Genomic DNA, 72089 nt, shown 5'->3' on the forward strand with positions numbered 1-72089 from the left:
TTCTCAGGTGTGTCTACAACAGGTTCACTAGAAGCATGCAAAGTCCTATCATTTTTCTTTTTCTTCTTTTTAGAAGGACTAGGTGCATCTAAATTATTTCTCTGAGAATCTTGCTTAATTCTCTTAGGGTGGCCTTCGGTATACAAAGGTTCCTGAGTCATTTTACCAGTTCTAGTAGCCACTCTAACAGCAAAGTCATATTTATTATTTAATTCATCGAGCAAATCACTTTGAGCCTTAAGTACTTGTTCTGCTTGAGTGGTAACCATAGAAGCATATTTACTAATGATTTTAAGTTCACCTTTAACTCTAGCCATATAATCACTCAAGCATCCAATCATGTAAGAATTACTCTTTAATTCTCTACCAACATAAGCATTGAAATTTTCTTGTCTAGCCATAAAGTCATCAAGTTCATCCAAACATTGGCTAGGAAACTTAGTAGGCGGGATTTCAACTTTATCATATCTATAGAGAGAATTTACCTTTACTACCTGTGTCAGGTTATCAAGACCATGTGTTTCTTCAGTAGGTGGTATATTAAGACCATGTATTTCTTCAACAGGAGGTAAATTCTTAACATATTCAGCTTTAATACCTTTTTCTTTCATAGATTTCAATGCCTCTTGCATATCTTCAGGACTGAGAAATAGAACACCTCTTTTCTTCGGAGTAGGTTTAGGAGTTGGCTCAGGAATTGGCTTAGGAATTGGCTCAGGAAGAGTCCAATTATTTTCATTAGTCAACATATTATTCAATAGCAATTCAGCTTGATCGGCTGTTCTTTCCCTGAAAACACAACCAGCACAACTATCCAAGTGGTCCTTGGAAGCATCAGTTAGTCCATTATAAAAGATATCAAGTATTTCATTTTTCTTAAGAGGATGATCAGGCAAAGCATTAAGTAATCGGAGAAGCCTCCCCCAAGCTTGTGGGAGACTCTCTTCTTCAATCTGCACAAAATTATATATTTCCCTCAAGGCAGCTTGTTTCTTATGAGCAGGGAAATATTTAGCAGAGAAGTAATATATCATATCCTGGGGACTACGCACACAACCAGGATCAAGAGAATTAAACCAAGTTTTAGCATCACCCTTTAATGAGAACAGAAATATCCTAAGGATATAATAGTAGCGGGATTTCTCATCATTAGTGAACAGGGTGGCTATATCATTCAATTTAGTAAGATGTGCCACAACAGTTTCAGATTCATAGCCATAAAAAGGATCAAATTCAACCAAAGTAATTATCTCAGGATCGATAGAGAATTCATAATCATTATCAGTAACAAAGATAAGTGAAGTAGCAAAAGGAGGTCATATTTCATTCTACCATTTAGAGATTTCTGTTTCAGCTTAGCTAGTAACTTCTTAAGATCAGATCTATCATTGCAAGCAAGAAAATCTCTAGCAGTTTCTTCATCCATAACATAACCCTCAGGAACAATAGGCAATTCATACTTAGGGGGAGAACCTTCATCATCACTATCTTCAATAATTTCATTCTCTCTAACCCTAGCAAGTTGTTCATCAAGAAATTCACCTAATGGCACAGTAGTATCAAGCATAGATGTAGTTTCATCATAAGTATCATGCATAGTAGAAGTGGCATCATCAATAACATGCAACATATCATAATTAATAGCAGAAGCAGATTTAGGTGTCGCAAGCTTACTCATAACAGAAGGAGAATCTAGTGCAGAGCTAGATGGCAGTTCCTTACCTCCCCTCGTAGTTGAGGGATAAATCTTAGTTCTTTCATCTTTCAAGTTCCTCATAGTGACCAGCAGATATAAATCTCAAGTGACTCAAAGAATAGATCTATGCTCCACGGCAACGGCGCCAGAAAATAGTCTTCATAACCCACAAGTATAGGGGATCACAACAGTTTTCGAGGGTAGAGTATTCAACCCAAATTTATTGATTGGACACAAGGGGAGCCAAAAAATATTCTCAAGTATTAGCACTTGAGTTGTCAATTCAACCACACCTAGATAACTTAGTATCTGTAGCAAAGTGTTTAGTAGCAAAGCAGTATGGAAGTAACGGTAATAGTGGCAAAAGTAACAGTAGCAGTTTTGTAGTAATTGTAACAGCGGCAACGGTAAAGTAAATAAGCAAAGCACAATATGTGAAAAGCTCATAGGCATTGGATCAATGATGGATAATTATGTCGGATGCGATTCCTCATGTAATAGTTATAACATAGGGTGACACAGAACTAGCTCCAATTCATCAATGTAATGTAGGCATGTATTCCGAATATAGTCATACGTGCTTATGGAAAAGAACTTGCATGACATCTTTTGTCCTACCCTCCCGTGGCAGCAGGGTCCTAGTGGAAACTAAGGGATATTAAGGCCTCCTTTTAATAGAGTACCGGACCAAAGCATTAACACATAGTGAATACATGAACTCCTCAAACTACGGTCATCACTGAGAACTATCCCGATTATTGTCACTTCGGGGTTGTCGGATCATAACTCATAATAGGTGACTATATACTTGCAAGATAGGATCAAGAACTCACATATATTCATGAAAACATAATAGGTTCAGATCTGAAATCATGGCACTCAGGCCCTAGTGACAAGCATTAAGCATAGCAAAGTCATAGCAACATCAATCTGAGAACATAGTGGATACTAGGGATCAAACCCTAACAAAACTAACTTGATTACATGGTAAATCTCATCCAACCCATCACTGTACAGCAAGCCTACGATGGAATTACTCACGCACGGCGGTGAGCATCATGAAATTGGTGACGGAGGATGGTTGATGATGACGACGGTGATGAATCTCCCTCTCCGTAGCCCCGAACGGATTCCAGATGAGCCCTCCCGAGAGAGATTAGGGCTTGGCGGCGGATCCGTATCGTAAAACGTGATGAAACTTTCTATCTGATTTTTTTCTCCGCGGAAGCAAATATATGGAGTTGGAGTTGAGGTCGGTGGACATCCAGGGGGCCCACGAGGCAGGGGGCACGCCCTAGGGGAGGGGGCGCGCCCCCCACCTGTTGGAAATATGCCCTAGACGCAATAATAAAATGATTATTATTATATTTCCTTGTTCATGATAATTTTCTATTATTCATGCTATAATTGTGTTATCCGGAAATCGTAATACATGTGTGAATACATAGACCACAACATGTCCCTAGTGAGCCTCTAGTTGACTAGCTCGTTGATCAACAGATAGTCATGGTTTCCTGACTATGGACATTGGATGTCATTGATAACGGGATCACATCATTAGGAGAATGATGTGATGGACAAGAGCCAATCCTAAGCATAGCACAAGATCATGTAGTTCGTTTGCTAGAGCTTTTCCAATGTCAAGTATCATTTCCTTAGACCATGAGATCATGTAACTCCCGGATACCATAGGAGTGCTTTGGGTGTACCAAACGTCACAACGTAAGTGGGTGGCTATAAAGGTATACTACAGGTATCTCCGAAAGTGTCTGTCGGGTTGACACGGATCGAGACTGGGATTTGTCACTTCATATGACGGAGAGGTATCTCTGGGCCCACTCGGTAATGCATCATCATAATGAGCTCAATGTGATCAAGTGGTTGGTCACGGGATCATGCATTACGGTACGAGTAAAGTGACTTGCTGGTAACGAGATTGAATGAGGTATTGGGATACCGACGATCGAATCTCGAGTAAGTAACGTACCGATTGACAAAGGGAATTGTATACGGGATTACCTAAATCCTCGACATCGTAGTTCATTTGATGAGATCATTGTGGAACATGTGGGAGCCAACATGGGTATCCAGATCCCGCTGTTGGTTATTGGCCGGAGAGCTGTCTTGGTCATGTCTACGTGATTCCCGGACCCGTAGGGTCTACACACTTAAGGTTCGGTGACGCTAGGGTTGTAGAGATATTAGTATGCGGTAACCCAAAAGTTGTTCGGAGTCCTGGATGAGATCCTGGACGTCACGAGGAGTTCCGTAATGGTCCGGAGGTGAAGAATTGTATATAGGAAGTCCAGTTTCGGCCACCGGGAAAGTTTCGAGGGTCACCAATATTGTACCGGAACCACCGGAAGGGTCCCGGGAGTCCACCAGGTGGGGCCACCTATCCCGGAGGGCCCCATGGGCTGAAGAGGGAAGGGAACCAGTCCCTGGTGGGCTGGTGCGCCCACCTTGGGCATCCCCCTGCGCCTAGCGTTGGAAACCCTAGGGGTGGGGGGCGCCCCACTTAACTTGGGGGGCAAGTCCCCCCCTAGCCCCCCCCCTTGAGATTAGATCTATAGGGGGCCGGTGCCCCCCTAGGGCCCCTATATAAAGAGGGGGGAGGGAGGGCAGCCGCACCCTAGTCCCTGGCGCCTCCCTCTCCCCACGTACCACCTCTCCCTCTCGCTGAGCTTGGCGAAGCCCAGCCCAGATCGCCGCTACTTCCACCACCACGCCGTCGTGCTGCTAGATATCCATCAACCTCTCCTTCCCCCTTGCTGGATCAAGAAGGAGGAGACGTCTTCCCCAACCGTACGTGTGTTGAACGCGGAGGTGATGTCCGTTAAGCACTAGGATCTTTGGTGATTTGGATCACGACGAGTACGACTCCCTCAACCCCGTTCTCTTGAACGCTTCCGCTCGCGATCTACAAGGGTATGTAGATGCACTCCTCTCTAGTTGCTAGATGACTCCATAGATTGATCTTGGTGAAGCGTAGAAAATTTTTATTTTCTGCAACGTTCCCCAACAGTGGCATCATGAGCTAGGTCTATGCGTAGTTTCTATGCACGAGTAGAACACAAATTTGTTGTGGGCGTAGATGTTGTCAATTTTCTTGCCACTACTAGTCTTATCTTGTTTCGGCGGCATCGTGGGATGAGGCGGCCCGGACCGACCTTACATGTATGCTTACGTGAGACAGGTTCCACCAACTGACATGCACTAGTTGCATAAGGTGGCTAGCGGGTGTCTGTCTCTCCCACTTTAGTCGGATCGGATTCGATGAAAAGGGTCCTTATGAAGGGTAAATAGAAATTGGCATATCACGTTGTGGTTTTATGTAGGTAAGAAACGTTCTTGCTAGAACCCTATTGCAGCCACGTAAAAGCATGCAACAACAATTAGAGGACGTCTAACTTGTTTTTGCAGCATATGCCTTGTGATGTGATATGGCCAAAAGGTTGTGATGAATGATATATATGTGATGTATGAGATCATGTTCTTGTAATAGGAATCACGACTTGCATGTCGATGAGTATGACAACCGGCAGGAGCCATAGGAGTTGTCTTAATTATTGTATGACCTACTTGTCAATGATTAAATGCCATGTAATTACTTTACTTTATTGCTAAACCGTTAGCCATAGTAGTAGAAGTAATAGTTGGTGAACAACTTCATGGAGACACGATGATGGAGATCATGGTGTCATGCCGGTGACGAAGATGATCATGGCGCCCCGAAGATGGAGATCAAAGGAGCAATATGATATTGGTCATATCATGTCACTATTTGATTACATGTGATGTTTATCATGTTTTTGCATCTTATTTGCTTAGAACGACAGTAGTAAATAAGATGATCCCTCATAATAATTTCAAGAAAGTGTTCCCCCCAACTATCGCCGTTGCGAAAGTTCGTTGTTTCGAAGCACCACGTGATGATCGGGTGTGGTAGATTCCAACGTCCACATACAACGGGTGTAAGACAGATTTACACATGCAAAACACTTAGGTTGACTTGACAAGCCTAGCATGTACAGACATGGCCTTGGAACACAAGAGACCGAAAGGTCGAACATGAGTCGTATGGAAGATACGATCAACATGGAGATGTTCACCGATGATGACTAGTCCGTCTCACGTGATGAACGGACACGGCCTAGTTGACTTGGATCATGTATCACTTAGATGACTAGAGGTATGTATAATCTGAGTGGGAGTTCATTAAATAATTTGATTAGATGAACTTAATTATCATGAACTTGGTCTAAAAACACTTGCAAAATGTCTTGTGGATCAAATGGCCAACGCTCATGTCAACCTCAACTTCAACGCGTTCCTAGAGAAAACCAAGCTGAAAGATGATGGCAGCAACTATACGCACTGGGTCCGGAACCTGAGGATCATCCTCATAGCTGCCAAGAAAGCATATGTCCTAGAAGCACCGCTAGGTGAAGCACCCATCCCAGAGAACCAAGACGTTATGAATGCTTGGCAGTCTCATGTTGATGATTACTCCCTCGTTCAGTGCGGCATGATTTACAGCTTAGAACCGGGGCTCCAAAATCGTTTTGAGAAACACGGAGCATATGAGATGTTCGAAGAGATGAAAATGGTTTTCCAAGCTCATGCCCGGGTCGAGTGATATGAAGTCTCCGACAAGTTCTATAGTTGTAAGATGGAGGAAAATAGTTCTGTCACTGAGCACATACTCAAAATGTCTGGGTTGCACAACCGCTTGTCCCAGCTGGACATTAACCTCCCGGAGGAGGCGGTCATTGACATAATCCTTCAGTCGCTCCCACCTAGCTACAAGAGCTTTGTGATGAACTACAATATGCAGGGGATGTTGAAAACTATTCCTGAAGTATTTTCAATGTTGAAATCAGCGGAGGTGGAAATCAAAAAGGAACATCAAGTGTTGATGGTCAATAAAACCACTAGTTTCAAGAAAGGCAAGGGTAAGAAGAACTTCAAGAAGGACGGAAAGGGAGTTGCCGCGCCCGGTAAGCAAGTTGCCAGGAAGAAGCCAAAGAATGGACCCAAGCCTGAGACTGAGTGCTTTTATTGCAAAGGGAAGGGACACTGGAAGCGGAACTGCCCCAAATACTTAGCGGACAAGAAGGCCGGCAACACTAAAGGTATATGTGATATACATGTAATTGATGTGTACCTTACCAGTACTCGTAGTAGCTCCTGGGTATTTGATACCGGTGCGGTTGCTCATATTTGTAACTCAAAACAGGAGCTGCGGAATAAGCGGAGACTGGCGAAGGACGAGGTGACGATGCGCGTCGGGAATGGTTCCAAGGTCGATGTGATCGCTGTCGGCATGCTATCTCTACATTTACCTACGGGATTAGTTTTAAACCTCAATAATTGTTATTTAGTGCCAGCTTTGAGCATGAACATAGTATCTGGATCTCGTTTAATACGAGATGGCTACTCATTTAAATCCGAGAATAATGGTTGTTCTATTTATATGAGAGATATGTTTTATGGTCATGCCCCGCTGGTCAATGGTTTATTCTTAATGAATCTCGAACGTGATGTTACACATATTCATAGTGTGAATACCAAAAGATGTAAGATTGATAATGATAGTCCCACATATCTGTGGCACTGCCGCCTTGGTCGGTGTCAAACGCATGAAGAAGCTCCATACAGATGGACTTTTGGAGTCTCTTGATTTCGAATCATTTGACATGTGCAAACCATGCCTCATGGGTAATGACCAAGACTCTGTTCTCCGGAACAATGGAGCGAGCAACCAACTTATTGGAAATTATACATACTAATGTGTGCGATCCAATGAGCGTTGAGGCTCGCGGTGGCTATCGTTATGTTCTCACTCTCACTGATGACTTAAGTAGATATGGGTATGTCTACTTGATGAAACACAAGTCTGAGACCTTTGAAAAGTTCAAGGAATTTCAGAATGAGGTAGAGAATCAACGTGACCGAAAAATTAAGTTCTTACGATCAAATCATGGAGGAGAATATTTAAGTCACGAATTTAGTACGCACTTAAGGAAATGTGGAATTGTTTCACAACTCACGCCGCCTGGAACACCTCAGCGTAATGGTGTGTTCGAACGTCGTAATCGCACCTTAATGGATATGGTGCGGTCTATGATGTCTCTTACCGATTTACCGCTATCATTTTGGGGATACGCTTTAGAGACAGCTACATTCACTTTAAATAGGGCACCGTCTAAATCCGTTGAGACGACACCATATGAATTATGGTTTGGGAAGAAACCTAAGCTGTCGTTTCTAAAAGTTTGGGGATGCGATGCTTATGTCAAGAAACTTCAACCTGAAAAGCTCGAACCCAAGTCGGAAAAATGCGTCTTCATAGGATACCCTAAGGAAACCATTGGGTATACCTTCTACCTCAGATCTGAAGGCAAGATCTTTGTTGCCAAGAATGGGTCCTTTCTGGAGAAAGAGTTCCTCTCGAAAGAAGTAAGTGGGAGGAAAGTGGAACTTGATGAAGTACTACCTCTTGAACCAGTAAGTAGCGCAACTCAGGAAGATGTTCCTGTGGTGCCTGAACCGACTGGAGAGGAAGTTAATGATGATGATCAAGGTACTTCGGATCAAGTTACTACTGAACTTCATAGGTCCACAAGGACACATTCCACACCAGAGTGGTATGGCAACCCTGTCCTGGAAATCATGTCGTTAGACAATGGTGAACCTTCGAACTACGAAGAAGCGATGGCGGTCCCAGATTCCAACAAATGGCTTGAAGCCATGCAATCCGAGATAGGATCCATGTATGAAAACAAAGTGTGGACTTTGACAGACTTGCTCGATGATCGGCGAGCGATAGAAAACAAATGGATCTTTAAGAAGAAGACGGACGCGGATGGTAATGTTACCATCAATAAGGCTCGACTTGTCGCTAAGGGTTATCGGCAAGTTTAAGGGGTTGACTACGATGAGACTTTCTCTCGTGTAGCGAAGCTGAAGTCCGTCCGAATCATGTTAGTAATTGCCGCATACTATGATTATGAGATATGGCAAATGGACGTCAAAACGGCATTCCTTAACGGCTATCTTAAGGAAGAACTGTATATGATGCAGCCGTAAGGTTTTGTCGATCCTGAGAATGTTAACAAGGTATACAAGCTCCAGCGATCCATTTATGGGCTGGTGCAAGCATCACGGAGTTGGAACATTCGCTTTGATGAGATGATCAAAGCATTTGGGTTTATGCAGACTTATGGAGATGCCTGTGTTTACAAGAAAGTGAGTGGGAGCTCTATAACATTTCTCATATTATATGTAGATGACATACTTTTGATGGGAAATGATATAGAACTTTGGACAGCATTAAGGCCTACTGGAATAAGTGTTTTTCAATGAAGGACCTTGGAGAAGCTGCTTACATATTAGGCATCAAGATCTATAGGGATAGATCGAGACGCCTCATAGGTCTTTCACAAAGCACATACCTTGATAAGATATTGAAGAAGTTCAATATGGACCAATCCAAGAAGGGGTTCTTTCCTGTGTTGCAAGGTGTGAAATTGAGCTCGGCTCAATGCCCGACCACGACAGAAGATAGAGAAAAGATGAGTGTCATCCCCTATGCCTCGGCTATAGGGTCTATTATGTATGCCATGTTGTGTACCAGACCTGATGTAAACCTTGCCGTAAGTTTGGTAGGAAGGTACCAAAGTAATCCCGACATGGAACACTGGACAGCGGTCAAGAATATCATGAAGTACCTAAAAAGGACTAAGGATATGTTTCTTGTTTATGGAGGTGACGAAGAGCTCATCGTAAAGGGTTACGTCGACGCTAGCTTCGACACAGATCTGGATGACTCTAAGTCACAAACCGGATACGTGTATATTTTGAATGGAGGGGCAGTAAGCTAGTGCAGTTGCAAGCAAAGCGTCGTGGCGGGATCTACATGTGAAGCGGAGTACATGGCAGCCTCGGAGGCAGCGCATGAAGCAATCTGGATGAAGGAGTTCATCACCGACCTAGGAGTCATACCCAATGTGTCAGGGCCGATCACTCTCTTCTGTGACAACACTGGAGCTATTGCCCTTGCCAAGGAGCCCATGTTTCACAAGAAGACCAGGCACATCAAGCATCGCTTCAAATCCATTCGTGAAAATGTTCAAGATGGAGACATAGATATTTGCAAAGTACATACGGATCTGAATGTCGCAGATCCGTTGACTAAACCTCTTCCACGAGCAAAACATGATCAACACCAGAACTCTATGGGTGTTCGATTCATCACAATGTAACTAGATTATTGACTCTAGTGCAAGTGGGAGACTGTTGGAAATATGCCCTAGAGGCAATAATAAAATGATTATTATTATATTTCCTTGTTCATGATAATTGTCTATTATTCATGCTATAATTGTGTTATCCGGAAATCGTAATACATGTGTGAATACATAGACCACAACATGTCCCTAGTGAGCCTCTAGTTGACTAGCTCGTTGATCAACATATAGTCATGGTTTCCTGACTATGGACATTGGATGTCATTGATAACGGGATCACATCATTAGGAGAATGATGTGATGGACAAGACCCAATTCTAAGCATAGCACAAGATCGTGTAGTTCGTTTGCTAGAGCTTTTCCAATGTCAAGTATCATTTCCTTAGACCATGAGATCGTGTAACTCCCGGATACCGTAGGAGTGCTTTGGGTGTACCAAATGTCACAATGTAACTGGGTGGCTATAAAGGTATACTACAGGTACCTCCGAAAGTGTCTGTTGGGTTGACACAGATCGAGACTGGGATTTGTCACTTCGTATGACGGAGAGGTATCTCTGGGCCCACTCGGTAATGCATCATCATAATGAGCTCAATGTGATCAAGTGGTTGGTCACGGGATCATGCATTACGGTACGAGTAAAGTGACTTTCCGGTAACGAGATTGAACGAGGTATTGGGATACCGACGATCGAATCTCGGGCAAGAAACATACCGATTGACAAAGGGAATTGTATACGGGATTACCTGAATCCTCGACATCGTGGTTCATTCGATGAGATCATCGTGGAACATGTGGGAGCCAACATGGGTATCCAGATCCCGCTGTTGGTTATTGGCCGGAGAGCTGTCTTGGTCATGTCTACGTGATTCCCGAACCCGTAGGGTCTACACACTTAAGGTTCGGTGACGCTAGGGTTGTAGAGATATTAGTATGCGGTAACCCGAAAGTTGTTCGGAGTCCCGGATGAGATCCCGGACGTCACGATGAGTTCCGGAATGGTCCGGAGGTGAAGAATTGTATATAGGAAGTCCAGTTTCGGCCACCGGGAAAGTTTTGGGGGTCACCGGTATTGTACCGGGACCATCGGAAGGGTCCCGGGGGTCCACCGGGTGGGACCACCTATCCCGGAGGGCCCCGTGGGCTGAAGAGGGAAGGGAACCAGTCCCTGGTGGGCTGGTGCGCCCCCTTGGGCCTCCCCTTGCGCCTAGGGTTGGAAACCCTAGGGGTGGGGGGCGCCCCACTTGACTTGGGGGGCAAGTCCCCCCCCCTAGCCCCCCTCCCCCTTGAGATTAGATCTCTAGGGGGTGGCGCCCCCCTAGGGCCCCTATATAAAGAGGGGGGAGGGAGGGCAGCCGCACCCTAGTCCCTGGCGCCTCCCTCTCCCCATGTACCACCTCTCCCTCTCGTTGAGCTTGGCGAAGCCCTGCCGAGATCGCCGCTACTTCCACCACCACGTCGTCGTGCTGCTGGATCTCCATCAACCTCTCCTTCCCCCTTGCTGGATCAAGAAGGAGGAGATGTCTTCCCCAACCATACATGTGTTGAACGCGGAGGTGCTGTCCGTTCAGCACTAGGATCTTCGGTGATTTGGATCACGACGAGTACGACTCCCTCAACCCCGTTCTCTTGAACGCTTCCGCTCGTGATCTACAAGAGTATGTAGATGCACTCCTCTCTCTCGTTGCTAGATGACTCCATAGATTGATCTTGGTGAAGCGTAGAAAAATTTTATTTTCTGCAACGTTCCCCAACACCACCCTCGTGGATAGGGTGTGGGCCCCCTGACGCTGATTATTTCGCCGGTATTTTTTATTTATTCTGAAAAGTTGCTCCGTGGATTTTCAGGTCATTCCGAGAACTTTTATTTCTGCACAAAAATAACACCATGGCAGTTCTACTGAAAACAGCGTCAGTCCGGGTTAGTTTCATTCAAATCATGCAAGTTAGAGTCCAAAACAAGGGCAAAAGTCTTTGGAAAAGTAGATATGACGGATACGTATCAAATATTTGCTCCTTTTCCAGCCCAGAATCCCAGCTGCCGGCATTCTCCCTCTTTATGTAAACCTTGTAAAATAAGAGAGAATAGCCATAAGTATTGTGACATAACGTGTAATAACAGTCCATAATGCAGTAAATATCAATATAAAAGCATGATGCAAAATGGACGTATCACAGTGCTACACGAAGAGGAAACACATGTGCAAGGCACGCTTATCATCTTCAGAGACTTCGTCATCTACCTCGACAGCTTCAGCCATCGCTTTGACTGATCAGGATATTCTGAGACTTAAGCGTCTACTCGCGGCTTCAGGTTCTTCCTCAACGGGTACTGCTGGTTCTGGGACTGATGCTTCCCGCACTGAGCAACCACCCTCCACACAGTCAGGTACATCCCAATGGGTTCTGGACTCTGGAGCTTCTTTTCATATGTCTTCTCATTCTTCCACTTTGTCCTCTCTTCGCTCGCTTAATTCTCCTGTTCATGTCCTCACTGCTGATGGTACTCCTCTTTCTGTCGCTAGTAGAGGCAATCTTACCACTCCTTATTCTGTTCCTGATGTTGCTCATGTTCCTCGACTTACCATGAATCTGTTTTCTGTGGGTCAACTTACTGATTCTAGTTGTCGCGTCATCCTTGACGTTGACTCTTGTTCTGTCCAGGACCGTCGCACGCACACTCTGGTTGGGGCTGGTCCTCGCTGCCGTGATTCTCAGGGTCTTTGGGAGTTGGACTGGCTTCATGTTCCTTTCGCTGCCACCACTATCGCCAGTTCCTCCGCTTCAGTCGCCTCCGCTACTGGTTCTTTCCAGCAGTGGCATCATCGACTTGGTCATCTGTGTGGTTCTCGTTTGTCGTCTTTAGTTCGTCGAGGTCTTCTGGGGTCTATCTTAGGAGATGTCTCTTTAGAGTATCAGGGTTGTCGTCTTGGCAAGCAAATTCAGTACCATATTCACATAGTGAGTTAGTGTCTAAGCGTCCTTTCGATTTAGTCCATTCTGATGTATGGGGTCTGGCTCCCTTCGCTTCGAAAGGTGGTCATAAATACTTTATTATTTTCATAGATGATTTCTCTCGTTACACATGGCTTTATTTCATGACTTCTCGTAGTGAGGTGTTGTCTATTTATAAGCGTTTTGCTGCCATGGTTCATACTCAGTTCTCTTCACTCATTCGTGTGTTTCATGCTGAATCCACTGGCGAGTATATCTCTAAGATGTTGCGTGGTGTTCTTGCTGAGCAAGGAACTCTCTCTCAATTCTCTTGTCCTGGTGCTCTTGCTCAGAATGGTGTTGCTGAGCGAAAGCATCGTCATCTTCTTGAGACGGCTCGTGCATTGATGATTGCTGCCTCTCTCACACCTCATTTTTGGGCTGAGGCCGTCTCCACCTCCACCTATCTCATCAATCTACAGCCTTCCGCTGCTCTACAGGGTGGTGTTCCTTTCGAGCGTCTTTTTGATCGTTCTCCCGATTATTCGATGCTTCGCTTGTTTGGTTGTGTTTGCTATGTTCTTCTTGCCCCTCGTGAACGCACCAAACTGACCGCTTAGTCTGTTGAGTGTGTCTTCTTAGGCTACATTGATGAGCATAAGGGCTATCGTTGTTTGGATCCTATCGGTCGTCGGATGCGTATCTCTCGAGACGTGACTTTTGATGAGTCTCGTCCCTTCTACCCACGCCCATCTTCCTAAACCTTTTCAGTGGAAGATATCTCTTTGCTCACCTTTCCTGACTCACCTATCACCCCCATCGAGCCTTTGCCTATTCGTTCTGCTCCCTCTGCTTCTCCACCTCTAGTCGATTTACCATCTTCCATGGTCTCCTCGCCTAGCATGTCATCGGATTCTACACCTTCATCTCTGGTGACTTCTTCGTCGCCACCCCCCGATTCTACCTTGGTGATTCCTCCTTCCATTGTTCCATCTTTTCCTCAGTGTTACGCTCGTCGTTCACGTCCTGTGGATGCCTCTTTGGATGTGTCGTCATCCTCATCTCAGCCTACTTATGGCTTGCGTTCTCGTCCTTGTCCGCCTGTTGATCGCTTTGGATTTCCCACCGCTGGTGCTGCTGTTCTTGAGCCGACTTCTTATCGTCAGGCTGTTGTTCATCCTGAATGGCAGTTTGCGATGGCAGAGGAGATTGTTGCTCTTGAACGCACTGGTACGTGGGATCTTGTTTCCCTTCCTTCCGGAGTCCGTCCCATCACTTGTAAGTGGGTCTACAAGGTTAAGACTCGCTCCGATGGTTCTCTTGAGCGTCACAAAGCTTGTCGTGTGGCTCGTGGTTTTCAGCAGGAGCATGGTCGTGATTATGACGAGACTTTTACTCCTGTGGCCCATATGACCACTGTTTGTACACTTCTCGTTGTGGCCTCTGCACGCCACTGGTGTATATCTCAGCTTGATGTTAAGAATGTGTTTTTTAATGGTGAGCTGCGTGAGGAGGTGTACATGCAGCCACCACCTGGGTATTCTATTCCTGATGGCATGTTATGTCGTCTTCGTCGCTCTCCCTATGGCCTTAAGCAAGCCCCCGTGCTTGGTTTGAGCGTTTTGCCTCTGTGGTGACTGCCGCTGGTTTTTCAGCCAGTCTCATGATCCAGCATTGTTTATTCACCTTTCTCCTCGTGGTCGAACTCTTCTTCTTCTCTATGTTGATGACATGATCATCATTGGGGATGAAAAGGCCCCTCTTAGTGAGCAGTTTCTTATGTCTGATCTTGGACATCTTTGCTACTTTCTTGGGATTGAAATCTCTTTTACCTCTGATGGCTTTTTCATATCCCAGGAAAAGTATATCCAGGATCTTCTTGATCGTGCTGCTCTTACTGACGATCGCATTCTTGAGACTCCCATGGAGCTCAATGTTCACCTTCGTGATACTGATGGTGATCCCCTGCCTGACCCAACACGTTATCGTCATCTTGTTAGCAGTCTTGTCTATCTAGCTGTCACTCGTCCGAATATCTCTTATCCGGTTCATATTCTGAGTCAGTTCGTCTCTGCTCCCACATGGCCTCATGGGAATACAAGTTGCTTATTCCTAACCGTTTTCATATTGTATAAATTTAACATTATAAATGTTAATATATTTTTATATAAATATGATCAAACTTTACAAAGTTTGATTTCAAATAATTTATATATAAAAAGTAAAAAGGACCGGTGGGAGTACAAAACATCGACAGTAATTCTGGAGGTTTTCCACGGCTCGTTCCGGCAAACCTAAATTATTATTATATGGCCTTTATGGGTGACAAAATTCGCCTCCCTGCGAACCTAACATTAGACTCGAGAAAAGTTTGGAGCAGGCCCTTCACGTCTTCAACCACCGGACCGAGGATCGATCGGTCCTTACTCTTCTGAGTTGAGCTTGCTCACCACCGTCTTGCAGTCCGACTCCAGAATGGTTCCTTGGAACTCAACTTCCTTTGCCAGCAATACAGCTGTACGGCTTGATGAACGCCGTGGGACTTTGATGCCACCTCAGCCTGACAGGTGACAGTAGACCCCACCGGCTAGAAATGATGTCAAAGTGTGCTTATGCCATATCGGTGCTATTTAAAAAATTATTACACAATCTTGGTGCTTTCTTGTGAAAAAAGGCAGTGGTTATTTCAAAATTGAACACTAAATGCAGTGGCCTTCCAAATTTTCCCTGGCAGAAATGAACCCAAAAATTCAAACTAATTGTTTTTGCTCGTACCCCCAGTGCAGTTTTTTCTTTTTTGCTGGACCAGTACAAGTTATTTTCAGTATGTGGTATTCGTAATCCTATATCGACACATCATCTGTACTTTTATCGTGCACAGAGCGGCTCAGGACTGTACAGTATAGTACACCACATAACAGGTACACATTTACGCTGCATGTATCGGCTAATCTGGCAGTAACCACTATACACTAAGCTTGGGACGGTAATACACACTCGCAAATTTCTTCGTAATGGAGTCAACACACGCCATCCTTATCCTTTCAGGCGTTGCCGGGTTGTCGAGGGGGAACCAGTCGAGATGGCCCTCCTCCGCCCTAGCCGCCGCGATCGCGTCTTTTATCGCAAACAAGACGGCGGAAGCGAGGAAGAACGGTGGCTCTCCTACAGCCTTGGATGAGTGTATGGCCCTTGGATTTGGAACACCCTGCAGTGAAGAGAATAACATGCAGGTTAATCAAGAGACAGCAGGCAAGTGAATATAAATACATGCCTTCCCGAACAACACAGTTCAGGAGTGCCTTGTGAGATGACAGCTAGGAAGTTAATATGTGCTCTGGAATGCCTATGGCCTCTGGAATGGTAGGAGACCCATCCTGTCAGGTATCAATTGCCTTTCCTTTAGATAAAAAGCATTAATTCTTTCCAGATCCTAGTTACCATGATTCGATGATGAATTAGCTATGTAGCATGCACAGGGTTACATTTAAACACCAAAGGCAACATAAGGCAGAATAGCAACAATTAACTGCTACGGTTAGTATAGGACTGGTTAACCGATGTCTGGTTTCATTTTAAAATGATTTCTCAGTAGTTTCAGCGAGCATTTCTTGCGAGATCTGGTGAGCATGTTACAGTATGTGTATAACAATGCCAGATATGTTCAACGAACTGATGTTGTAGCAGCTCACTTCTAATATTGCAGTACAAAATATCACTTTTCCGTTGTAATATTTTGAATCCAACTTCTTCAACCAGGTCTAATATCCCCCTACACACCTTGAAGACATAATGCGTTTATATATTGGGAACTTACCTTCAATAGTGAAACCTTGAAATTGAGAGGTATATCATTTACAGAGGGTATTTTGTAAGAGCCAGGACCACAAGTAAAAAGGTGTCCAGGTCGAATCCACTTGTGGTTGTCGTCCCCCCATTTTAACTCTTCCATGGCAGCCCAACCCAAACCTTGGATGAAAGCTCCTTCGATCTGAAATAACGCATCGAAGCTGAAGAACAATACAAAAAAAAAGGGAGAGGATATCACTGCTCCAGAATCCTAATCCATCATATCCTGTAAACATACCTGGCCAATATCAATTGCTGGATTAATCGAATAGCCGAGATCCATGACAATATCAGCTGTCCTTGTGTGGAAATCCCCAGTTAGGGTGTCAATCTCAACTTCTGCAAATGCGGCTCCATAGGTGAAATAATTAAATGGACTCCCCTTGCCAGCAATCCAGTCAAACCCGATATCAGGGGTGATATAAAACCCATGAGCAGAAAGATCTACCCGTTCCATGTAGCATGCTTGAGCTAACTGAAAAACAGAAGATAAAAGGCCATACCAAAATTAATTGGACTGCTAATTTTTTTACAGTTATAATACAATGTTTTTGAATTAAGTTAACTATCCATAAACATACTCCTAGGTTATGTGTGAATAGCAGGAAGCATCACCAAGCCAGCTGCATCAATCAATCTAGAAGAATACTCACATGCTCACAGCTGGCGACAGAGGCACCAAAAAGCTTGAGCTCAGAGAAGCTATGGGGATCATCTTGGCTCAAGCTACAACCCAGAGCATGGACTCAAAATTGTGATTCTACAAAGTTTGAATAGCCTAACAGGGTTCGCTTAGATGTATATCCCTAATTTTGACAACTTGTCAAGTTCAGCTTAACCTTTACCAAACGATTTATATTTCACATAAGTGAACACTATTCTTTCGATGGCACACTCACTTTTGTCGATTTTTTATCAAACACAATCTCAAAGGGGGAGAGCTAGAGCTCGACTTATTGTCAGCCCTAGTTGTGAGCTGTCAAATGTCAGTACAGGGCAAATATGACATCACTGCCACTTCCTCAGATGAAGGAGAAATTCAGTACCTACAGCAAAGAAATGGGTTGTATACTGCAATCCTGGAGGTGGCAACTTCGTGGCAGTAAGCACTCTCACAAAATGCAGGCATAGTATGCTAGGGAAGCACACAAAATTCTACAATATGGTGAGAGAACATATATTTGGGTTAGAAATCAACAGTCTTTGGTGCTTGGCGATCAAGGTGAGGGACTGAGGGTTTCAAGGGATTTCACAGAGGGGAAAGGATGATTTTAAGTGGCTAGATGGAGTTACAACGTCAAGCGCACTTTGTAACACCTCTTTACCAATTTTATTTTCAGAGTTAAAAGTCAATAGATGTCAAGAAGATGCGACACCGCCAACGTGCTCCTCAAGCAGGGATGCCCCACAGCCCTATCTGCTCTCTCTGTCGCATGCATCTGGAGACGGCTTTGCACCTAGTAGTGAACTGCTCATTCGCACGGTGTGTAGGGACAGACTGCTTGCTGCACTTCGGACTGCATTTCGCCTCTCCTGCGCCTAAGGAGCACAACTCTGATGATTGGTGCTTCCGTTCCATCGGCAACACCTCCAAGCCTGCTGCCAGGAAGATTAACTGCAGTGACGATCTCTGGAGCAATGTCAACAGCAGAGGCTCCATTTTATCCATCGGTCCTTCCAGAATATAGCCACCAATCCGTCACCACCAGTGCATATCGTGGAAGAATGGAATAATGGAGCATCATCGGAGGAGATGGGAACCTACAAACCTACCCACGGATGGTCACTGTCGATGCGCGCAAGCCAGGACCAGCAAATGCGAAGAGCAGCGTTCAGCAGATGCATATCACGGATCTTTTTCATACTTGATGATACAGACGTTACAAACTATTTTCCGTGCTTACACTCCATTACACTGACTCCCGATGGTTTTACTAGTCCAAAGATTGGTACATTACCTGTAGTCCTGTACTGGTTACCCAGTTGTTGGTCCCAAGTCCCAACACTAGGCCTATACACCGGCAGTATCATTAGATATAATGCATTGTACAAATGGAAAGAGCCATGACCGAAGGATTGCTACGATAGCATAACCAGGTAGTAAGCATTACAAGGTGTCAACATAGCATAATGACAGTATTGATCATATTTAGTTGTCTCAGAAATAAAATAATGAATTCATACAGGTTCACCAAGATTCTTCAAGCAAGAACCAATAATGTTGCCCAACTACTCAAAGACACAGAATAGGATATTGGTAGAATTACCTCAGCGAAGGACTTATGATTCCCCCTACTAGCAATGGGTTCCATCCGAGCCTTTATTTGCTGACAAGCATCCAAAACTGCAGCACCATACAAATCCGAACTGGCAGAGGCTGCTGTTGGTGAAGCATTTGGAACCTAAACACATGAAATACATGATCATCCCATCGTTGCTAACACAAATAGTATAATTAAAAAAAGTAAATATATCTTGTGTAGAGGGAGACTTGTTGGCCCCCCTTACCAGGCATGGGTTCCAAATCTCACCTTATCGGTACTTGTCTCTGAGATAAATACACAGTTTAGAGGGATATCTAGTGATGAGGCGGCAACTTGGGCTATCTTTGTGTGTAAACCCTGTCCCATCTCAACCCCGCCATGCGTTACCAGGACAGTACCATCAGTGTAAACTTGCACAAGAGCACCAGCCTGCAATTGTTCATCCATCAAAACTTATGTTATATTCAATTACGATGCAAACAAACATATAATAATGTAACCAATAGGTAAGTTTTTTACTTGTTTAATATTTTTCAGTGGAACATCTATAATTTAAACAAGGATTCAAAATATCATCATGGTACTGAAGTATACACTGGCGAGAAATGTGAAAGCACAAATACTCCCTGGGTGATTTTGGTAATTAATGTCAACATATCTTTTGTTGGACTAATACTTCTATCTAGTGTATTTCAGATAAGTCCAACGGTGGAGTGGCATGGACAAGAGGATGTGGAACCCCTTCAAGATGCTAAGGACAAAGGATTGGCTCAAGCTCTAAAGTTCAAGACTCTACATTTTCCATTTCAGTGATCCAAGATTACATTGAGTCCATAGGAAAGCCAATACTATTAAAAGGGGATGATGTGTTGCTTAATGGCTTGCTTGCTCAAAGTGCTTACTGATATGCTCCAAAGCCCTCAACCACTTTCTCATATCCACATATGTCCCAAACCAAAAGTCAAACTCGGCCCCACCGATTTGATCCATCCGACGCCACCGAGTTTAGTTGACATAGCCACTGTCAGAAACCCTAGTCACTTCGGTCTAACCGATGGGATCTCGGTCTCACCGAGATGGGCTTGCAAACTCCCTGTTATCTATTACAATATTTTCGGTCTCACCGAGAATATGTAATCGGTCACACCGAGTTTGCCTGACCAACTCTCTGTTTTGCTTATTACCAAATCGGTCCCACCGAGTTGTGTAATCGGTCAAACTGAGATGAGGTTTTACCCTAACCCTTGCACATCGGTTCCACCGAGTTGATCATACCGGTCCCACCGAAATGTCTAACGGTCACATTATGAACTAAATCAGTCCGACAGAGTTTTCTGATTTGGTCCCACCGAGTTTGGTGAATCGTGTGTAACGGTTAGATTTTGTGTGGAGGCTATATATACCCCTCCACCCTCTCCTCATTCGTGAGGAAAGCCATCAGAACATGCCTACGCTTCCAACATTCATTTTTTGAGAGAGAACCACCTACTCATGTGTTGAGACCAAGATATTCCAATCCAACCATATGAATCTTGATCTCTAGCCTTCCCCAAGTTGCTTTCCACTCAAATCATCTTTCCACCAAATCCAATCCTATGAGAGAGAGTTGAGTGTTGGGGAGACTATCATTTGAAGCACAAGAGCAAGGAGTTCATCAACAACACACCATCTATTACCTTTTGGAGAGTGGTGTCTCCTAGATTGGTTAGGTGTCACTTGAGAGCCTCTGTCAAGATTATGGAGTTGAACCAAGGAGTTTGTACGGGCAAGGAGATCGCCTACTTCGTGAAGATCTACCCTAGTGAGGCAAGTCCTTCGTGGGCGATGGCCATGGTGGGATAGACAAGGTTTGCTTCTTCATGGACCCTTCGTGGGTGGAGCCCTCCGTGGACTCGCGCAACCGTTACCCTTCGTGGGTTGAAGCCTCCATCAACGTGGATGTAAGATAGCACCACCTACCAGAACCACGCCAAAAATCTCATTGTCTCCAATTGCGTTTGCACACTCCAGTCCCATCCCTTTACTTTCTTGCAAGTTGCATGCTTTACTTTCCGCTGCCCATATACTCTTTGCATGCTTGCTTGATATGTATTGTGAATGGTTAAACTTGTGCTTAAACTTCACCTCAACTTGAAAAACTTAAAAACTGCCAACTTTGTGTGTTGAGGGTCTATTCACCCCCCTCTAGACACCTCTTCTCGATCCTTTCAACTGGTATCAGAGCTTTGGTCTCCATTGCTTTGGTTTAAACACCATTGGAGGAAGATGGATGAGTCTACTTTGGGGAGTCTTAGACATAGAGTGCCTATACTTGATGGAGAGTACTTTCATGAGTGAAAAAATGAGATGCTTGTGATTTTCAATGAATATCATTTGAACAAGTACATTACTAGCCCTTGTGCACCTCATGTTGATCCTATGCACCCTACTCTTGATGAGTCCATTGACATGATTCGCAATCTTAGAACTGTTAATCTTATCACTAGAGGTTTGCCTAAAAACTTGATGGGTTGCTTGCCTACTCTTAATTGTGCCTACACTACATGGATATTTCTTGAGGAAAGATTTCCAAACTATTCCTTGCAAAATCTAGATGAGATTCTTCATAAGTCTATTACCTTGAGTAAGATGAATTCCAATGATCCTAAGTTTGGTGATTGTCTATTTGAGCTTACAAATCTTATGCGTGCCAAAGGAGATGTTGGAATTATTAGCAATATTATTTCCGAAGCTATTAGAATTCATAAAGATGATCATTGTCAAAATCATTTATCTAATGAATCACCCTCTCTAGGAATTAATCCACCACATGATGATGTTGAACATGGATACTATGATGAGGATGAGGATAGTGACTGTGATCTTGATGATGCAATGAGACACTTTGGTCTTACGGCAAATCTTCGCGGATACATGGCAGGAGGAAAGGAATGGGTCCTTGATAGTGGATGTACCGATCACATGACCGGAGATAAAGATATGTTTCGTGAGCTTGCTGAAAACGACGGCCCTCAAAAGTATGTCACTTTTGGTGATAACTCAAGGGGTAAGATGGTTCGCCTCGGTAAGTTGGTCATCTCACACGATAGCTCCATACAAAATGTCATGCTCGTTGAATCTCTTGGCTATAATCTGCTTTCTGTTTCTAGACTAGCTGACTTTGGTTTCAATGTCCTATTTACCAAAGTAGATTGCCAAGTGTTTTATAGAGATAATCATAAAATGGTCTTTACCGGCATACGTAGAGATGATCTATACATTGTTGATTTCACTAAAAAGGCTCAACCTAGAACTTACTTAATTGCTAATGGCATGTTTGGATCGTTTCCTGGAGATGTTTTGCCTGGCCTGAAGCATGCCTGAAACCTGCCTGGAAGTTGTTTAGTTGGTGGCCTGAAGAATTGCAGTGTGCCTGGTCTGGTTGTCCCTGGGAGAGTGATTAGCCTGGTCTAGTGAAAAAAAGAAAAAGAAAAAGATATTTTTTGACCCAGGCAGGGTCGTTAGCCTGTGCCAGGCGTCCCAGTTCTCGCGCCTGGCCGGCAGCCTGGATCCTAATCCAAGTTATAGAAAACGAGATGGGACCAGACGCTGCCCAATACTTTTAATTAGTGCTACCAGGCGAGGTCACAATCCAAACACGTACACCAAAAAATAGCCTGGCCAGGCAAGAAAAGACCAACATCTCAGGCCCAAGCCAGGCACTGGTTTTTCTCAGGCACTATGTTGAGGATACGAACCAAACTAGCCCTAATCTTCCAAAGGCTGGTTGTGGCATAGACGGTTAGGTCATGTGGGCATGCGAAACCTTGACAAGCTTATTAAAGGTGATCATATCCTTGGTGTTAAAGATGTCATATTTGATAAGGATAGACTTTGCAGCGCTTGCCAAGCAGGAAAATAGGTTGGAGGAAGCCACCCCGTGAAGAACATCATGACCATGAGAAGACCGGTCGAGCTACTTCATATGGATCTCTTTGGTCCCAACGCCTACAAAAGTCTTGGTGGAAACTCATTTGGTCTAGTTATAGTTGATGATTTTTCAAGATTTACGTGGGTGCTCTTTCTCGATGATAAATCGCAGGTCCAAAAGGTCTCCAAGAACTTTGCTAGGAAGATCCAAAATCAATTTGAAGTGAAGATCAAGAAGGTTCGCAGCGACAATGAAACGGAGTTCAAGAACGTCAATGTGGACACCTTTCTTGACGAAGAAGGGATCTCACATGAGTTCTCGGCTACGTACACACCTCAATAAAATGGAGTTGTTGAGAGGAAGAACCGGACACTCATCGAAATGGCAAGAACGATGCTTGATGAATACAAGACGCCAAAACACTTTTGGGCGGAAGCGGTTGAGACAGCTTGTCATGCAACAAATCGCTTGTATCTTCACAAGCTACTCGGCAAGACGGCATACGAGCTCCTCACCAGTAACAAACCCCAAGTTGGATACTTTCGAGTATTCGGCTCAAAGTGCTACATTCTTGATAAGCATCGTCGTTCTAAATTCGCTCCCAAATCTCATGAAGGTTTCCTACTTGGTTATGGCTCAAACTCTCACACTTACCGTGTCTACAACAATTTCACCCGAAAGGTTGAAGAGACGGTAGATGTGAAGTTTGATGCTCGCAAGTAGAGCAATTGCCAATTGATGTAGGAGACAAAGACCCTTCGGAAGCAATCCAAGACTTGTCTTTTGGCAAGGTCCGTCTAACGGAGGTGAAGGAGAGTACATCGTCTGTCCAAGTGGAAGCTTCTACCTCACAACAAGGTGAATAAAGAGTTGATATGGAAGCATCCACAAGTGGGACACACCAAGATGAAGAGAACAAGGAATTACACCAAGATGAACCGGATCAACCTCCTTCTCCACCACGACGAGAGAACGACAACGTCAACAATAAAGAAGGCCAAGAAGAAGAATGAGATGATGAAGAAGATGTTCCACCCCGATCAAAGCAAACGCTCTCACGAGTTCGAGCAAGAGTCGCTAGAGACCATCCCGTCAAGCAAATCTACAATGATATCCAAACCGGAAGAATCACTCGCTCTAAATCTCGTTTGGCTAATTTTTGTGAACACTATTCATTCATCTCTAGCATTGAACCCATGAAGGTTGAAGAAGCATTGGAAGATCTGGATTGGATAAATGCCATGCATGAAGAACTACACAACTTTGAGAGAAACCAAGTGTGGACATTGGTCGAGAAGCCCGACAACAACCACAACATCATCGGTACCAAATGGGTGTTTCGCAACAAGCAAGATGAAGATGGACAAGTAGTTCGCAACAAAGCACGTCTCGTCGCCCAGGCTACACTCAAGTCGAAGGTATGGACTATGGTGAGACATATGCCCCCGTTGCTAGACTTAAGTCCATTCGCATCTTACTTGCCTATGCTAATCACCATGATATCACATTATACCAAATGGACATTAAAAGTGCTTTTCCAAATGGTGAAATTGAGGAGAAAGTTTATGTTAAACAACCTCCCGGCTTTGTTAATCCTAAGAAATCCAATCATGTTTACAAACTTCACAAAGCTCTTTATGGTCTTAAACAAGCTCCTAAAGCATGGTATAAATGCTTGACCAAGTTCCTTATTGAAAAAGGCTTTGAGATTGGAAAAATTGATTCTACTCTTTTCACTAAAAGGGTTAATGGAGAATTATTTGTGTGCCAAATTTACGTTGATGATATTATATTTGGATCAACTAACCCTCATTTTAGTGAGAAGTTTGGAAAGCTTATGTCGGAGAAGTTTGAGATGTCTATGATGAGTGAGCTCAAGTTCTTTCTTGGTTTGCAAATCAAGCAAACTAAGAAAGGTACCTTTGTCTCTCAGACGAAGTATACCAAGGACTTGTTCAAGAAGTTCAATATACAAGAATGCAAAGGTATGAGTACACCCATGCCTACTAGTGGACATCTTGACTTGACTAAAGATGGTGAACCCGTTGATCAAAAGGTTTACCGCTCTATGATTGGTTCATTATTATATCTATGTGCCTCTCGTCCCGATATTATGCCAAGTGTGTGCATGTGTGCACGATATCAAGCGGTCCCTAAAGAATGTCATCTTAAGGCTGTGAAAAGGATAGTGAGATACTTAATACATACACCAAATTTTGGCATTTGGTATCCTAAAAGGTCTTCTTTTGATCTTGTTGGCTACTCCGATTCGGACTATGCCGGAGACAAGGTTGATAGAAAGTCCACTTCGGGTACTTGTCAATTTCTTGGTAGATCTCTTGTGTCTTGGTCCTCCAAGAAACAAAACTCGATATCCTTATCCACCGCCGAAGCGGAATACATTGCCGCCGGTTCATGTTGTGCTCAATTACTTTGAATGACCCAAACTCTTAAAGATTATGGGATATATGTGAAACATGTTCCTTTGCTTTGTGACAATGAAAGTGCTATTAAGATTGCTCACAATCCCATGCAACATTCTCAAACTAAGCACATTGAAGTTCGTCATCATTTCATTCGAGATCACGTTGCTAAGAGTGATATTAACCTTAAGCATGTTCGTACCGAAAAGCAATTGGCGGATATATTCACTAAACCACTTGATGAGAAAGTGTTTTGCGGGTTGAGAGGTGAATTGAACATCATTGATGCTTCAAACTTGGAGTAGGAACTCCATTTGGATACATGCAAGACATAAGCCTATGACTAATCCTTGATATTTCTCTTATGATGATAGTCACATATCTTGAATATATTTGCACCCTTGCATGTTATCTAACCCTTGTAGGTACTTGAAGGAAACTAAATCTACGAGATTGCAACTCACTCAATCTTGAGCAATCTCTACATCACCAAGTCTCTACATTACGGTGGTTGAAGACAAGGAAGCTTGAAACCCTTCAAATATATCCTTTGACAAAATTCCTATATCAAAGTTCATGATTGTCATTTTGGATACACAAGTGCTATTCCTTGCAAGGCTAACTCATGTAGGTAGATGAACTCCAATTACAAGTGGTGCTACAAATGAACTACATCAACATTGTGGATCAAGATTAACACCACCACCCAAGGTATGTTATTTCATCTTAGAGAAGCTTTACCCCAAGACACGGGTCAAAGAAGCTCAACAAGATGTGAACATCAAAATGCTTAAACGAAAAATGGCAACCCCATTTTGAGCTTAAACGATGAGTATGACCTATGATCAAGTGTCTTCACTTGACTCTTAAGTCAATATGCTCTAACATAGGTGACTTCATCGCCGACCAATTCTAGATGAAGTTCTCTAGTGCTTTCTACTTGTTCTTGCATTTGTCTCATGCATATTTGTTCCCTTTTCAAAAAAAAACTTCATCTAGATTTCTTCTCTTTTATTTCTGTTATGCATATCTCTGCATCTAATTCCTTGCAAATCCTTTAATTAATTCATTGCAAATCCTTGTCAGATTTTATTTGCTTAGTGAGTTGAGGTGACTAGTGATTTTTCTCTGAACTGAACTCGGACACACCGACTTGCCTCTTTCGGTCAAACCGAAACTTTTCGGTGCCACCGAAGAAAACAACTCGGTGTAGCCGATCTCAATGCTAAGAAAACACTTTGTCATTTGCATCCTACACATTTTGTTCCAAGTCCACTCGATGATTCTTCTCGTCTACCAGCATCCTTATTTTTTCCTGCTACTTTGCCATCTGACTCAAGGATCAATCCTATCCAATCCTATTTTGACTCACACTCCAGGGAAGACCCTTCTTGGAAATTGATGTCAAAGGGGGAGAGAGAGTTCACATCAAAGCTTAATCATATCAAAAAGGAAAAAGAGTGCTCAATTATCACATCAAGAGAGACCCCGGTTGCTTGGTATTCAAAGAGGAGAGAATTTACATGTCTTTAGAGGGGAAAGACATGTTCATGTTGTTTTTGTGTGTGCTTTGCTCTGATTTTCTATTCCCTATTTTCTCCCAATATCCCATATAAGATTCAGGGGGGGGCAAGACATCTAAGGGAAGGAAATCTTCAAATTCATTGCATATCATTACCTTTGGGAACATGTTTACACTCAAATAGAGTACCTAGTACTCACTCTATACATGTCATCCCAATCTTGGTGCTCTTGTGGTTTGCTCTTGCTCTGCTTAGTAGATGTTTCTGTGTTATCTAACCTTGTTTACTCAGGTTCATCTCTTCCAAAGCTAGCTCAAGACCACAAGGTAAGTATATGCATCACACTCATGTGCATGAGGATATCTTGCTGATGTACATATTGTTTGCAAGAAGGACTCATAAACATGAAGGCGCGTTTCTCATATTCACATCATTTACTCTGATGCATATAGTCAAGATACATGTAACACATTGCTTGCTCTGTCATGATTATGCATTCACATGATCTCATGTTTCATATTTATATGATTGCATACATGTAGGGGGAGCCTATGCATGTTACATGTCCTTCCAAAGCTTTACTTGCCTTTCTCTATATCTCTATCTAAAGGTTTGATGTATGTTGTCATCAATTACCTAAAGGGGGGAGATTGAAAGCACAAATGCTCCCTGAGTGATTTTGGTAATTAATGTCAACATATCTCTTGTTGGACTAATACTTTTATCTAGTGTATTTCAGATAAGTCCAAGGGTGAAGTGGCATGGACAAGAGGATGTGGAACCCCTTCAAGATGCTAAGGACAAAGGATTGGCTCAAGCTCTAAAGGTCAAGACTCTACATTTTCTATTTCAGTGATCCAAGATCACATTGAGTCCATAGAAAAGCCAATACTATTAAAAAGGGATGAGGTGTTGCTTAATGGCTTGCTTGCTCAAAGTGCTTACTGATATGCTCCAAAGCCCTCAACCACTTTCGCATATCTCCCTCAACCACTTTCTCATATCCACATATGTCCCAAACCAAAAGTCAAACTCGGCCCCACCGATTTGATCCATCCAGCACCATCGAATTCAGTTGACATAGCCACTGCCAGAAACCCTAGTCACTTCGGTCTAACCGATGGGATCTCGGTCTCACCGAGATGGGCTTGCAAACTTCCTGTTATCTATTACAATATTTTCGGTCTCACCGAGAATATGTAATCGGTCACACCGAGTTTGCCTGACCAACTCTTTGTTTTGCTTATTACCAAATCGGTCCCACCGAGTTGTGTAATCGGTCAAACCGAGATGAGATTTTATCCTAACCCTTGCACATCGGTTCCACCGAGTTGATCATACCGGTCCCAGCGAAATGTCTAACGATCACATTATGAATTAAATCGGTCCGACCGAGTTTTCTGATTCGGTCCCACCGAGTTTGGTGAATCGTGTGTAACGGTTAGATTTTGTGTGGAGGCTATATATACCCCTCCACCCTCTCCTCATTCGTGAGGAAAACCATCAGAACATGCTTACACTTCCAGCATTCATTTTCTGAGAGAGAACCACCTACTCATGTGTTGAGACCAAGATATTTCAATCCAACCATATGAATTTTGATCTCTAGCCTTCCCCAAGTTGCTTTCCACTCAAATCATTTTTCCATCAAATCCAATCCTATGAGAGAGAGTTGAGTGTTGGGGAGACTATCATTTGAAGCGCGAGAGCAAGGAGTTCATCAACAACACACCATCTATTACCTTTTGGAGAGTGGTGTCTCCTAGATTGGTTAGGTGTCACTTGGGAGCCTCCATCAAGATTGTGGAGTTGAACTAAGAAGTTTGTACGGGCAAGGAGATCGCCTACTTCGTGAAGATCTACCCTAGTGAGGTAAGTCCTTCGTGGGCGATGGCCATGGTGGGATAGACAAGGTTTGCTTCTTCGTGGACCCTCCGTGGGTGGAGCCCTCCGTGGACTCGCGCAACCGTTACTCTTCGTGGGTTGAAGTCTCCATCAACGTGGATGTACGATAGCACCACCTACCGGAACCACGCCAAGAAACTCCATGTCTCCAATTGCGTTTGTACACTCCAATCCCATCCCTTTACTTTCTTGCAAGTTGCATGCTTTACTTTCCGCTGCTCATATACTCTTTGCATGCTTGCTTGATATGTATTGTGAATGGTTAAACTTGTGCTTAAACTTCACCTCAACTTGAAAAATTTAAAAACTGCCAACTTTGTGTGTTGAGGGTATATTCACCCCCCTCTAGACACCTTTTCTCGATCCTTTCAAAATGGCACAAGATACAGCATATTAATGAAATTTCGTTCCAATTCACAATCCACACCGAGCACAAATGCTTCCCTAGTACCAGAACCAACAACTACGATGGGCTTGTGACATGGTAGACACTGCTAGCACGTGTTCTGGGGTACATATGAGATGACTACGACACCACCCGCACCGGGGATGCCCGTTATCCCATTATCCGTTTAGCTATCAGGTGGAGGGCCCAACGAGGCTAAAATTCATAACTTCTCCACAATTTTGTTTTAACTTGCTTTATGATATATCTAAGTAGAAATAAGTATAGCCGTTCATACAAATGATGCTTATCTGATAGAAAATGAGTTATAGAAGGATTACACAAATGCAAGGTTAGAACAAAAATTCATGCTTTTAAAGTTTAGACACACAGGCACACCAATAGCATGTACATGAGTATGAGCAAGTCAGGGAGTGGGGTTGGGAAAGCATTCCCATCCATATCGACAGCAGGAACAAATCATCCCAATGCGCTAGACTCGTTTGCCATCCTCCCCAAACATTCACCACAAAGCAAATAATGTAGTACTACAGCGACAGCGGGAACAAATCATCACAATTCGCTAGACTCGTTTGCCATCCCTCCCCAAACATTCACCAGAAAGCAAATAATGTAGTACTACATTGACAAACTCAATAAACATTTAAGCAGAAAAACACGAAAATATGTTCTCAGACTTGCAACTGGAAAAACAGAGCACGTGGACTGTATAGTTTAAACATATGTTGAATAACTATTAGTCTTATGGAATTCCCAAACGTTAAGTAGCCAAAAGTGAGACCCCAAAAACAGAGCTTTCTATGTGTAGTCTGTGAGGGGAAGCTATTCACCTGATTCATAAATTTTGCAGTGAAGGATATGCCAAATTTTGTGGGAACCATAGCAATGCCTCGCTTCCTCCAACGATTTTCACTGTTAAAAACATTTACAGCTTTGCGAGCCTCCAAAATATTACAAGATGCCTTCAGTTCATCCCAAACCGAATGCATTGTACAATTCTGGAGCAACTGGCCATAATAAAGCTCAGTTCCCTCACTTTGGAAATTAAGTTCCTGTAAACAGTATATTAGTTAACCAACAATGGTGTGACAAGGCTAGCACCATCCACTAAGCTGTGCATGCTTACTTTTATCTCCTCTGGACTCTGCTTGAGTTCTGTAGCCATGTGATGAATCCAATTCTCTGCAATCAACATGCCTTGTGGACCACCAAAACCTCTAAAAGCAGTATTGCTTGGGAAATTTGTAAAGCATACTTTCCCACTGACTCTGATATTTGGTATAGCGTACACATTTTCCGAATGGAAAACAGCACGTTCCAAGACTGCAAGGGACAGATCTAGTGAGTTACCACCGTTGTTGTAAATTTCGAGATCTAAGGCCTGTATCTTCCCGTCATTGGTAAATCCAAGCTGAAAGATCAACCATAGTTAGGTAGAATACAAAAAAGGAAAGTGAAGTTCAGTAGTAGTCATATCAGAGCTAAGCATCCACTTGTTATTGTCCCCAATTGACTTCAACATTACATGACAGTGGTCCAGTGTATTTACTGGTTATCACTTAGCATTCAGATTTATCTTTCAAATCTCAAGAAATGATGCATATGGAGATATTGAGTCCTTCAGAACCAATCAACCAAGTTGCTGAGATTATTTGCTATAAACTTAGCAAACTCCAGTCATCAAACTCACAGTATTAACTATCAGACTGAAACGGATGTACTGTTTCAACTCCATACCTTATATTTCCCTAGGAAACTGTGCCTCTGTCCAGTCGTTATCATGTCAACGTCCCTGTCCAAAACAATCTTTACTGGCCTTCTTAGACAATAGGAAGCTACAGATGCCGCGGCAGCAAATATTGCTGATCTAGTTTCCTTTCCACCAAATCCGCCACCAATACGCTTAGTCTTGCAAACAACTTTTGATAGTGGAAGACCAAGAGCATTAGCGACATACTTCTGATGCTTCTGGGGAGCCTTCAGATAAAGAACATTTAGTCAAATAAGAGTATAAGACCGACTACACATGTCATGTTGAACAAAACATGACATAGGACACCAGTAGCAAGAGACAAGTGCCTCACAAATAAGGGCAGGAAAGGCAATACTACTAACCTACAAACTATAGCGAAATATACACCATTTAATGTGTTTAGTATGACATTGTTATGTTAGTGCTCCACATCCATCGTATTAAATAATGTCATACTTGTTTCTTGTATTTATTTGCATGTTCCCCGTGAATCACTGATAATTTTCTAAACCTAAAGTTTGACAGATAACTAAAAAAAAGTTTGTCAGCACCACCTTAACCAGCTCGGCAACTTCCACGTGGCCTGGATGAATGGCGGGTGATGGATTTGGGACCACGTAATGACTAGCAGCAGCATGTTGTGTTCACACTGAAATAACATCAAGCTGAAACCTGCCAAGGTCTGAACCAAGACAGCACTCAACCTTTGGACACACTTCTCTTTGACGAAAGAACGCAGTGATGAGCCTTGGGTAGATGTGATGCACATGAGGCTTAATTTATACTCCCTCTGTTCGGTTGTGTTAGGCCGGTAAGCACATCTAGGTAATCCCTGTTTGTAAGGTAATAGTTACGATACTCTCACCCTTCCATGTGGTAAGATTTCATGCCCCCATGGGCTGAAAAATCCAGGCCCAAATCGACTTGAATCCACCGATTTGGCCATCAACAAACCCGAACAGAGGGAGTACTGAAGATTACTGTGATCGAGTCATTAGGTGATTAAGGACTACATAATATACAAATTCTTAGAAGTGAAGGCTACTGCGAAAATGAAAAGCAAAGCCTACTGCGAAAATTGAATGCACCAGATACTGGGCCATAGCCTACAACAAGCAGAAACACTAGTTGCAGTGGATCCCACCACCTCTACCCCTGCCTCTTAACCTGGCATGTTAGAAGAGTAGAAAGTGAGATGTTTCCCCTGCCCCGCATACTGATGTCCAGTAGGGTATTACTTTGCAATATCTCCAGGCAAGAGAAAGGTTCATACTCCTTTTATTTCTGGAGTACTTATACATTTGTGAAGAAGCTATAACTCTGGGAGCATGAAATCAACATGCAATTCACATTGTAAATTCAAAACTAAAGAACAGAGCATACTTGCGTAGATGATATCATATGAATTTCATTTCCAGAATCAACTGGCCAGACAAAAGTGCATTGAGGTTCCATGTAGAAGTGCTCTTGACCCCCGACTCGAATTTCTCCTTCTATAATTTTATCGCATGTATTGGATGCAAAACATTGGTCAACATCCCCATTTGAAAGGCATCTTGTGGTATTGGGATGAAAGCTACCAGCTTTGACAGCTTCCGATATTGAGAGGATTGCTGGCAGCTCAGAATACTCGATATTTACTTTATTTGCAGCAACTTTTGCGTTATCATGGGTATCTGCCACAACAATTCCAATAATCTGCCAATGAGAAGAGAAAGGTGTAACTGAAAACTTAACAAAAAGTGCGGGATTCCCCACCTCCCAAATCATATCAAAACTTGTATGCCTAAAATATCAGATCTAGCAGATATACCTGGCCAACACAAGTAACAATATCAGATGCAAAAACCTCCTCGTCATGGATAATTGGCCCAATATGGTTGGAACCAGGCACATCTTTTGAAAGAAAGAGACCAGCAAACCCAGGGGAACATTTGGCAACTGAATCGTCGATAGACAAAATGCGAGCATGAGCCTTCTTACTCAGCACCAGAGCGGCATGTAAGTTATTCGGGGGTGTTGGTGTGTCATCAACATATTCTGCCTCACCAGTGACCTAGCATATTGGATTGAGAGATCAAGCAAGTCAAAAGATAAAGTATAGTTTCCTTTTTGCTGTTTCTTTTCTGTTTTTTTTCTTTGCTCCATTTGGAGTTTGGTTGTATTTTTGCGGCACTTGTAACAAAAAAAGGTGCACATTTGGATGTTTGCTCCAAAAAAAAAATTTGTTACAGCGTAGGACAAATAATTATCCAGTAGTGGAGGAAGCTACAACAACATAGCACGTTTCTTAGTTCAAGGCTCGTCCGTATTTATTTATTTGTGCCTTTTACAAGAAGGTTGATCCCACGTGAGAGTAAGAGTATGTGTTCACTTATAACTTTTGCAGCTGGTTCTGCATATGAGTAAGTGTGCAAACGTTATTTGTGCCTCTTGCAACATTGATGGTCCTGCTTGCGAGTATATTGCATTTATTAGTTGTGACTTTTACAAGATTGTTAGCCTGTAAGTAAGAATGCTGAGAGGAGTGAACTCACCACCAACTCCAATCTTTATAAGTAGAAAGGTAAATACTACAAGGTTAATAATACCTGAAGAATAGCTGACATATGAACCATTGGTTGTCCCACAGCAGTTCCTTGCCCTACTGATTCATAACCTTGAGCTCCAATAGAAACAGGTCTAGTGTAAGACTGTATAGCTGACATATTAGCTGCATCCAGCCCAACCTTCGATAACCCTTTAATGTTCATCTCATGCGTAACATAAAGGAAAAATTTGAAAAAGAAACTCAAAGTGAGTGAACTGCGAAATTCAACCATTCCACCTGGTGCATTCTCTGCTAGTGGGATGTCCTCTTTTAATAAATTAAAGGTCTCATCCAGCAATCCATCATCCAACTTCTTTCCAACAAGGAATTTTTCAGTTTTTGCAGCAGTAAGTGGAACCGCAGCTACCCCTCCGTAGACAATAGAGACATCAGATACTATCCAGTTTCCTTCAGCTTCTGTTATATGCATACGCATTCCAGCATTCACCAAAGCAATGTCATCCTCCCTTCTATGTGCCTGTTTAAATTCTTTTACATATTCATATGGTCTTGTCCATGGTAGTATAACAGAGAGCAATACTTCATCAGCCTTTAAATCAACTTTGCGATAGCCAAGAAAGAAATCTTTTGCAGCAGTAGTCCTAACATTATTGTTGACATCAATTATCTGGAAATTTGCACCAGTGGCCATCCAAAGTGGGTTTAGATCTGATATTGGACTAGCAGTACAAATATTACCACCAACAGAAGCAACATTCCTGATTTGTGTTCCTGCAAACCATTTTAACTGCCGTAGTATTGCGTGGCAAGACGAAGTTTCATGAGAACCACGCTCCGCAATAACATTTTTGAGGAACTTCTGGAGCTGTGCGAGTCTAACTGCAGAACCAATGTGTAAGCCATGTTCTTCCACTTTGAGGGTATGAAGTTCTGGAACATGGGTAACTGAGATCATGACCTTATATTGAGCATTCTTGAACTTTGTTTCAACTCCCACTTCGGAGTTACCAATGATAAGTTTTGCATCTGGGTAGCAAGATCTCAAGTACAGTAGCTGCTCTAATTTAAGAGGTCTATACCATCTGATCCCATTAAACCCATTCAATTTAAGTGGCATAAATTTTCTCAACTGCAGTTCTGGGGGGAAAATGAGCTCCTTCTCGCTGTATGAATTTCCATCGATTTCGTTGTATGAACAAGGTAAGTAGACTTTCACGGAAGACAATGTTGAAGATTCATTAGCATTGACATCTGTCTCATTTCTGCATGAACATGGCTTTCCAGTTGAAGGGCAGATAGCTTGGCCATTAGCCTTTTCTGAAGGTGAAGCTGTGTACAAGGAATCATCCGTTTTTGCAAAGACGCGGAAGGCATCTATTATTGGTCTGTAGCCAGTACAGCGACACAAATTTCCTGCAAGGCTATCTTCAATCTGCTCTTCAGTAGGAGGATGTTTACTTGATCTCAGCAGTGCATACATGGACATCACAAAACCAGGGGTGCAAAATCCACATTGTGAACCATGTGCCTCGGCTAAACGTTCCTGTAATGGACATACAGCATCACGAGAAAGGCAAATAGATACAAATGGATGTAGGGAACTGATGAAAGTAATGTTGCTCAATATTTCACTTAATTTTTCCCAGCATACAGAAGGCTGTAGAAACTTAACACAGCACGGACATGTGACAGCTTTATAGTTTATACATGACCACATTTTCAATAAATGGATTTCAAGTAATAAACTCTAGACAGTAACTCGTTTAGTGAGAGGGTAGGTTTTTTGTTAGGGCGTGTACAATGGTGCTATTTTAGCAATGCCACCTAAGATAATTGCTGAGTTGGAGAAGAGAGAAATGAGAAAAAAGACTTACCTTCCCTTAGCTAAGAGCATCTCTAGTCCATCCCCCAAAAGCTAAATATGGGGGAAATTTTCTGGTTTGGGGAATTAAGCACTAGCTAGTCCATCCCCCAAAATCTACACCTCTAGCCCATTTTTGCTCCAAAGAAGGGCAAGTCTCAGCAAATTGGGGCAGCCCATTCATCCCTCTCGGCCATTGTACCCATTGTACTGTTATGGATGCAACTTGATTGTATTGAAGGACCACGGGGCATATGTATATTACACAAGACTTGGGGTACAAGGAAAGGAAACATAGTCTAATAGGACTCCTTGACCTAATACTAATACTCCTTAACATGTACAAGATGTCATCTCTTAGTTACATAGGAGAATTTTCTAGTATGAATGTATGATCCCATAAATTTAGGAGTAACACCAACATACAATCCATTGCATAATATCTTTGTTTGTCTTCTCTAAATGATATGCATGGTAGATAAGGCTGTCTTATCAACGATTGTACATGCCCTTAGTCCACTTGACATCTTTGGAGAGTGGAGAGACTTGACCTGATTGCATAATATGGTGTATTCATATAATAAAAAACATAACCTATCAAAATAGAAATATATATTTTTCCTGTACTAAGCGTAGCTAATTCATCATTTGATCTACTCAATATTCCTACCATGCCAAATTGAGCTGCTTTAGTTGTGCTCACCAAGTTCTGCAACTTTTGTTAGTCATATTTTACCCCCTTTTTTTTGCGACATTAGTCATATTTTACCTGGATACTAGTCTTACAGTAAATAGTATATCGGTGTGTCAATTATTTTATAACATTGTCGTCCTTGTATCAAGCTAAATGGGTTAATGTCACATGTCAGAATCAGACCTGATGATGTTCTCAAAAACAGAATCAGACCACCACACATGACCTACTGCGTATACATGGATAGGTTTTACTGCTATAGAATCTTAACCTTTTTCAGTACGTTTTAATCAACAGAATACAGTATTATCATAAAAGAATTTAAATATTCCACATTCATCATTTCACTAGCCAGCATGGGAAAAAAATACTACCTTCTACCTTGGTAGTCAGGATCATATCGGTAACAGATGTAGCTGCCACAAGTCATACAAAAACAGTGCATCACCTGGACTGGGTGCAAACCTCGCTGGCGATCTCCAATTCCCTCTACTGTGATTATGTGCATTCCTTCCAAAGAATAAAGTGGAGCCAGGCAGGCGTTTATTGCATAATGCCTACATAAAGTAAGTAAATTATTTGGGCCTAAATGGAGCTCAAATTCAAGGAATAGGCAATAGCCACAAAAGATACATGGCAGTTAATATACAGGATTTACATTCGCCACTCAAAAATGGCTCATTAGCAATGCACGCCACTATACCCTTTAAACACCACAGGTTAAGAAATGCATGCAAGCTACAGTATGCAAATGCATGTTGTGTTTCAGCTGGAAGAAAACGGAATGAATAAGGGTGAATGTACTGCAGAATCTATTTCCATTGCTATGTGGCCCACAGTTTTTTTAGGATTGTTTGGTTGGCGGATCCAAGTAGAATGGAATGGAATGGTTCCACCTCAGTGTTTTCCACGAAGAATGGAATTATTCCAGATTTTGTTTGATTGGAGGGATGGGATAGAACGGGATGGTTCCATTATGTGTTTGGTTGGAGGGATGGGATGGAATAAATATTTTTTTTGAGGATTTTTCTTTTTTGAGGAATGGGATGGAATAAATATGGTTCAAGGCGCGTCGTGTATAGAAATAGCGAGATTACCTCTAGCATTTGCAAATTTGCATATGTATAAATTTCAGCAACAGCTCATTTGCATTGTCAGCAACATTTATTCGGTTTTCCAGAAACAGTAACTCAAATTAGATAGAATGAGTATGACATCACTTGTTGAAGAAATATGATTCTCACTGTGATTTCTTTGTAGTTTGATCATAGCATGAGACCATGACAGTGCAGGCACCACAACCGCCTTCACCACATCCAAGCTTTGTTCCTCGAAGACCGATATCTACAATACATAGCTACAGAGAAATTAGGAAGTAGTTTGCAAAGCACCAAATATAAATGATGCAAGTATGTGTTACGTTATATCTTGAAGGCTTGAAGCTGACAAATGCAGCAGTCTACGACCCCAACGGATGCTCTTGAACTGCTCACAAGAAGGTGGTCGCTGACTATGATGATGCTATAGCGTCCATCGAGGCTCAGTTTGCTGCCTACAAGACATGGGCGGAGGAGGATAGTTGTGCCTCCACTATTCTCAGTTTCTAAGCAACGTGGTTGTTCTTTCTTAGGCACAGTTGATGCGGGCACGTGTTCGTGATCACTACGAGCCCCCTCTATGTACCTCGCTGCTATGCGACAAGAGCAGTGGTTGAATCAGAGTGATGCAACGGGTGATGACTTCTTATTACCCAGCTGTCCTCGGCGTGACATCAGATTGACTCTCTTGGACTGGAGGTTGGACAAATCTACTAGTGCTCTGAATGTCAGCACTCTCACTTGGAGCTTCATTGCATCTACAATTTCTTGACACATCTTTGGGCTGAGTTTCAACAGTTTCATGCTCAGCTGCTAGCTCACCACCCTTGTGAGTCTGTTGAGGCCCTTGAAGCTATTCATATGCATACCGGGCTTTACAGCGTGAGTCTGCTTCTTTATCCTTCAGTTCTGGCTGTCTGGGCTCCACCTCCTGCATCTAGTATGACACCCTCCACTGTCCGTACACCACCAGGCCTTGGTGGTGGTTCTCTTTAGCGCTAGAAAGTTTGTCTTGTGCAACTTCATCTTCATCAAGAGAATGGTCACTACTCAAAAGAGTTGGGCCCACCGTTAGGAGCTAGGGTTCTACCCGGCCGGCCGGGCAGAACCCTAGCTCCTAACACCTTGGTATCAGGTAGCCCAGTTCCGATCATGTCTTCGCCGCCGCCCACCCCGTCGCCTCCGCTGCCGACCGGCACCACTGCGCCGCTGGCCCTCTCCACCGCGCCGCTGCCCTCCCTGTCCACGCTGCTGGTCGCATCTTCCGGCGCCACCACCACCCAGATGTCGGCGCCCTCCACCGCACCACCGGCCGCCGCCTACACTCCGAGGAGATGACCGGGGTCCTCAACGACCTCGTCACTGCCGCCCAAGGGATCAGGCTGTACCTGACCAGCCCCTACGGGCCGCCGCCACTCCTGCCGCCAACCGCCGCCACCGGGCCACGGGCCCTGCCGTGGTACTCGGCGCTCCCAGGGGTCTCCACGGCGCTTGCGGGGCCGCTGCAGCCGCCGCCGCCACCCGCCGCCCCGCAGTGGCCGGCTCCGGCGCCCACCGCCCCCATCCAGCAGCTGCTGCTGCAGGCTCCTCCTCCACGCAGCACCAGGCCAGGGCCGACCACGCAAGGAGGCGTCCCGATCCAGTAGGTGCGCTTCCCGTCGTCGCCGTCACCGCTCCCGGCTTGGCTGTCCGGGTCGGAGCCGCAGCCCGTCTACACTACGGCCGGGGACCAGCCGGCACCCACTTTGCCGTTAGACAATCCGTCTGGCTCCGTAGGTCCGTCCGGGGGCCGTGCCGACCCGCCGTTCCACGGGGCGCCACCCCCCTCGCTGCTTCGCGCCACCGAGCCATACGGCCAGGGCGGCCATACCCAGACGCCGCCACGCTTTGCCAAGCTGGACTTCGCCACCTACGGCGGGACGGAAGACCCCCTCAACTGGCTCAACCAGTGCGAGCAGTTCTTCCGGGGGCAACGCACACTCGCGTCGGACCGCACCTGGCTTGCCTTGTATCACCTTCGGGGCGCCGCACAGACGTGGTACTACGCCCTCGAGCAGGACGAGGGCGGGATGCCCCCGGGAGCGTTTTCGCGAGCTGTCTCCTTCTCTTCGGGCCGCCGATCCGTGGGAGCCGGCTGGCAGAGCCCGGCCGCCTCCCCTTCACATCCACGGTGTAGGACTTCACCGACCGCTTCCAGGCCCTGGCATGCCACGCGCCGAGCGTGACGGCGCAGCAGCGGGCCAAGCTCTTCGTCGGCGGTCTCCCGGACCACATCCGCGTTGACGTGGAGCTCCGGGGACCCCAGGACCTCCAGACGCCCATGTACTACGCCCGCACCTTCGAGTGTCGCGCGCAGGCCTTGCAGCAGGTGGCCCCGGCTCGCGGAGGTCGACAGCACGCCAGGCAGGCCCCGGCACCGGCGCCAGGCCGGCCGCCCCCGACCGCTCCTGCGACTACCACCACTGCCTCGAAGCGGTCCTTCCAACGGCTCTCTCCGGCCGAGCAACTTGAGCATCGGCGCCAGGGGCTTTGCTTTAACTGCGATGAGCCCTACGTGTCAGGTCACGTCTGCCCGCGCCTCTTCTACTTGGAGACGGCCGACTACGTTGAGGAGGACACACCCGCCGACGGTCTCGGCGAGTTGCCGCCCCCAGCTGCGGAGGCCGCCCCCACGGCCGCACCCGCGACGGCGCTCGTGGTCTCGCTCCATGCGCTTGCCGGCATCCGCGATGAGTGGACTATGCTCTTGCCGATGACGATTCACGACGAGCGCCTGGTGGCCCTCTTGGATATGGGCTCCACACATAACTTTTTGCCCCGAGGCTACCATGCGCCGCTTAGCGCTCTAGCCGACGGGAGGGGAGCAACTTCGGGTCACGGTGGCTAACGGCGATCGCCTCCGGTGTCATGGGCTGGCGCGGAACGTGCCCATTACTACTGGCGACGAGCACTTCACCATCACGTGTGCGGGCATCGACTTGGGCTGCTTCGACTTCATCCTCAGCGTCGACTTCTTGCAGACCCTTGGTCCCATCCTCTGGAACTTCGACGCCCTGACGATGACCTTCTGGCGCCAGGGTCGCCGCGTCCGGTGGGAGGACGTGGGTGGTGCCTCTCCGGCGACGCCACAGGTTCAGCTGGCCGCGGCCGCCGCCGAGCCCGAGCATCCCTTGCTGGATCACCTCCTGCAGCAGCACCGCGACCTCTTCGACGAGCCTCAGGGTTTTTCGCCAGCCCGGGTGTATGATCACCGCATTCATCTCCTACCGGGCACGGCGCCAGTTGCAGTGCGCCCCTACCGCTATCCCCAACTGCAGAAGGACGAGCTGGAGCGGCAGTGCGCGCTCATGCTCGCCGTGGGCACCATCCGGATCTCCACGTCGCCGTTTCGGCGCCAGTCCTCCTCGTCCGCAAATCGGACGGCACGTGGCGCTTTTGCATCGACTACCGCGCTCTTAATGTCGTGACACTCAAGGACAAGTTTCCTATTCCGGTGGTCGACAAGCTCCTAGACGAGCTCCATGGGGCGCGTTTCTTCACCAAGCTCGACCTCCGGTCAGGCTACCACCAGGTGCGCATGCACCCGGACGATGTCGCCAAGACGGCGTTTCGGACTCATCACGGCCACTTCGAGTTCTTGGTGATGCCGTTTGGCCTCTCCAACGCCCCAGCGACCTTCCAGGCTGATGAACGACGTCCTCCGCCCCTACTTGCGTCGGTTTGTGCTCGTTTTCTTTGATGACATTCTTATCTACAGCGCATCATGGGCGGAGCACCTTCAGCACGTCGCCATCGTCTTCAACGAGCTTCAGGCGCACCATCTTCATCTTAAGCGCTCGAAGTGCTCATTCGGGACGCCTTCAGTCGCCTACCTCGGCCACGTCACCTCAGGCGAGGGGGTAGCTATGGACGCGGCCGTCACGGCCTGGCCAACACCGCATTCACCACGGGCTCTTCGCGGCTTCCTGGGCCTCGCGGGGTACTACCGGAAATTTATCCGGGAGTTTGGCCTCATCGCGTCACCGCTCACGCGCCTGCTGCGCCGCGACGCCTTTGCCTGGGATGAGGAGGCGACGACGGCGTTCGAGGCCCTCAAGGGGGCCCTCACGACGGGCCTCGTTCTTCAGATGCCGAATTTCGACCGCCCGTTTGTGGTGGACTGCGACGCCTCCGGTGCAGGGTTCAGCGCCGTCCTTCATCAGGGCGATGGCCCTCTCACCTTCTTCAGCAGGCCCTTCGCCGCACGCCATCTTAAGCTCGCGGCTTATGAGCGGGAGCTCATTGGCTTGGTGCAGGCTATGCGCCATTGGCGGCCCTATCTTTGGGGCCGCTCGTTCCGGATTCGCACGATTCACTACAGCCTTAAGTTCTTATTGGACCAGAGGTTGTCTACCGTGCCGCAGCATCAGTGGATCAGCAAGCTCTTTGGTTTTGACTTCACCGTCGAGTATCGTCCGGGCCGCCTTAACACTGTGGCCGATGCCTTGTCTCGCCGCGACGCGGACCCCGACCCCTCCGTCGGCGACTCCGAGGGGGCAGTGCTATGCATCCGCACGGGGCCCTCTTTCGCCCTCTTCGCCGACATCCGACAGGCCACCGCGGCCGCGCCGGACGCTGCTTGCTGCGGGCGACCTGGAGGAGCCGTGGCGCCTCGCCGATGGCCTCCTCCTGCATGGGCGCCGTATCTCCGTGCCGGTGCACGACGACCTCCGTCATCAGGTTCTGCTGCTGACCCACTCGGCCGGCCACGAGGGTGTGCAGAAAACCCTCTATCGTCTCCGCGCCGACTTCTATATCCCCGGTGATCGGGCCTTGGTCCGGGACTGGGTGCGGTCTTGTGTGACGTGCCAGCGCAACAAGACGGAGACACTACAGCCGGCTGGTCTGCTACTGCCCTTGGAGGTGCCGTCTCAGGTCTGGGCGGATATCTCCATGGACTTCATCGAGGGCCTCCCCAAGGTGGGCGGCAAGTCCGTCATCCTCACGGTGGTCGACCGCTTCTCCAAGTATGCTCACTTCATCGCGCTCGGCCATCCCTACACTGATGCATCCGTGGCCCGTGCCTTCTTCGACGGCATCGTCCGCCTCCACGGGTTTCCCGCTTTGATCGTCAGCGATCGGGACGTGTTCACGGGGCATGGCTGGCACGATCTCTTCCGGTTGGCGGGCGTGAAGCTCCGCATGAGCACGGCCTTCCATCCTCAGACGGACGGCCAATCTGAGGTCATCAACAAGGTGATTGCCATGTACTTGCATTGTGTCACAGGTGATCGTCCGCGCGCTTGGCTGGATTGGCTCGCGTGGAGGGCGCCGGCATCTGGGTGGTGGTGGCGCCGAAAGATGCGACCAGCGGCGCGGACAGGGAGGGCAGCGGCACGGTGGAGAGGGCCAGCGGCGCGGTGGTGCCGGTCGGCAGCGGAGGCGACGGGGTGGGCGGAGGCGAAGACATGATCGGAACTGAGCTACCTGATACCAAGGTGTTAGGAGCTAGGGTTCTGCCCGGTCTAGGCCGTAGCTTGTAGGGGAAGGAGGGAGGAGGGCGAGGCCGTGACCGCGGCGGCCGGCGGCTGGGCGCCGTCCTGCGCGGTGGAGGCGGCGGCGGTGATGACAGGAGGCGGCTAGGGCTTAGGGTTTCCGACTCCTCTGGGACCCGGGCAATAGAATTGTCTTATTGCTTCCTCTGAAAAAGAGTCTTACAACTTGTTTATATTACCACGAAAATAAGATAACTTGTGGGCTAAGCCCCTAACTAAACCTGCCCGGTGGGCCTCCTACGGTTATAAGTTACCCCGGTCATAACACCCACGACACTCAATCGAACGCATGGGCGATATCCAGCTTGAGAATGGCACGCGGCTCACCCAGCCAGTGCGGCTATCTCGCCGTTTGCTGAACCAACATGAAATTATCATGTATGCAGCGTTTCCGGGTGAAAATGCATTGGTTCTCCTCTACCAAAGCCCCCAGCCTAGGCGACAACCTGGTGGCCAACATCTTCGCCACCAACAGGGAGAAGATGTGTATGAGACTGAAGGCGTTGGTAGTCCGTAAGGGCCGAGGCAGCCGATCACTTGGGATGGAGCATTAGCAGGGTCTAGTTCATTTCATGGAGCCCCCGCCCACAGCGGATGCAGCTTGGGAAAGGTAGCCATAACAACGGCCTTCACAGTCCCCGTGAAACCGTCCATGCCTAGCACCTTCATGTGTAGCAACCAACACACCAGTCTCACACTTCCTCCTCCGTAAAGGGTTCGCCGAGGTTGGTCAAGTAGCCTCGGACATGGCGGCATGGTCAGAGACCACCCAACAATCGACCGTGAGTCTATGGATAACCTTCTTCTGCTTCTTGTAGGAGGCATGCTGGTGGAAGAAGGTCGTGTTGGTGTCACCCTCCCCTCACTCATCATCGGTTCAGGATTTTTATCAGCGTAACGAGCTCTTTCACATTTTATATATTTTGGGAATAATGGCACCCACTCATCTTCCTGGGCTTTTAGTGGCTATTAATCGGTTATGGTAGACTAACTACATCATGTCTGTTTGTCAGTTCGGTTTCATTTCTACATTAGCAGCACACTGCAAAATAAACTATGTTCAGAGAACATTTTGTGTTGATTCCGTGTCCCACTGTACGATTTTTGTACAAGCAAGTATCCACCGTCGTGTGATTGCATAAACAGAGCCAAAACATTTTTTCGAGAGTACGCAAATTGCGTACCATAGCTTTATAGAAGAAGAGAATTGAAAATACAAGACAACTATCACTCGTTGCGAACAACAAGCGTAGCACCACACCACATCTGGCTAGTCCAAGGACAGCCAACAACGACAACACAACTGCTATAGATAAAACATTACTTTGAAGCACATCCGACAAGTTCTCATTTGCTACAGGCTTTCGCCCCGCTTTATAGATAAAGCCACAATCATGAAACAAAGTCTGAAAGTACCACGGCACATAGGTTCAGGCTGCGGGCAGCAGCACAACCGATTCAGGTGCAGACAGCGCGCCACAGATGCTTCCGTGATACGATACAAGTTAGAGAGCGGGAAGGGGGGGACCTCTGAGGTACTGGAGGAGGGTGAGGTGGGCGAGGCCGTCGGGAAGCACGCGGCGGACGCCGTTGACGTAGATGACCGCCTCGTCTGACCAGTCCACCGCCGCGGACGGCCCCTCCTCCGCCGCCTTCGTGAGCGAACCCATGGGCAATCACCACGGGCGCGAAGGCTTTCTGGAAGCGCGCACCGCTCGCGCCGGATGAGAGACGGGGCTGGGGAAGGGAGGATCCCGATTTGGATCAAAGTGTTGTGCAGAAGGTTGTCTGCGGCCGCGGGGCTCTGGAATTGTTTAGAGACGGGTCGAATTGGACTCGTGGAGTGATGCGGCGAGGATGATACAGCACGTGCGGTAGTAGTGAGCAAGGCGGTACTTCCACCAGCCGCTGAGTCACGATTCAGTCGACAACGACAAACCGCCAAAACCGACATGAAAATAGAGAAATTTGATTTTAACCCATACTTTACTTTTCACTTTAATAATTTGGCCCCAAAAGATTGACGTGTGAGGCCGGGCAACTTGCCATTGGAACAATTTAGGGCAAAAACCAAAACAAATAAAAAACGTAATCCAAAGGAAGCGCTCGGACACGAAACATGAAGGCGGCGGCTGGGCACACCACTTGGTGCACTTCCTGACAAGAAAATGACCCTTAAGGAAGCCTAAGGAATAAGAACAACCCAACGAGCGGTCCAAACGGACGCAAAAAGTGTTCGCATTTTGTCCGTTTGAATGGCTAAACGGACATACGTTCGTCCTATGTCAATCCTTTCCTGGTCAGTGTATCTAACGGAGCGACTCATTTGGATGAGGATCCGTACCAATAAATTTTAGCGGTAAAAAATGCAAGCAAATGGAAAGCACATGGCAATACAAGCATAAATAGTAACACAAACCAAGTGGCCAGCTTGGTAAGCTACCAACAACAAATTGCAATCAATAAATAGTAACACAAATATTTTTGGTATTTTAATTTTTTTTAAATAAGCAAAGCTAATAAATAAAAGGCAAGAAAGATAAGAACAAGCAAATGATAATTGTGTGCGCCGGCACCTAGTTTGTCTGGTGAAGCCTCCTGGCAACGACACTAGAAATCCTTCTGCTACTTCAATAGTTGTTGGGTTTCCATGAAGAGGAAGGGTGATATAGTATAGTAGCAGATACCACTTCCTTCAGTTAAGAACCAACGTTTATCGAACAAGCAGGAGACACCACATGAACAAACGTTAAACAGTACCTGCACACACACACACAAACAAATACTTGCACCCCAACAAGGCAAGAGGGCGTCACACCCCTTGTTCTTACCGATCGCAAGGATTAAATCTGGTGGTGATAGATATAATAAATGAAAGTAAAACAAAACAATGAGCAATTATAGGATTTGTTTTATTATAGATGTGAATGGACCCAGGGGTCATAGCATTCACCAGAGGCATCTCTCTCGAAGATATCAACGGTGGGTAAACAATTTACTGTTGGGCAATTAATAGAAAAAATGCATAGTTATAATGATCATCCATGGCATAAATAATACATAAGCATTAAGTCTGTGACAAGTAGACTGTTAAACTTACTGACATCTACTACTATTACTCGACCCCTTGACCGCTATCCAACATGCATTGCAAGGTATTAAGTTCACGACAAACAGAGTAATGCTTAAAGCAAGATGACATAATGTAGACAGAATAAGACCAAGCAATATGTTCAAACTCCGTCGTTTTACCCTTAGTAGCAACAACACAATACGTTCCTTGCAACTCCTCCTGTCACAGAGTAAGGACACCACAAGATTGAACCTACTACTATGCACCACTCGCTCTGATGATCTAGTCATTAACTTGGCCAAAGAAAACTCATAGATCAAAAGCATACATAACTATAAAATTACACATAAATAAATCTCAAAGAGGATTCAAATACTTTCAATGAATAACCTGATTATAAACCCACAATTCATCGGAACCCAATAAACGCACCGCACAAAATAAATTGGATTGATCTCAGATGAGATCATTGTATTGAAGATCACATAAAGAGAGAAAGAGCCATCTAGATACTCTATGGACCCTAAGTCCTGTGGGAACTACTCACATCATTGCGGAGGCAACCAAGTCGATGAAGATAGCCTCCCCAATGGTTCCCCCTATGGAAGAGAACTGAAAAAGGCCTCTAGATGGGATCCTGGAAGAACAAAGGTTTGCGGCGGTAGAAGAATTGTTTCGTGACTTGGTACCGAGGTTTACAATTATTAGGGAATTTTATAGGACTAGAATTAGGTCAGATAGAGCGGAAGGGGTGCACAAGGCACCTGGGCACACCCCCTGCCTTGTGGCCCCGTCTTGTATCATCCGGTCTTCTCCCGGAGCTTCCAAGGTCCCTTCTGGTCCAAAAAAATCGTCAAAAAGTTTTGTCGTGTTTGGACTTCGTTTGGTATGAATTTTCTGAAAAAACAAAAACATGCAGAAAATAGCATCTGGCACTGGGCATTGAGTTAATGCTACTTGTAAACTGCGCTTGGATTTTGCCCGAAGAGGAGAGGAGGTGCAGTACAATAGAGATAAGTATTTCCCTCAGTGAGCATCAAGGTTATTGAACCAATAGGCGAACCAAGCGGACTCCCCTTAGCAGCACCTGCACACAAAAAAGCAAATACTTGCACCCAACGCAGGCAAGAGGGTTGTCAATCCCCTCGAACTCGTTACTTGCAAGGAACAAATCTTTTATAGGTACATAGATAAATTGCAAAACAAAATAAAAGTAAATAAATTGCAGTAAAGTATTTTTAGTTTTTATGATATGGTAAAATTAGACCCGGGGGTCATAGTTTTCATTAGAGGCTTCTCTCTCAAACACATAGTATACGGTGGGTAAACAAATTACTGTTGGGGAATTGGTAGAAAAGCACATAGTTATGATGTTATTCATGGCAATGATCACATGGCAGCAATCCAGCAAAGACGGAGTGGAAGAAGAACGCGAAGGTTGTGCCCTCCCGCAGGGCGGATGGGTGCTACGCCGGCCAAATCTTTGGCTTGTTGTGGGCACTGGCCGTCATCGGCCACACCTTATCCAAGCCCTCCTCGTTGAGGATGATGGACTTCAGCAACATCGGGCCCGACCCTGGAGCCACCTTTCCTTTCTTGGGAGCCATGGCAGCTGAAGCAGAGGAAGCAGAGGAAGCAGAGGGGCAGTGCGCAGGAAGGCGGAGAGGGAGATGAGAAGCAATGATGCGCCCGCGCCCTGCGCAGGCAGGCTTTATGACCAAGGTGGTGGTTATCGAGGCGTCATGGGAAGTGGGGCATCCCCGTTCGGTTGTGTTGCCACGCGTCCCTTCCTAGGCCCGAAAGTTTTAGGCCTTGCATCATTTCGTCCCCCCCCACGGGCGGAACATGCGCACTGAGGGCTACTGTCGGTTGTCATGGGTATAGGTCTGACAGTAGTGTATGGGGGTATGAATTAGAGGGCAGAGTCTGGCTACAGCGCAGTTGTTACACTCAAATTTACGAGTTCAGGCCCCTCGCAGAGGAGGTAACAACGCTACGACTTGGTGCTCTAGAGCTTGATAGACTGGAGTGTATAGTTTACAAGATATTGCGAACCCTTGTTATGGAGCTTAGGGGTGGCTTAAATAGAGTACGCATGGTCCCTGATGAATGCTACCATAACTAAGTGTTAAAGGGAGGTTTTAAGGGTGACAATTACTAGTAACGTCTGTATTGACTACACTTGAAGGTGGAGGACACACGTCCTGACCGTTGTGATCTTGAGGAGGTTCCTGGTTTTCTTTGTCCGAGTGGACTCAGGTACTCCGAGTGAGATCAGTCGGTCGAGTGGATTGCTTAGACTCTGAGTGGTTGCTATCTTCCGAGTGGTACTCAGGTTCTAGTAATTATGACGGTAAATCAGCCCTGGGGCCCAGTTTGCAGTGCATGGTATCCTTGGGTAGGGTCTGTAGGCCAGGCTTGTGACCCTATCCCTAGTACATGTCCTCTTCATTAGCCCCCGAATCAGCCGAGGCTTAACAGTGAACATCGTTCATCGATTGAATCTTCACAAGCCGCCTCGACTAATTCTGGACTACACAATGTCCGAGTGAAGCGAGATGCTCGCGTACCAAGTGTCAGGCCGGACCCGAGCGTTTTGGAAGGATTTCCCGAGGCGGTCAATCGAATTGCGGTATCCCGGATTTCGGGGGATTTCAAATCAAAGATGTACGCGCGCAAATGGTTGCGACACGATGAGTGGGGAAAGGGGGTGTGGGAGATCTACGGGCGCAAATGGTCCCACTTTTCACCACGTATCACATAATCTCTGCCAGAGGGATTTGTGGGAGATCTACGGGCCCGGAAGCCAACGATGTGGATCAGGGGTTGGAGAGACCGGTGGTATAAAAGGTCGATGCAGCCGAGAAGGAGAGAGAGAGAGAGAGAGAGAGAGAGAGAGAACCAGATCCTCTTTTCCCCATCTCCTCCTATCTTCTCGCCCACGCCTCCGCCTCCATTCTGCGCAAACCTTCTCGGCACTGGCGAGCTCTGCGGGGATGGCGAAAGATAAGACAGTGAAGCTGGAGCGCACGAAGAGGCAACAAAGGCGAAGAAGACCTCGAGTTCCAAAGTCATGCCTTCGTGCGTCTAGATCCAAGGCAACCGGCTCCCGCCAATGACCACGGCGAAAGACATCAGCGGGCTTGTCAGCGGCGGGCTGGTGCCTGACAGGGCCTAGAGGTTGCCGGAGGAGGGGAGATCAAGCCCGCGCCGCACCCAGCACGTAATCCTCGTCACCCACGTGGAGAGAGGTTTCTCCATGCCGCCTCATTCTTTCCTCCGCGGTTTTCAGAACTTTTTTGGTGCTCAACTCCATCATCTCCCCCCGGATGTTATAGAATACCTTGCCGCATTCGTTTCCATGTGAGAGAGCTTCTTAGGCTGCCATCTGCACTGGGGATTGTTCAAACATATCTTCACATGTCGCTCTCGGTCGATTAAGAAGGCTGACCCGGATGGGGAGAGGACCCATGTGACCCAGCTATGTGGTGGCTTGGGTATCCAGATGAGGGGTAGGAGCGCATTCCCCGCCATGACCTTTCCTTAATCTGTTAGGGGCTGGCAATCGACCTAGTTTTATTGTAATGATATCCCTTGTGTTGGCTCATCGACTGGTCTTCCTCCTTCACTGACGGTGGACAAGAAAGAAAAGATTGAGGTGGGAATCTTAGTAGCTGATGTAGTCAGGCTGATTCAAGGTGGAGTCACAGGTCTAGATCTACTGGAGGTCTTCCTCAGTTGGTGGATCCAGCCGCTCCAGGAGTGGGCTCACCCCATGTGGCGGTACGGCGGGCCGAACGACCCCACTCAAGTGCACCTTGAGGACGTTGATAAAGAGACTGTGGAGCAATGGCTCAGGTGCATCACCAGAGCTCGTGATAACCCTCGGGGATCGAGACGGATCCTACCCTTTGATGACTCACACCAGCCAATAGAGGTTTGACACATATTTCCGAGTGAATTATCTCGCTCTAATCATCCGACTAAATAGACTGGTTTTGATCTTTGTGCTTGGCAGGAGTTTCTGAAGATGTTCTCACATGTGCCGAATGGAGGACAACTCATCGGAAACGTGGAGAGTGATTGTGGAAGTGTCAAGGACAGCAAGGTCGGCAATGACGACTCGGATGGGAGCAACGAGGTCGAGTCTTATCCATCTGCAGGGGTGTGCACTAAACGCCGATCTAAGCAGACGCAGGATTCGAGTGCTTTCCAGAGCAAGACCACAACCTCGAGTGCCAGGAATCCAAAGCGCACCCGGACGTTGACGCCCGAGCCGACTGTGAAGACCGCCAAGCAGCTCAAGATTGCCTCACCCAAACCTCGGAAGGCTCTGTCCGAGATCAAGGTCACCGTGCCTGTCATCTCGACATGAGTGCCATACTCTTCTACCACTGTGAACTTTTGACTTTTGCTAACCGAATGGAATTGTGTTCCAGGGCTACCATCTCAACAACGTCGCCCATGCAGATTGACGAGGACCGTGCTGATGCTGATACGATGGATGTGGCTACCTCCTAGAAAGATACAAATGATTTGCTCTCGGCTCGGTTTCATCATTCGATTGAACCATTAACTAACTGACATCGTCGAGTGAATGCAGGGCCTGTGGATATCATCCATGTTGTGGACGACACGAAGAACCGCCGCGGGAGGACGCCAAGAGGGGAAGCAGAACCCCAACTATTGCCGGCACTACTGCCCACAAGGCGCCGCCGAGCAAAGCGCCTCATGCTCCGCCTGTGCCTGACTGATGTCTGCTAGAACTATGTCGGTATTTCCCCAAAGAGGAAGGGATGATGCAGTTTAACGACGGTAGGTATTTCCCTCAGTGATGAGACCAAGGTTATCGAACCAGTAGGAGAACCTCCTCACACCATGTAAACATCACCTGCACACAAATAACAAATACTCGTAATCTGACGTGTTAAAGGGGTTGTCAATCCCTTTCGGGTACGGCGCCTCAAGATAGGCAAATAACGTGAGGTAAAAGTGGTAGATATGATAAATAGATCGCGTAACAAATAAATTGCAGCAAGGTATTTTTGTATTTTTGGTTTACTAGATCTGGAAAAAAATGCACAGGAAAATAGATCGCAAAGGCAAATATGATGAAAAGAGACCCGGGGGGCGTAGGTTTCACTAGTGGCCTCTCTCGAGAAAAATAGCAAACGATGGGAAAACAATTACTGTTGGGCAATTGATAGAACTTAAAATAATCATGACGATATCCAGGCAATGATCATTATATAGGCATCACGTCCAAGATTAGTAGACCGACTCCTGCCTGCATCTACTACTATTCCTCCACACATCGACCGCTGTCCAGTATGCATCTAGTGTATTAAGTTCATGGAGAAATGGAGTAATGCAATAAGAACGCTGACATGATGTAGACAAGATCTATTTATGTAGAAATAGACCCCATCTTGTTATCCTTAATAGCAACGATACATGTGTGTCGTTTCCCTTTCTGTCACTGGTATCAAGCACCGTAAGATCGAACCCATCACAAAGCACCTCTTCCCATTGCACGATAAACAGATCAAGTTGGCGAAACAAAACCCAAATATTGGAGAAGAAATACAAGGCTATAATCAATCACGCATATAAGAGATCAAAGAAGACTCAAATAACTTTCATGGATAAAAACATAGAGATGATCATAAACTCAAAGTTCATCGGATCCCAACAAACACACCGCAAAAAGACTTGCATCATATGGATCTCCAAGAGACCATTGTATTGATAATCAAGAGAGAGAGAGGAAGCCATCTAGCTACTAACTATGGACCCGCAGGTCTACAAAGAACTACTCACGCATCATCAGAGAGGCACCAATGGACATGATGCACCCCCTCCGAGATGGTGTCTAGACTGGATCTTGTGTTTCTGGACTCTGCGGCGGCTGGAATTGATTTTCACTCCCCTAGGGTTTCTGGAATATTGGGGTATTTATAGAGCAAAGAGGCGGTTCAGGGGCACACGAGGTGGGCACAACCCATCGGGGCACGCATATGCCTCCAGGCGCGCCCTGGTGGGTTGTTCTCCCCTCAGAGCACCCCCAGGTGCTTTCCTGGCCCACTGGGTGTCTTCTGGCAAAAAAATCAACAAAAAGTTTCACTGTGTTTGGACTCCGTTTGGTATTGATTTCCTGTGATGTAAAAAACATGCAGAAAACAACAACTAGCACTGGCACTACGTCAATAGGTTAGTACCAAAAATGATATAAAATAACTATAAAATGATTGTAAAACATCCAAGAATGATAATATAACAGCATGGAACAATCAAAAATTATAGATACGTTGGAGACGTATCAGAATCCCCAAGCTTAATTCCTACTCGTCCTCGAGTAGGTAAATGATAAAAACAGAATTTTTAATGTGGAATGATGCCTAACATGTTCATCACATTTCTTTTCTTTATAGCATGGACATTTGGACTTTTATATGATTCAAAGCAATAGTCTAGTTTTGACATGAATACTTTAATACTCTAGCATACCAACAAGCAACCATGTCTTTCAAAATATCAACACTAAAGCAAGTTATCCCTAGCCCATTATGCTCAATCATTGATCCATTCATGAAACACACTCGAATATTAGCTACACCCAAGGCTCAAATATGATCATAGTGCCCCTTAGTTGGTGCTTTATAAGAGAAGACGGAAACTCAAATTCAAAATAAAAATTGCATAAGTAAAAGAAAGGCCCTTCGCGGAGGGAAGTAGGGATTTGTAGAGGTGCTAGAGCTCAAAGCTTAAATTGGGAGATAAAAACATTTTGGGAGGCATACTTTTCCCACCAACAAAAACGACTTAGAGCTCCCAACACTTTCCATGCCAGATACATCATAGGCGGTTCCCAAACAGAAAATAAAGTTTATTCCTTTTTCCGCCATTACTTTCAGTTTCCATGGCTTGTGAGTATCCACGGGTGCCCTCCATACCAACACTTTTCAAGGAATTTATTATTTGACAACATAAAGTAAATTCATTTTTAATATCGAGACTAGGCATCCCTAATACCTTTGTCATACTCTCGTGCAATGACAAGTGAATAAACACTCATCATGAGAATAACACATCTAGCATGGAAAATACTGGCCACCCCTCACCGCCTCGCGAGCGGTAGAGCATGCAAAAGAGAGATTTATTTTGAAAATTAGAGATGGCACATGCAAATTTGCTTAGAACGACATGGAAATACCGCATACAGGTAGATATGGTGGACTCATATGGCAAAATTGGTTTAAAGGGTTTTGGATGCACAAGTAGTGATCATACTTAGTGCAAAATGAAGGCTAGCAAAAAGATTGAGAAGCGACCAACCAAAAAGCGAAAAATCTCGTACCCAAGCATTAAGCATAAGTAACACCGAATAATGCACCACAAGTAGAATATAAATTTCATTGCATAACTATTGACTTGCGTGCTTGCATAGGGAATCACAAACCTTAACATCAATATTCTTACTAAAGCACAATTACTCAGCAACATGACTCACATATCATATCGTCATATCTCAAAACCATTACTAAGAACCAAGTTTATTTTGTCCAATGATCTTCATGGAAGTTTTTATTATATCCTCCTTGGATATCTATCACTTTGGGACTATTTTCATATGTTGCTTTTGATAAGCTCAAACAAATTTAAGTGAAGAACATGAGCATACTATTTCTTTCTCTCAAAATAATCTAAGTGAAGCAAGAGAGAATTTCTGAAAATTTTACTAACTCCCAATAAATCTAAGTGAAGCATGAGAGCATTTCTTAAAAAATAACAAAGCACACCATGCTCAAAAAGATATAAGTGAAGTACTAGAGCAAATCCATGGCTCTAAAAATTTAAGTGAAGCATAGGAGCAAGCATAGCATATTTTTTGGCTCTCTCAAAAAGGTGTGTTCAGCAAGGATTCAACACTTAAAACATAAAGCAAAACAAGCAAAGACTCATATCATACAAGACGCTCCAAGCAAAACTCATAATATGTGACGAATAAAAATATAGCTTCAAGTAAAATACCAATGGTTGTTAGAAGAAAGCGGGGATGACACTTGGGGACATCCCCAAGCTTAGTTGCTTGCTAATTATTTGAATATTATCTTGGAGTGCCTCGGGCATCCCCAAGCTTAGCCTTTTACTAATCCGTATTCATTCATGTTGTAAATATGCCCTAGAGGCAATAATAAAATGGTTATTATTATATTTCCTTGTTCATGATAATTGTCTATTGTTCATGCTATAATTGTGTTATCCGGAAATCATAATACATGTGTGAATACATAGACCACAACATGTCCCTAGTGAGCCTCTAGTTGACTAGCTCGTTTATCAACAGATAGTCATGGTTTCCTGATTATGGACATTGGATGTCATTGATAACGGGATCACATCATTAGGAGAATGATGTGATGGACAAGACCCAATCCTAAGCATAGCACAAGATCGTGTAGTTCGTTTGCTAGAGCTTTTCCAATGTCAAGTATCATTTCCTTAGACCATGAGATTGTGTAACTTCCGGATGCCGTAGGAGTGCTTTGGGTGTACCAAACGTCACAATGTAACTGGGTGACTATAAAGGTATACTACAGGTATCCCCGAAAGTATCTGTTGGGTTGACACGGATCGAGACTGGGATTTGTCACTCCGTATGACGGAGAGGTATCTCTGGGCCCACTCGATAATGTATCATCATAATGAGCTCAATGTGACCAAGTGTTTGGTCACGAGATCATGCATTACGGTACGAGTAAAATGACTTGCCGGTAACGAGATTGAACAAGGTATTGGGATACCGATGATCGAATCTCGGGCAAGTAACGTACCGATTGACAAAGGGAATTGTATACGGGATTACCTGAATCCTCGACATCGTGGTTCATTCGATGAGATCATCGTGGAACATGTGGGAGACAACATGGGTATCCAGATCCCGCTGTTGGTTATTGGCCGGAGAGCTGTCTCGGTCATGTCTGCATGATCCCCGAACCCGTAGGGTTTACACACTTAAGGTTCGGTGATGCTAGGGTTGTAGAGATATTAGTATGCGGTAACCCGAAAGTTGTTCGGAGTCTCGGATGAGATTTTGGACATCACGAGGAGTTCTGGAATGGTCCGAAGGTGAAGAATTGTATATAGGAAGTCCAGTTTCGGCCACCGGGAAAGTTTCGGGGGTCACCGGTATTGTACCAGGACCACTGGAAGGGTCCCGGGGGTCCACCGGGTGGGGCCACCTATCCCGGAGGGCCACATGGGCTGAAGTGGGAAGGGAATCAGCCCCTGGTGAGCTGGTGCGCCCCCCTTGGGCCTTCCCCTGCGCCTAGGGTTGGAAACCCTAGGGATGGGGGGCGCCCCACTTGACTTGGGGGGCAAGTCCCCCCCTTGGCGGCCGCCCCCCTTGAGATTAGATCTCTAGGGGGCCAGTGCCCCCCAAGGCCCCTATATAAAGAGGGGGGAGGGAGGGCAGACGCACCCTAGTCCCTGGCACCTCCCTCTCCCCCCGTACCACCTCTCCCTCTCGCCGAGCTTGGCGAGCCCTGCCGAGATCGCCGCTACTTCCACCACCACGCCATTGTGCTGCTGGATCTCCATCAACCTCTCCTTCCCCTTGCTGGATCAAGGAGGAGACGTCTTCCCCAACCGTACGTGTGTTGAACGTGGAGGTGCCGTTCGTTCGGCAATAGGATCTTCGGGGATTTGAATCACGACGAGTACGACTCCCTCAACCCCGTTCTCTTGAACGCTTCCACTTGTGATCTACAAGGGTATGTAGATGCACTCCTCTCTCTCGTTGCTAGATGACTCCATATATTGATCTTGGTGAAGCGTAGAAAATTTTTATTTTCTGCAACGTTCCCCAACAGTGGCATCATGAGCTAGGTCTATGCGTAGTTTCTATGCACGAGTAGAACACAATCTTGTTGTGGGCGTAGATGTTGTCTATTTTCTTGCCACTACTAGTCTTATCTTGTTTCGGCGGCATCGTGGGATGAAGCGGCCCGGACCGACCTTACACGTACGCTTACGTGAGACAGGTCCCACCGACTGACATGCACTAGTTGTATAAGGTGGCTAGCGGGTGTCTGTCTCTCCCACTTTAGTCGGATCAGATTCGATGAAAAGGGTCCTTATGAAGGGTAAATAGAAATTGTCATATCACGTTGTGGTTTTTACGTAGGTAAGAAATGTTCTTGCTAGAACCCTATTGTAGCCACGTAAAAACATGCAACAACAATTAGAGGACGTCTAACTTGTTTTTGCAGCATATGACTTGTGATGTGATATGGCCAAAAAGGATGTGATGAATGATATATATGTGATGTATGAGATTGATCATGTTCTTGTAATAGGAATCACGACTTGCATGTCGATGAGTATGACAACCGGCAGGAGCCATAGGAGTTGTCTTAATTATTGTATGACCTGCCTGTCAATGAATAAACGCCATGTAATTACTTTACTTTATTGCTAAACCGTTAGCCATAGTAGTAGAAGTAATAGTTGGCGAACAACTTCATGGAGACACGATGATGGAGATCATGGTGTCATGCCGGTGACGAAGATGATCATGGCGCCCCGAAGATGGAGATCAAAGGAGCAATATGATATTGGCCATATCATGTCACTATTTGATTGCATGTGATGTTTATCATGTTTTTGCATCTTATTTGCTTAGAACGACGGTAGTAAATAAGATGATCCCTCATAATAATTTCAAGAAAGTGTTCCCCCTAACTGTGCGCCATTGCGAAAGTTTGTTGTTTCGAAGCACCACGTGATGATCGGGTGTGATAGATTCCAACGTCCACATACAACGGGTGTAAGACAGATTTACACATGCAAAACACTTAGGTTGACTTGACGAGCCTAGCATGTACAGACATGGCCTCGGAAGACAAGAGACCGAAAGGTCAAACATGAGTCGTATGGAAGATACGATCAACATGGAGATGTTCACCGATGATGACTAGTCCGTCTCACGTGATGATCGGACACGGTCTAGTTGAGTCGGATCATGTATCACTTAGATGACTAGAGGGATGTCTAATCTGAGTGGGAGTTCATTAAATAATTTGATTAGATGAACTTAATTATCATGAACTTAGTCTAAAAACCTTTGCAAAATGTCTTGTAGATCAAATGGCCCACGCTCATGTCAACCTCAACTTCAACGCGTTCCTAAAGAAAACCAAGTTGAAAGATGATGGCAGCAACTATATGGACTGGGTTCGAAACCCGACGATCATCCTCATAGCTGCCAAGAAAGCATATGTCCTAGAAGCACCGCTAGGTGAAGCACCCATCCTAGAGAACCAAGACGTTATGAACGCTTGGCAATCACGTGCTGATGATTACTCCCTCGTTCAGTACGGCATGCTTTACAGCTTAGAACCGGGGCTCCAAAAGCGTTTTGAGCAACACAGAGCATATGAGATGTTCGAAGAGTTGAAAATGGTTTTCCAAGCTCATGCCCGGGTCAAGAGATATGAAGTCTCCGACGAGTTCTACAGTTGTAAGATGGAGGAAAATAGTTCTATCAGTGAGCACATACTCAAAATGTCTGGGTTGCACAACCGCTTGTCCCAGCTGGACATTAACCTCCCGGACGAGGCAGTCATTGACATAATCCTTCAGTCGCTCCCACCTAGCTACAAGAGCTTTGTGATGAACTACAATATGCAGGGGATGGTGAAAACTATTCCTGAAGTATTTTCAATGCTGAAATCAGCGGAGGTGGAAATCAAAAAGGAACATCAAGTGTTGATGGTCAATAAAACCACTAGTTTCAAGAAAGGCAAGGGTAAGAAGAACTTCAAGAAGGACGAAAAGGGAGTTGTCGCGCCCGGTAAGCCAGTTGCCGGGAAGAAGCCAAAGAAAGGACCCAAACCTGAGACTGAGTGCTTTTATTGCAAGGGAAGCGGACACTGGAAGCGGAACTGCCCCAAATACTTAGCGGACAAGAAGGCCGGCAACACTAAAGGTATATGTGATATACATGTAATTGATGTGTACCTTACCAGTACTCGTAGTAGCTCCTGGGTATTTGATACCGGTGCGGTTGCTCATATTTGTAACTCAAAAGAGGAGCTGCGGAATAAGCAGAGACTGGCGAAGGACGAGGTGACGATGCGCGTCGGGAATGGTTCCAAGGACGATGTGATCGCCGTCAGCATGCTACCTCTACATTTACCTACGGGATTAGTTTTAAACCTCAATAATTGTTATTTAGTGCCAGCTTTGAGCATGAACATTGTATCTGGATCTCGTTCAATACGAGATGGCTACTCATTTAAATCCGAGAATAATGGTTGTTCTATTTATATGAGAGATATGTTTTATGGTCATGCCCCGCTGGTCAATGGTTTATTCTTAATGAATATCTAACGTGATGTTACACATATTCATAGTGTGAATACCAAAAGATGTAAGATTGATAATGATAGTCCCACATATCTGTGGCACTGCCGCCTTGGCCACATTGGTGTCAAACACATGAAGAAGCTCCATACATATGGACTTTTGGAGTCTCTTGATTTCGAATCATTTGACACGTGTGAACCATGCCTCATGGGTAAAATGACCAAGACTCCGTTCTCCGGAACAATGGAGCGAGCAACCAACTTATTGTAAATTATACATACTGATGTGTGCGGTCCAATGAGTGTTGAGGCTCGCGGTGGCTATCGTTATGTTCTCACTCTCACTGATGACTTAAGTAGATATGGGTATGTCTACTTGATGAAACACAAGTCTGAGACCTTTGAAAAGTTCAAGGAATTTCAGAATGAGGTAGAGAATCAACGTGACCGAAAAATAAAGTTCTTACGATCAGATCGTGGAGGAGAATATTTAAGTCACGAATTTGGTACGCACTTAAGGAAATGTGGAATCGTTTCACAACATGCCGCCTGGAACACCTCAGTGTAACGGTGTGTCCGAGCGTCATAATCGCACTCTATTGGATATGGTGCGATCTATGATGTCACTCACCGATTTACCGCTATCATTTTGGGGATACACTCTAGATACAGCTACATTCACTTTAAATAGGGCACCGCCTAAATCCGTTAAGATGACACCGTATGAATTATGGTTTGGGAAGAAACCTAAGCTGTCGTTTCTAAAAGTTTGGGGATGCGATGCTTATGTCAAGAAACTTCAACCTGAAAAGCTCGAACCCAAGTCGGAAAAATGCGTCTTCATAGGATACCCTAAGGAAACCATTGGGTATACCTTCTACCTCAGATCCGAAGGCAAGATCTTTGTTGCCAAGAACGGGTCCTTTCTGGAGAAAGAGTTTCTCTCGGAAGAAGTAAGTGGGAGGAAAGTGGAACTTGATGAAGTACTACCTCTTGAACCGGTAAGTAGCGCAGCTCAGGAAGATGTTCCTGTGGTGCCTGCACCGACTGGAGAGGAAATTAATGATGATGATCAAGGTACTTCGGATCAAGTTACTACCAAACTTCGTAGGTCCACAAGGACACGTTCCACACCGGAGAGGTATGGCAACCCTGTCCTAGAAATCATGTTGTTAGACAACGGTGAACCTTCGGACTATGAAGAAGCAATGGCGGGCCCAGATTCCAACAAATGGCTTGAAGCCATGCAATCCGAGATAGGATCCATGTATGAAAACAAAGTGTGGACTTTGACAGACTTGCCCGATGATCGGCGAGCGATAGAAAACAAATGGATCTTTAAGAAGAAGACAGACGCGGATGGTAATGTTACCATCTATAAAGCTCGACTTGTTGCTAAGGGTTATCGACAAGTTCAAGGGGTTGACTACGATGAGACTTTCTCTCCCGTAGCAAAGCCGAAGTCCGTCCGAATCATGTTAGCAATTGCCGCATACTATGATTATGAGATATGGCAAATGGACGTCAAAACGAAATTCCTTAACGACTATCTTAAGGAAGAACTGTATATGATGCAGCCGGAAGGTTTTGTCGATCCTGAGAATGCTAACAAGGTATACAAACTCCAGCGATCCATTTATGGGCTGGTGCAAGCATCTCGGAGTTGGAACATTTGCTTTGATGAGATGATCAAAGCGTTTGGGTTTATGCAGACTTATGGAGAAGCCCGCGTTTACAAGAAAGTGAGTGGGAGCTCTGTAGCATTTCTCATATTATATGTAGATGACATACTTTTGATTGGAAATGATATAGAACTTTTGGAGAGCATTAAGGCCTACTTGAATAAGTGTTTTTCAATGAAGGACCTTGGAGAAGCTGCTTACATATTAGGCATCAAGATCTATAGGGATAGATCGAGATGCCTCATAGGTCTTTCACAAAGCACATACCTTGATAAGATATTGAGGAAGTTCAATATGGATCAGTCCAAGAAGGGGTTTTTGCCTGTGTTGCAAGGTGTGAAATTGAGCTCGGCTCAATGCCCGACCACGACAGAAGATAGAGAAAAGATGAGTGTCATCCCCTATGCCTCGGCTATAGGGTCTATTATGTATGCCATGCTGTGTACCAGACCTGATGTAAACCTTGCCGTAAGTTTGGTAGGTAGGTACCAAAGTAATCCCGGCATGGAACACTGGACAGCGGTCAAGAATATCCTGAAGTACTTGAAAAGGACCAAGGATATGTTTCTCGTTTATGGAGGTGACGAAGAGCTCATCGTAAAGGGTTACGTCGACGCTAGCTTTGACACAGATCTGGATGACTCTAAGTCACAAACCGGATACGTGTATATTTTGAATGGAGGGGCAGTAAGCTGGTGCAGTTGCAAGCAAAGCATCATGGCGGGATCTACATGTGAAGCGGAGTACATGGCAGCCTCGGAGGCAGCGCATGAAGCAATCTGGATGAAGGAGTTCATCACCGACCTAGGAGTCATACCCAATGCGTCGGGGCCGATCACTCTCTTCTGTGACAACACTGGAGCTATTGCCCTTGCCAAGGAGCCCAGGTTTCACAAGAAGACCAGGCACATCAAGCGTCGCTTCAAATCCATTCGTGAAAATGTTCAAGATGGAGACATAGATATTTGCAAAGTACATACGGATCTGAATGTTGCAGATCCGTTGACTAAACCTCTTCCACGAGCAAAACATGATCAACACCAGAACTCTATGGGTGTTTGATTCATCATAATGTAACTAGATTATTGACTCTAGTGCAAGTGGGAGACTGTTGGAAATATGCCCTAGAGGCAATAATAAAATGGTTATTATTATATTTCCTTGTTCATGATAATTGTCTATTGTTCATGCTATAATTTTGTTATCCGGAAATCGTAATACATGTGTGAATACATAGACCACATCATGTCCCTAGTGAGCCTCTAGTTGACTAGATCGTCGATCAATAGATAGTCATGGTTTCCTGACTATGGACATTGGATGTCATTGATAACGGGATCACATCATTAGGAGAATGATGTGATGGACAAGACCCAATCCTAAGCATAGCACAAGATCGTGTAGTTCGTTTGCTAGAGCTTTTCCAATGTCAAGTATCATTTCCTTAGACCATGAGATCGTGTAACTCCCGGATGCCGTAGGAGTGCTTTGGGTGTACCAAACGTCACAACGTAACTGGGTGACTATAAAGGTATTACTACAGGTATCCCCAAAAGTATCTGTTGGGTTGACACGGATCGAGACTGGGATTTGTCACTCCGTATGACGGAGAGGTATCTCTGGGCCCACTCGGTAATGCATCATCATAATGAGCTCAATGTGACCAAGTGTTTGGTCACGGGATCATGCATTACGGTACGAGTAAAGTGACCTACCGATAACGAGATTGAATGAGGTATTGGGATACTGACGATCGAATCTCGGGCAAGTAACGTACCGATTGACAAAGGGAATTGTATACGGGATTACCTGAATCCTCCACATCGTGGTTCATTCGATGAGATCATCATGGAACATGTGGGAGCCGACATGGGTATCCAGATCTCGATGTTGGTTATTGGCCGGAGAGCTGTCTCGGTCATGTCTGCATGATTCCCGAACCCGTAGGGTCTACACACTTAAGGTTCGGTGACACTAGGGTTGTAGAGATATTAGTATGCGGTAACCCGAAAGTTTTTCGGAGTCCCGGATGAGATCCCGGACGTCACGAGGAGTTCCGGAATGGTCCGGAGGTGAACATTTGTATATAGGAAGTCCAGTTTCGGCCATCAGGAAAGTTTCAGGGGTCACCGGTATTGTACTAGGACCACCGGAAGGGTCCCGGGGGTCCACCGGGTGGGGCCACCTATCCCGGAGGGCCACATGGGCTGAAGTGGGAAGGGAACCAGCCCCTGGTGGGCTGGTGCGCCCCCCTTGGGCCTTCCCCTGCGCCTAGGGTTGGAAACCCTAGGGGTGGGGGGCGTCCCACTTGACTTGGGGGGCAAGTCCCCCCCTTGGCCGCCCCCCCCCCCCTTGAGATCAGATCTCTAGAGGGGCGGTGCCCCCCCCAGAGCCCCTATATAAAGAGGGGGGAGGGAGGGCAGCCGCACCCTAGTCCCTGGCGCCTCCCTCTCCCCCCATACCACCTCTCCCTCTCGCTGAGCTTGGCGAAGCCCTGCCGAGATCGCCGCTACTTCCACCACCACGCCGTTGTGCTGCTGGATCTCCATCAACCTCTCCTTAACCTTGCTGGATCAAGAAGGAGGAGACGTCTTCCCCAACCGTAGATGTGTTGAACGCGGAGGTGCCGTCCGTTCGGCAATAGGATCTTCGGTGATTTGGATCACGGCGAGTACGACTCCCTCAACCCCGTTCTCTTGTGCGCTTCCGCTCGTGATCTACAAGGGTATGTAGATGCACTCCTCTCTCTCGCTGCTAGATGACTCCATAGATTGATCTTGGTGAAGCGTAGAAATTTTTTATTTTCTGCAACGTTCCCCAACAATTCATCCATCGTAAGATCACCCAAAACTTGAAAACTTCAAGCACACAAAACTCAACAAAACCTTCGTGAGATCCATTAGTATAAGAAAGCAAGCCACTACTATAAGTACTGTTGCAAACCTAGTCATATTTTATTTTTGCATTATATCTACTGTATTCCAACTTTTCTATGGCAAAAACTCATCAAAGAAAGCCATAGAATCATCAAAACAAGCACAGAATGCAAAGAAAACAGAACCTGTCAAAAACAGAACAGTCAGTAGCAATCTGGATATTTCGAATACTTATGTAAGTCCAAAGATCTTGAGAAATTAGGAAAACCTGAGAAATTTGTATATTAATCTTCAAAAAAAAGAATCAAGTCAAAAGCACGTTTACGTGAATTTATGAAAATTATTTTCGTGAGTGCATAAGTTTCTGTTTTTCAGCAAGATCAAATCAACTTTCACCCAAATCAATCCAAAGGCCTTGCTTGGCACAAATACTAATTTAAACCACAAAAACACATCTAACCAGAGGTATAATTTGGTATTTTATTAAAAACAGCAAGAAAACCAAAAAGCAAAAATAATAAAGTTGGGTTGCCTCCCAACGAGTGCTATCGTTTTATGCCCCTAGCTAGGCATAACGCGTAGGATCTAAGTGTTGCCCTCCGTTATGCCACTTTAGTAAGGGTCTTTTCAAATCCAGGAGGCTCTTTGCGCTTCCCTAAATTTTCCAAAAAAGAAACCATCTTGAGATCTAAAATATCCAACCGTTTATTGCAAAGGGAGATCAAAGTGTTTATACGATTGATACTACCATTGAGATGTTTGAGTGGTTCATTATATTTTTGCAATTCAACCATATGTTTACGCAAATCATTGAGTTTGTCCAAAATTTGGACTCCCTCTGGGGTGAAAGAAAACCCTTTATTTTGTGGTGGAACCCTTAAAATTCCTTCTAAAATTTCATAGGTAGCATTGACATCAAGCTCAATAAAATTCCCTTTTCCGGCAAAATCCAAGAGTTGTCTATGATGCAAAGCCAATCCTACGTAAAAGTTTCTAAGCAAAAATTTTGCATCTCCCTTTAGATTGCAAACACCGTAAGACTCCACAAGCCTATACCAAGCATCTTACAAATTTTCTGCTTGTATTTGTTTGAAGTATAGAACTTCAAAGTCTGGTAACAAAGGAGGAACATTCAAACTAGCCATAGTGAAACAAGAACACGAATAGATCTGACGAGAAAAGGCGAACAAAAAAGAGGGCGAATAAAATGGCAAATTTTTTGTGAAGTGGGGGAGAGGGAAACGAGAGGCAAATGGAAAATAATGTAAACTGCGAGGATATGAGATTTGTGATTAGGAACCTAGTTGATATTGAAGATCTTCCGCGGCAATGGTGCGAGAAATTCCTTTTGATGTCTGCTAGAACTACGTCGGTATTTCCCCAAAGAGGAAGGGATGATGCAGTGTAGCGATAGTAGGTATTTCCCTTAGTGATGAGACCAAGGTTATCTTACCAGTAGGAGAACCTCCTCACACTACGTAAACAGCACGTGCACACAGATAACAAATACTCGCAACCCGACGTGTTAAAGGGGTTGTCAATCCCTTATGGGTACGACGCCTCAAGATAGGCAAATAATGTGAGGTAAAAGTGGTAGATAGGATAAATAGATCGCGGAACAAATAAATTGCAGGAAAGTATTTTTGTATTTTTGGTTTAATAGATCTGAAAATAAATGCAAAGGAAAATAGATCGCAAAGGCAAATATGATGAAAAGAGACCCGGGGGGCGTAGGTTTCACTAGTGGCTCTCTCGAGAAAAATAGAAAATGGTGGGAAAAATTACTGTTGGGCAATTGATAGAACTTGAAATAATCATGACGATATCCAGGCAATGATCATTATATAGGCATCACTTCCAAGATTAGTAGACCGACTCCTGCCTGCATCTACTACTATTACTCCACACATCGACTGCTACCCAGCATGCATCTAGTGTATTAAGTTCATGGAGAAACGGAGTAATGCAATAAGAACGATGACATGATGTAGACAAGATCTATTTATGTAGAAATAGACCCCATCTTGTTATCCTTAATAGCAACGATACATACGTGTCATTTCCCTTTCTATCACTAGTATCAAGCACCGTAATATCAAACCCATCACAAAGCACCTCTTCCCATTGCAAGATAAATAGATCAAGTTGGCCAAACAAAACCCAAATATCAGAGAAGAAATATGAGGCTATAATCAATCACGCATATAAGAGATCAAAGAAGACTCAAATAACTTTCATGGATAAAAACATAGATCTGATCATAAACTCAAAGTTCATCGGATCCCAACAAACACACCGCAAAAAGACTTACATCATATGGATATCCAATAGACCATTGTATTGATAATCAAGAGAGAGAGAGATCGATAGATAGATAGATAGATAGAGAGAGAGAGAGAGGAAGCCATCTAGCTACTAACTACGGACCCGTAGGTCTACAAAGAACTCCTCACGCATCATCAAAGAGGCACCAATGGACATGATGCACCCCTCCGAGATGGTGTCTAGATTGGATATTGTGTTTCTGGACTCTGCGGCGGTTGGAATTGATTTTCGTCGACTCCCCTAGGGTTTCTGGAATATTAGGGTATTTATAGAGCAAAGAGGTGGTTCAAGGGGCACCCGAGGTGGGCATAACCCACCGGGGCGCGCCCTGGTGGGTTGTTCTCCCCTTGGAGCTCCCCTCAGGTGTGTTCCTGGACCACTGGATGTCTTCTTGCCCAAAAAATCCACAAAAAGTTTTGCTGTGTTTGGATTCCGTTTGGTATTGATTTCCTGCGATGTAAAAAACATGCAGAAAACAACAACTGGCACTGGGCACTATGTCAATAGGTTAGTACCAAAAAATGATATAAAATGACTATAAAATGATTGTAAAACATCCAAGAATGATAATATAACAGCATGGAACAATAAAAAATTACAGATACGTTGGAGACGTATCAGTGACGAGTGGGACTCGGTCTGTGATCGCTGTCGTGTGTCCGCCTGTCATTGTAGGGATGGCGCCCGTACGTCACCCGAGGCATAAAAACTGAAGACTGAAGACCGAAACCGAAAAGACCGAGACCGAAACCAAAAAGACCAAACTGTAAAAGACCGAAATAAAATCGGTCCTCAAAACTAACAGACCGAACTAAATTCGGTGGATTCGGTCCTCTCATCTGGATGACCGAACAAACCAAATAGACCGAAAAATGCAGCCCATGCAGTCCATCTCCACTTCTCCAGTGTGTAGGCCTAGTTAAGCTTAGGCCCAGCCCTCCAATATGCGAGTTGCCAGCCAGCTCGATCGGCCCGACCCTCCTTTTCCTTCATCTCTCCTTCTCTCCCAAGTCCAACCCCCGCCCCAACCCTAGCCGCGTAGCCGGCCCGCCACCATTGCCAACCACCACGCCATCACTACCCCCGCCGTGCTCTGCCTCCCGTCGCTCCAGGCTGGTCGTCGTCTCCCATCCTTCGCCCAGTGCTCCGCCTCCCCGTTCTCCAACAGGCAGTGCTCCGCCTCGCCATTATCCCAAGACCGAACGCCCGAGCCCCGATGACGGCCGCCATCCCCAACCCCTGCGTGTTGCGCCGCCATCGCCAACTCCCGTCATCTTCCACGGATGGTCGCCGCCTACCATCCTTTGACGTCTGGTATGCTGCCCCCATTCTCCTATTCTCTGTATGCTGCATAAGTGCAGAGTTAGTCACGCCCACTTGTTCAGATTGTTGGTTTGAAGACTGAAGCTCTACTAGCTAATTGTTTGAGTTGTCTTCTATAATATATTACATGATTCTAATTTCCTTATATAAACATGTACTGGTTTGTTGTCTATTTTTCTTATATAGACATGTATTGGTGCTGGAAGTAACATGAATCTGAGTTGTACAACTAATTTGGTCTGTTTGGTCGGGACCGATGACCAAATTGTAAAGACCGAAGACCGAATAGTGAAGAACCGAAAAGACCGAAATTATTTCGGTCTTCAATTATGGAAGACCAAATTTTTGAAAGAACGAAAAGACCGAACCGAACAAACCGAAAAGACCGAATTCCCAGGCTGACCCGTACGCGCCATCTCGTGGTGGAGGCATCAGGGCGCGATCGTAGTTGTCATGACACCGAGGCGACGCGACTCGATCGCGCCTCCAATCTTCGTAGTGATCTCTTGAGGAGGAAGTGGCTCAGCGCCTGCTGGAGCCAAGTGGGCTATGAGATGACTGAACAGTCTCTGCACGCACTAATGCGTCGTGGATCCGATCTCTGGACGGTACACTACTGCATTTTGTGACAACACCGTCTTCAGGAGTGCCTGGATCTGCCGAATCCCTTCTCCGACCGCTGAACCGGAGGGCTGGATGGAATGCGCGATCCTAGTGGCAGCTGCCAGAATTTTGCAATTGAGTACCAAGGACTTGATACTTACGAGGTTGTTCACTTAAGAAGAGCTGGCGCTTGTGCCGGCTGGAACTGGGTTGACGCCGTTCATGTTCGTCCAACTCCCTTTGAAGCCGCTGGAGGCGATCATGTTCGACCAAGGTGGCTAGGCGATGAGGTCACCTATTATAGGTAGGGTCAAGGACCCATCATTTGAGACCCACATGGGGCCTATAACCACCTCGGGTAGGTCCCTGGACCATGCCAGCATTCGTATGCATATATTAAAAAGTCCACTCGGACAGCTCACCAACACTCGGACGACCACCCGCCACTCGGCTAATGATACGTCTACAACGTATCTATAATTTATGAAGTATTCATGCCATGTTTACAACAATTCTATATAGTTTTGGTATGATTTGCATGGAACTAACCCGGACTAATGTTTTTTCCAGCAAAACTACCATGGTGTTGTTTTTTATGCAAAAATAAAAAAAATCGAAATTGGACGAATCTTTTTGACGATATTTTTGGAAGAAAAGAGAAATAATGGAGCAAAGAACCACCAGAGGGGGGCCCTGCTGCCCACAAGACACCGGGGCGCGCCAGCCCCCTGGCGCGCCATGGTGGGTGATGGGCCCCTCGAAGCCCATTTCCGCGTGAAACCAATGCCAAAAAATCCTATAAATACAGAAACCCCCAGAAATAACCCTAGATTGGAAGTTCCGCCGCTGCAAGCCTCTACAGCCATGAAAAACCAATCAGGAGCACGTTCTGGCACCCTGCCTGAGGGGGAAATCATCACCGGAGGCCATCTTCATATCCCTATGGCCACCATGATGAGGAGTGAGTAGTCCACCCTCGGGGATGAGGGTTTGTATCAATAGCTATGTGTTTAATCTCTCTCTCTCTCTCTCGTGTTCTTGATTTGGCAAGATCTTGATGTATCGCGAGCTTTGTTAATATACTTGGATCATATGGTGTTTTTCCCCTGTGACACCCCCGATTCAATCATGCACTAATCATACACGCAAATGTGTACGATCAAGATCAGGGACTCACGGGAAGATATCACAACACAACTCTAGACACAAATTAAAATAATACAAGCTTTATATTACAAGCTAGGGTCCTTGAGGGCTCGAATATATAAGCTCGAAAACAAACGAGTCAGCAGAAGCAACAATATCTGAGTACAGACATGAGTTAAACAAGTTTGCCTTAAGAAGGCTAGCATAGAAGCAACATCGATCGAAAAGGCAAGGCCTCCTGCCTGGGAGCCTCCTAACTACTCCTGGTCATCGGCGGCCTCCACGTAGTAGTAGGCACCCTCGGTGTAGTAGTAGTAGTAGTCGTCGAAGGTGGCGTGTGGCTCCTGGGCTCCACCATCTGGTTGCAGCATCCGAGAAGAATGGAAAGAGGTGGAAAAAGGGGAGCAAAGCAACCGTGAGTACTCATCCAAAGTACTCACAAGCAAGGATCTACACTATATATGCATCGGTATCAATAAAATGGGTAGTATCTGTCGACTGAACTGCAGAATGCCAGAAGAGAAGGGGAAAGCCTAGCCTATCGAAGACTAGCATCTTCAAGCAGCTCCAAGCATCTTGCAGCAATCAGAAGAGTATAGATTAGCAGTTTATATTTAACAAACATGTTGTAGAAGTAATGCCCAAAGATCCTTTCCCGACTCCCTGCGGGAAAGCAATCTCGGAGCCACATATCCATTACATGCCTTAGCATTCAGTACCCAATTCTAGTTGTATCGATCGGGATACAACTCCGAGTGTCCGTTATCGTAGGATGAGCTATCGATAGATGTTTTCTTTCCTACAGGGGTGCACCAACTTACCCAACACGCTCGATCAACTCCGACCAGACACACCATCAGGTCATCACCAGCCTTGGCCGATCAACACACCTAGTCCTACCTAAGCTCAACAGAGAGGCCAGCACGATGATACATACGATGGAGAGTGCCCATACTTATTCCCGCATGGTGGTTAGTGCTATCAGGCCAGAGGCCCCTCGGTTAAAATACCCAAACCGTTAGTGGATTAGGAGCGCGCGGTAACAAGCAGAGATTCATGATCGATGTGACCCCGTCGCCCCATCTCGTGGACTTTCGGCAAGGGCTAAGAATGCCCAGGTACGCCATGTAGTTATCTTGCGGGCACCTTCCAGGTCAAACCGACTCCACATCACTCGCAAATTTGCTCGCACGGGTACCCCTCAAGGCCAACCCGACTTTAGTGTCATGGTTATGTGGTAAAGCCATAGTAACCGTGTGTCCGAAACACCAAGGGGGAACCCTGAGGAAATTCCACCTGATGTAATCGTCAAGGTGAACCTAGGAGAAATCACCCTCGAGGTCCTCTCTTGAGGAGTTGCACGATAGCGTCCTTATTGGGAGTGCTGAAGGAGCAATCACCCTCGATGACCACAACTGATGAGCTAACCTACAAGGTTAACATCAGAAGTGCTGACGAGGTATCACCCTCGGCACTCGATAATAACCCAGTAGTGTCGCACAACTAAGGGGGAAGTGATGTGCGGTGCCGGGGCCTGGTCGTCAATCCCGTTGATCGGGTCTTCTGATAATCCAGTGAGGCAGTCGGGATAAGGAGGGGGTCTCTGATGGGGCTCTACCCAGCCTATACTAAGAAGTTTAGGATAAGCATGTAGATAACAACAACAGGTTACAATAAATAGGCTATGTAGCAAAAGTAGGATAACAGTAACAACAACAACTTCTAATGCAAGCATAAGAGAGAGAATAATAGGCAATATCGATATGCTCAAAAAAGGGGGGGGGGTGCTTGCCTAGTTGCTTTGCAGACACCAACGGGTCTTCGACGAGGTAGTCGATTATCGGGTCATCATCAGTCTCGGGGTCTATCGAGAGAGAAGAGGGGGAAGAAACAATAAATAAGGGCAGGCAAATGCAATCACAGAAGCATGGCATGGCAGCACATTCGAGAGGTGCCCTAATGCAGTACTACGCAAGTTAGTGGGAGCGAGAAATTATTCGGGAGTGTTCTCCCAGCTCCGGGTGATTATCGGACACATGAAACAAAGGGGAAACTTCCATGTTCATCATGCTAGAGGCATGTGACATGTATGAGGAGGGCATATTCGAATTCGTCTTGTTTTTCAGATGGTTTTTCATATATTAATCTTTTTCATCCGAGCTACCGTTATTTTTCTACGAATTTCTAAAGATTTAAGCGATTTCTAGAATTTTAAATCTAATTTGAAAATAACCAGAAAAGGATTATTGCATCAGCACTGCATCAGCATGACATCAACCAATCAAACCAGATGGTCCCGGTCAAACCTGACATGCGGGACCCCCTGTCATGGACAACGGGCTAAGTTAAAACTAGATTAGTTAACTACTCCCTCCGTTCCTAAATATAAGTCTTTGTAGAGATTTCAACAAGTGACTACATACGAAACAAAATGAGTGAATCTACACTTTAAAGTATGTCTATATACATCTGTATATGGTAGTCCATTTGAAATCTTTAAAAAGACTTAGGGCATCTCCAGCCATTGGCCCCCCCAGGACGCATACAAATTGCCCCCTGGGGGCGAGCCGGCGATACACTCGGTGCTGGGGGCGGTTTTGCGCCCAGTCGTCGCCCCCAGGCGCCGAAATTGGCCCACTTTGCAACCCAATTTCGGCGAATAAACGGCCCATATGGGCGAGAATAGGCCCATATTCGGCGTGGTTTCGCCGTGTCTCGGCGTTCAATTATCAACACAATTATTCCTTATCACATATTTCATCACAGAAAAATCAAATACTTCAAAAAATACTACAACAACAAATAGTTCAATACAAATTATATAGTTCAACAAATAAAAACTCGTATTTCATCACGCGGCGTCCCCCTTGAGCCTCCATAGGTGCTCAATCAGATCTTTCTGCAGTTGATGATGCACCTGTGGGTCTCGGATCTCCTGACGCATACTGAGATAGGCGGTCCAAGTTGCCGGTAGCTGGTGATCAACTTCGGCTAGAGGACCCTGCCTGTAGTATGGTTCAGTGTCAAACACTGGGTCTTCTTGCTCGCTCTCGATGATCATGTTGTGCAAGATGACACAGCAAGTCATGATCTCCCACATTTGATCTTTCGACCAGGTCTGAGCGGGGTACCGAACAACAGCGAATCGAGATTGGAGCACACCAAATGCCCGCTCGACATCCTTCCTGCAAGCCTCCTGAAGCTTCGCAAACCAGGCGTTCTTGCTTCCTGCCACAGGGTTTGAGATCGTCTTCACAAATGTCGACCATCTCGGATAGATGCCGTCGGCTAGATAGTACCCCTTGTTGTATTGGTGCCCATTGATCTCGAAGTTCACCGGAGGAGAATGACCCTCAACGAGCTTGGCAAAAACAGGAGAGCACTGGAGCACGTTGATGTCATTGTGAGTTCCTGGCATACCAAAGAAGGAGTGCCAAATCCAAATAGGAGAGCATGCAGTAGCCTTGCAGACGATGCCGGTTCTTTGCTTTCACCCGCCCCGGCGCCGAGCCACCTCGACGCGACTTTTCATTGCTCGCCAGCAGCTGGGCGAGGGCGGCGAGCACCATCAGATGCTCTTCTTCCTGGACGTCGGCCGCGGCTTCCTCCTCCAACAGCACGGCGAGCTCTTCCTCCTCATCCGAGTCCATCGCCGAGATAGTCAAAACGCCGAACACCTTGCGCTCGGTGGGCGTGTACCCGCCGTTAAACCGCGCCTCCGCGGCCGGAAACGCCCAGCTGCTGCGGGAGGGGTTGCCGCGGCGAAGCGCTGCTATTTTCTGGCGGGGAATGGCTATCTAGCGGAGTAGGCCGGCGGCTGTCGCCGGGATATAGCTAGTGGTGGCCGAGGGCGCGGGGGGTGCGAGGCGAGTCGGGGGAAGAAAACGTTAACTTTTCCCCTGTTGGTGTGGGCCAGGCGTGCTTTTCCCTAGCGCCGGAGCCCCCAACGGCTCCCCAGCGCGCCGGGTTCCGCCTGTGATCGCCGGGCGGAAAAAAAGGTCCGAACTGACGATTTTCGGCGTCCTGGGGGCACGACTGGGC

The 72089-nt window shown here is 45.7% G+C and overlaps 1 protein-coding gene across 2 annotated transcripts; it reads right to left on the bottom strand.

The window, feature by feature from the left end:
• Positions 1–15644: 15644 nt before the first annotated feature.
• On the bottom strand, positions 15645–44489 carry LOC123125438 (xanthine dehydrogenase). Of its 2 annotated transcripts, XM_044545934.1 has the most exons (14): positions 44181–44489; positions 37266–37365; positions 36470–36578; positions 33507–35009; positions 32729–32971; positions 32299–32613; positions 30900–31139; positions 30289–30573; positions 29993–30214; positions 19263–19424; positions 18999–19133; positions 16970–17206; positions 16700–16873; positions 15645–16090 (listed from the first exon to the last, which is right to left on the bottom strand). In XM_044545934.1, exons 1-14 carry the CDS (start codon positions 44320–44322, stop codon positions 15848–15850), a joined length of 4110 nt encoding a protein of 1369 aa, XP_044401869.1. In that variant the 5' UTR covers positions 44323–44489; the 3' UTR covers positions 15645–15847. The 2 variants fall into 2 exon arrangements, with proteins under 2 accessions (XP_044401869.1, XP_044401875.1); XM_044545940.1 differs by lacking the exons at positions 36470–36578; positions 37266–37365; positions 44181–44489 and adding an exon at positions 36396–36414.
• Between the last annotated feature and the right edge of the window lie 27600 nt (positions 44490–72089).

The sequence above is a fragment of the Triticum aestivum genome, chromosome 1B (genome assembly GCF_018294505.1).
Source record: "Triticum aestivum cultivar Chinese Spring chromosome 1B, IWGSC CS RefSeq v2.1, whole genome shotgun sequence".
Lineage (NCBI taxonomy): Eukaryota > Viridiplantae > Streptophyta > Magnoliopsida > Poales > Poaceae > Triticum > Triticum aestivum.

Coding starts and splice junctions, on each gene's coding strand:
- LOC123125438 (XM_044545934.1), bottom strand. CDS start 44,322: ATGGGTTCGCTCACGAAGGCGGCGGAGGAGGGGCCGTCCGCGGCGGTG. Junction 37,366..44,180: donor CCTCCTCCAGTACCTCAGAG/GTCCCCCCCTTC, acceptor TATGTATTGTAG/ATATCGGTCTTCGAGGAACA. Junction 32,972..33,506: donor ATATGTCAGCTATTCTTCAG/GTATTATTAACC, acceptor CCAATATGCTAG/GTCACTGGTGAGGCAGAATA.